This window comes from Manis pentadactyla, chromosome 6 (assembly GCF_030020395.1).
Source record: "Manis pentadactyla isolate mManPen7 chromosome 6, mManPen7.hap1, whole genome shotgun sequence".
Lineage (NCBI taxonomy): Eukaryota > Metazoa > Chordata > Mammalia > Pholidota > Manidae > Manis > Manis pentadactyla.
In genome coordinates, this window is record NC_080024.1 from 11431071 (window position 1) to 11503159 (window position 72089).

General features: G+C 39.3%; 1 long non-coding RNA gene across 3 annotated transcripts; it reads right to left on the minus strand.

Annotated features, from left to right (window-relative positions):
* Positions 1-32369: 32369 nt before the first annotated feature.
* LOC118926569 (uncharacterized) lies at positions 32370-46898 on the minus strand. 3 transcript variants are annotated; one of them, XR_005030527.2, is made up of 4 exons: positions 46600-46898; positions 43081-43242; positions 40426-40598; positions 32370-33736 (listed from the first exon to the last, which is right to left on the minus strand). It is a non-coding gene; the product is annotated as an uncharacterized LOC118926569 (long non-coding RNA). The 3 variants fall into 3 exon arrangements; XR_008998156.1 differs by lacking the exon at positions 32370-33736 and having other exon boundaries at positions 38099-40546; XR_005030526.2 differs by lacking the exon at positions 32370-33736 and having other exon boundaries at positions 38099-40598.
* Between the last annotated feature and the right edge of the window lie 25191 nt (positions 46899-72089).

Sequence of the window (72089 nt, forward strand, 5' to 3'; positions counted from 1 at the left end):
GGAGAAGATAGAAAAGGGGGAATGTTTTGTTCTACCTTCTGGTTAATACACAGAACCATTCTGGCTCTGAGTGTTGTAGTTACATTATTTCGGACAAGGTGTTAAAATCTTTGGAACCTCAGTTTCCTCATCTGCAGTGATAGTGCCTAATTCAAAGTGTTTTGAGAGTACACATGGAAGTAATGTTTGTTAAATCTAAGGCTCTTCAATGGAACTTAGTAAATACTCAGTGAATATTCTTTCTCTAATGTTTGTAAGAAGGACCAGTGTATGGATTATGGTGTGCCACAGATATCTACAAGTGTGTTCTTCTATGCACGGATGTGTTAGCAGCTCTCTCATGTCCATCTATGCTTGTCTATTTTTGATTGTGTCATCAAAGAATGTTCATGAGTACTTCTTTGGGTTTGCAGGGCTAGAGATACAAAGAGGTGTAATATGGTATTTACCATCCAGAGCAGTTGTAAAGTGCTAAATAACATAAGTTGATGAAACATTAAATATAAAAACATACATGATAATGTTTCTAAAGTCTAAATAATAACTTCTAAGCAAAGCATGAACACTGAAGGTTAGAGTGACTATATGATTTTTCTAAGAAAGCAAAAAAATTGGACTACATTTTCTATTCAGAGAAGTTCATGTATTGTAGATGGCTCAATGAACTTTCAAAGTGAGCACACCCATGTACCTAGATCAAGAAACAGAATATTTTAGTGGCCAAGAAGCATCCCCTTGAGCTCTGTCCACTCAGTGACCACCTCTCCTGAAAGGTAAAAATTCCTATCTTCTGCCACCATAGATTAGTTTTGCCTGTTTCTAAACTTTGTCTAAATGGAATCTTATAGCAGACATTTCTTTGTATCTGGTTTCTCTTGCTCATTATATTCATGAGATTCATCCATGCTGTTGTGAATAGCAGTCGTTGGTTTATTCCCATTGCTAATAAGAATTCCATAGTATGAATAGATTAACATTTACTTACTATTCTAACTGTTGGTGGACGTTAGTGGTGTTTCTGATTTGTGCTATTGTGGATGGAGGGGCTATAGGCATTCTTGTACCAATCTCTTGATGCATGTATACATGCAATTCTTGTAAATGTATCCCTAGGAGTTGAATTGGTGTGTTTAAAGATATGATATCTTCAGGTTTAGAAGATAATGTTTTTCCAAATCAGTTGTACCAATTTACAGTTCCACTATCAGTATTTAAATGTTCCATTTGCCACATTTTAACTACTGTGGAATCGTTAATTCTCTTAATTTTTACCCTTTTGGTGGGTATGTGGTGGTTTGTTACCTAGTTGTAATTTGTATTCCAACATGGCAAATAGGCTTTAGCATCCTTTTGTGTATTTGTTTGTTGGGCATTTGGACATCCCCTTGAATTAAATGCCCATGCAGGTCTTTTGCCTATTTTTCTATTGGGCTTTAAAAATTTTCTTATTGATTTGTAGGTATTAAACAAATATTTTGGACCCAAGCTATTTGTTATATTTTTGTATGGCAAAACACTTTTCCCTCAATGTGGAATGCTTTTGAAATCTCTTAATTAATTGATAAATTGAGATTAATTCAGTTTTAATAAATTAAAAAGTTAGTTCTTAATTTTAATGTAGTGCAATTTATCATGGTTCTCTTGTGTGACTAGTTCTTTTTTGTATCATGTGTAAGATACCTTTGTCTACTCCACATGTATGACGATATTCTACCTTAGGCTCGGAAGCTTTATTATTTTGTTTTCCATATTTTGATCTATAGTCTGTTAGGTACTGATTTTTGTGCATCGTATTAAATAAGGGTCAGATACTTTTTTCCCCCCCATGGATATCTAACTGACCTAGCATTATTTATTTAAAAAAGCACCTCCTCAAACAGCATCCCTATCTGTATACTTCAATTTTGTCTTTGTAAGAAACAGGTGAGTGATATATGTGAGCTCTATTTCCATACTCTCTGATTCATTTATTTGTCTACTTTCAGGTTGATATTAACTTGTTTTAATTGCTCTATCTTCAGAGTGAGCCTTGAAATTGAACAATGTAAGTCCTCCAATTTTGTTCTTTTACTATCAAGACTGTTTTTGCCCCTCTATGTCATTTGCATTTTTACATCTCTATAAAGGTTGATCTCCTGAATATCTGTATCCAGGCTTCTTAGGTCTGGCCCATGCTACCACCAGCTCAAACACATCGATGAACTCGGCAGCAATTATAGAGGAACTAAAATGGGAGGCCAATTAGAGTTCCCACAAGCATGGATGGGAAATTTTATGTTTGATATCAAGAGTACAGACATACAAGGATCTATTGAAAGGTTGGATCCAGTTCACATTTACAATTTCAATAGACCCAAATGACTGAGATTTCAGGAAAACATAAAGGAGATGTTGATATTACTTAAAACATTACATGTGTTTGCTCAGAATCTAGGTCTTACAGTTGATCCATGAAGAAGCACTAAGGCAGTGTGTTCATTGTAACAAGGTCTTATGCATCTGAGGTAAGTCCATTGCTTTTCATGAAGGAGTGTTTGAATGCAGCAATAATAAAATGAGTGCAATTTTAAAGATTGAGTGCCAGTATAGCTGGAACTAAAGCTCATTAAAATAAATGAAAGACTTGGAATGTTTTCTTGTTGTTTGGCAGAAATTACACATCCACATTGCAAGTTTAAAGATTCTATGTTTGTGGTTACAACTTGACTAATAATCTTTTCCTTTGGAGAACATAAAAATATTCATGTGGCATCTATAATATTCAGTACTTTTCTGTCATATGGTAGAGTTTATGGGTGCTTAAAATATAGTAGATCCCTTGCATAATAACACTTGGGAATAATTTCCATCTTAGCGCTCTCATTATATAAATGAGGAAATAAAAATAGAAGGATTGTATCAGGTCAGCGGCAGGATTCCAGTAAAAATTCAATCACTTATGTAATCCAAGCCCAGGGTTAGGGAGCCCTGTGGGGAACTGGGAAGACCCTCTTGAATTATCTACCACATGGGCTCATGAAGTCAGAATCATAGCACCTTGCTTCCCTCCCCTTCCTATCATATGGACCTGCCATGAATATTATTAATTTATAGGAATCTTTATGTAATTCCATTTACATTTAGTCTGTACAGAACTGAAAACAGAAACCTTGCTCCCGATGGGCAATGTAGCACACACCGTTGCTGAACCACTTGCGTGTTCCCTGTTTTCCCAAACATACCAGTTTATTAATTTGAGTGTGTTTTCCCCATTCCAACACCCCTCTGCCCCCAACAAAAAGCATATACAAAAACAGGGGAAACAAATAATAATAGGTCCCTAAATCATAAAGAGGTATAATAACATTGAAACCCTTCATAGGTAACCCTCTATATTTCTGATCAATGGGCCTCATTCCACATTTGCATGGTCCTGGCCCAACCTAGGAGCTAGTCAGGTTGGCTCTGGGAAGCTGGGCATTAAAAGATGACCCTGGTTATCTGTTTCCTTAAGCTGGAATGTTGATTCTTGGTTTTGCTCACTTGCCTAGCCAATCAAATAGGATTCTATTTAAAATGGCTTTTTTTTCAACCTTGGCCTCTGAAGTCTTCCAGAATATCAGAAACCTGTTAAAGCATAAACATATGTCATGCAGAGAGAGGGTTAGTCAAAGAAATCAGGATGGCAAAGTCAAAGATGCAAATTAAAACTAAAAAACAAAATCAATTAAATAGGCACCAAAGGTCTGTTTAAATGATTAAATGAGACAGAAGTTCATCTTGAGTTGAATAAATTACAGGAAGGTGTGAGAAAAGACACGAAGGCCTGAGAGACCTGGGGAGGATGATAAGTCGGTGATTGTGAGAGAAGGAATTTGATATAGGTGATGTGCACATGGTCTCAGGTTTTGGTTATTAGATTGATAAAATATGCAAAAATGTCGCCATGGCCTCCGGGCAGTTGCACAAAACATGAAGAGAAACGGCAGCCTCCCGCAGCTTAGAAGAGTAACAAGAGGAAAGGTCTGGCATGCCCTGTGGGCTTAGGAGCACATCTCCTGATACCCCACTGCTCCTCCTTGAACCAAATGCAGTGTGTCTGCAAACCTGCTCATGGCCAGCTGGGCCTCGTGATCTCCCTCCTCCCTCCTGCCCAGCTGAGGAGACCTGGTTCGGGCTGCTCTGTAATAATCTCTGCCATTGCATGTACTTCCCCAAGTGCTTTCATGTATATCGCTTAACCCCTACAACTAGGTGAGAATAGCAAGCATGATTATAATCCCAGCTTTCCCGGGGCAGAAACCAGAAGACAGAGAAGACTGGCTACCCAAGTTCACTCAGTGCCAGGAGCTGCCCCAGGGCTGCCATGTGCAGTTGGGCAGGTTGTGCCGTGATGTGCAGCATTAACAGCTATTAGGACAAATAAATAGGGGTGGAACTATAAACCCTGTCCATTACGTGACACTGTGCAGCTGAGTAAAGGGCTTGTCTGCCTAGAGGCAGGGGCATCGTTTTCTAGTTTGCAAGGGGAGATTTAAAGGCCAGTGCTAGCTTGAGCTGAATTTGGGTCTCCTGATGCTCTCCCTGTCTGTTCTGGTCCTGCCCTAATTCTCTTCCTTCCCTTCTCCTATCCAAATCAGAACCTTTCGTTCATCTGAGACCCACCAGCCTGAAAACACTACAGTGCTCAGTTATCTAGCTCTTCTAACTGTTTCCCAGTGTTTTTCACATAAGAATCCTTTCAATTTTTTATTGTTCTTCACTGTTCTCTAAAGGCTTTTCCATACATTGTCTTAAAAATGACCTTATGTGGAAATAGTTATCCTTACTTCACAGAAAAACACTCAAGGGCTAAGTGCTAGTAGGAGGCAAGGCCTGGGTTAGAAGCTGGGGCAGGTCCCTGGTTCCAGGTTCTGTCTAACACGTCACCTTGCCTTGAGCCAGCATCCCCATCCCAACTCTGTTAACAATCCATCTGGCTTCTCTCCAGGTAACTGTAACCATTTTCCCTTCTTCCATGAATCTATTCACAGCTTAATCAGAGGTGGACCAGTCGCACCTGGTTTCTTCCCCGTTGAAATATGATGAAATGTCCACTTTGTCTTGGTCCAAGGCAAATAAGAGCAAGACGTTGGACTTCTCTGAACTCTGTTTGTGAACATTCCAACTTAAAGCAGAGTTTCCATGGGATCTGTCTCTTCTCTCCCCTCTCCACACAAAGCTTCTAAAGGGGCCAATTTATCTGGACTCTGTTTCCCCCAGCCAGACACTGAACCAATTCAGAAATTGTCTCTAGGGTTCAGGAGAGAGGAGTGAATTTTATTTATGGAAATAAGGAGGATATGGCTGGGACCCAATACCAAAATGTAATTTGGACTATCTATCTGCCCTGTCACAGGCTGCATAACTGGAGAAGGAAGCCTTCCTGCAGGGAAGATAAATAGAGAGAAGGGAGAAAATGCTTGCTTCAAAGGCAGGTTGTGTCCAGAGAGAGGCCCATGAGAGAGGCACATAACCTGCTCCCTCCCCAACCCCAAGAGAAGCTCTTCCCATCTTTCTCCTCCTTAAGATCAGATGATGTGTGATGGGAGGAGAAACAGGAGCTTCCTTCTTAGTCCTTCCTTGAGGCTGTGGAGAAGGGGCGGAAGAGCAGAAGGGTCAGGGCAGGAGGTGTGGGCAAGTACTATTTGGTTCATAAGAATGAAAGATTCTCAACATGGCCTTTACATGAGCTCAAGCACCTCTGAGGGTTTCCTTGCTTTCCCATAGAAGAACCACATGGAGAATGCTGCCTCCTCTCCACAATGGCTCAACTGAGAGACACTTTTGGTTTAAAATGCATTTTATAGATGTAGAGGACCCCCTGATTGCTCTGTATAATGGGAATTCCCAGTCTGTGGGTGGATTTACAGGAGATGATGTTCCCAGGGCTGAGGGAAAAACACCTCTCTTTTTCTAGAGAAACTATAGATGATTTTGCCAGACCATCCTCTGAAATGGAATCTTATCCTGTATGCATAGCAAAATGAGAAGCACATGCATTATGAATATTTTTACATGTCAAAATGTTACTGAATAATTTGAAAACCAGGAAGGCTTGTCCTGAGGCTTAGGAGATGGACCAGTGTTCTGATACTGGCATGAATCACCTGGGGGTGTTGGCTACATCTGGATATGCCCCTTAACCACTTCAGATGTCTGTGGTGCTGTCCATTGAACAAAGTTTATCAGTGGATCCTTCCAAGCTCAATGTCCCCCATGTAATGATCTCTAAGATATTAAGAACTTTAAGAAGGCTGCTGGTTGACTTGGTGTTAAACATCAACTTGCTCATCTCAAAAATAATCTTTCAGAGTAATAGGAAAGAGTTGACTTTGACACAAATGCGTGGGATAGCTCTAGGTGTCACTGCCTTAGTTAAAAGGCCAGACTGCTTTCTTATGAGGTTTACTAGTTGAAACATTATTTCCAAATGCTGTCTAGTCAGAAAAATACACCACACAGCAAAGTGATGGCAACAGGTTCAACAGACTGCTGGGTAATATTTCACAGGCAAATTATCTCTATGAATATAATCTTGTTGCTGCTGAGAATGGGTTATTTCTTTAAATCTCTGGAGCATTAAAAAAGACATTGATTTCCCATAGATTTATATCAGCAGAGTATGAATATATGTTTTATAGGAAAATCTAGATAGGAGGAAATAAGGGAAGAATAAATGGATTTCTTCAATAGTGAGGATGAACTACATAAAAAGCTATATTGTTACAGAAGCTCACCCTTCATTTCTCCAGGATAGTAAATAATGATGTCCTTGCAACAAAGAAAGGATCATGTAATTGGACAACGTCCCTTTTTACGGAAATGTTAAGGTAAGGGGAAAAAAATGAGACAGTACTAAGCTGGATTCCAGGAATATATGCAGCAAAGGTTTTTTTCTTTAAAGTTCAAAATTGGTTTTCTGCCCTTTTCTTTTTTTCTTTCAAAGGAAATATTTTGAAAACTCAAACTTGTACTGGAAACTAGTGACCAGTCATAAGTCTCTTCTACTCTGGAAACTTGGTTAAAATCCAGTTTGGATAGATTAGCTAAGTGTTATTCCAGTTACAGTCCTGCTTGGTTTTCATTTTTGGAATTGGGTAGTTTTATTACAACTAATTCACATTAACTTCAGCTAAGAGAAAATATTACACCATATGTTAGAATTCCCAATTTTCTTTTAATCTTGTGACTTTTTTGTAAGTCTTAATAGCAGCATACAGTTTGTTTTTGTTGTTAAATCCACTGAGAATAGGTTCTGTGTATTTCTGAACCTATTAAGTAGACCATCAGCAACTAATAAATTTTCACCTTCTTTAAATTAAATGTGCAACTTAAAAGTTATAGTAAGACTCAGAAGAGGAAGTGGCTAGCAGCAGCTCATGTGATTAGTTCCTGGTATGCACAGGACACCTGTTCTCCTGATTTATGAAGAACTTTCCTTACAGTTGCCATGGCTTTGAGATAAATGAGTACTGTACTCTCTCTCTCTGTCTCTATCTCTGCCTCAATCTACCTGTCTGTCTCTCACATATGCACATGCTCAAGCCTCAGTATTAAACATGTTATGGGAAGAAAGAAACCAAAATGGATTACTTACAATTATGGACAAGGTGTACATGTCTGGAAAACTCAGTCATAATACAACTCATCAAAAGTACAGTGGCAGGAGGGGATATGAATGGCTTGGAGTAGCTTCCACACTACAAATGCATTAGGAAATTCCATGCAAATTTACTATCTATTGAGCAGAGGAAAAATTTCTGAGAGACTGAATCTAGTATTAGGTAGATAGATAGATAGATAGATAGATAGATGATAGATACAGAGATAGTGATATGTATTCACACACACACATACACACACACACACATTACATTTTAAGAAAGTGTTGTATGTCATGTGTCATTGTTCTGGACATCTCCATGGGCCACCATTCCCACGAAGGGCAGCAAGTCCTTGGGCTTGTACAATGTATGGTGCTGAACTTTTATTTTTGAATATATCAGAGTTGTCATCATATAAGTGTATAATTTCATCAGGCATGTTTTAAGATACTTATAAAACCTCTCAATTGCATGAGTTCTTACATATCATTTTTTATGAGTGAAATAGTTTTGGCAGAAAATCCAGATCAATTCAGAAAATCAATCTAATTTAGACAAAGCTGGTGGATTTGATGAGACTTATTTCAGAGCTTGCTACTTTGGCATAAGCAGATTAAATGTAGATGAAACCCATTTTACTTGCTGGCAAGAGAAATAGTGAAATCAGGAAGTCCCCAAATAGAGCACAAGCTAAGACAATTCTCCCCTTGGCATCTACCATGATGTCTGGAATTCTGAATGTTAGTCATCCCTTTGAGTCATGGCGTTGTCTCCAGAAGGGCCCCTACAGGGCCTTGTTAAAATTATGATGTGCCCAACTCAAGCGGGGCAACATGTATCCCATTAGGCAGTATTGCTAGTTCAACCAATAAAACACGCATTAAGGACCTGATACTTTACTGACAATAAGATGTGGTTCATGCATAACTCGACTTACTTGTAAAGAGAATTTGAAGCACCTAAAATAAAAAGCTTATATAAACAAACTTCTTCTGAAAGCACAATGATAAATATCTGAAAAGCCAGAGGAGTGTGTATGTTTAGGCAGGTGTCTGAGCGTGTTTAGAGTTGTGGCTGTGGAGTGTTGGTCATCCTTTATGATTACATTAGCTAAACGAATGATCTGCCGTGGGATAAAACATCAGTGCGCATTTATGATCCTTGACCTTTCTCCTCAGTCCTGGCACTAAGCAGTGCTCTCAGAGCCATTATACAATTTCCACACCTGAGTAGAAAATCTTGAGAACAGAGCTGCATGATGGGCAAACCAGAGTGTAGTCTGCTTCTTTCCTGTTTTGCTTGTCTTTCCCTATTTTGCTCCAACATATTGATAAATTTCAGGGATGCCGTTTCTCTCCATTTTTCAACACACACTTGATTGAAGAGCCAGCACTTAGTTTCTCTTCAGAAGCTCTCCCACGTCACAGGAGGGGAGCCCTGTGAACACAAGGCATGACTGAGCTCAGGAGGAGGGACTAAGGATCCAGAGTTAACCTCAGAGAAGAAAACGGGTTTGGGACTTAGAATCACTCATTGTAAGGCAAACATAGATTTAAGAATCAATTATTTATATACAGGCTTTAGTTCAAAACCACAGTTATATTTTTATTGTCCTATATTTTTCATTGATGTTGCTTCCTGGGTGATGGGAATATGGGATTCGTGGATGTTCGTTCGGAAGAACACAATGTGTAGAGAATATTTGAATTATCCAGCATCAGATGCTCCTTCCTTCTCTTTGCTGACCTTCCTCTTCCACGTTCTGCCTACTTGATTCAGGTAGGACTTCATAGCTGACACCAGGAGTGGAGCCTGTGACCCAGGCTTGGCTGTTCAGTGCATTAAAGCCCCTGGACTATGGTGATCGTTTCAGAGATGCAAAGGGGTGAGTCCAGACAATGTGCAGGAACTCCTAGAAGGAGCGTTTTCTCTTCTCTGCTAGAGTCAACGAGGGAGATTATGAGCCGAGAGTTGTCATGAGTTACCACTTCCAGCCTGAAAATTAAGTCAACCCACAAGGCAGTCAGGAGATAGAGAAACATTTTATTCTAATGCCTTTATTTGAGCCCCTGACTCAAACCATGTGGGAAGCTAAAACTCTTCCCCATGTATTCCAAGTGTGAGCATCACCAGTGACAGACTCACCACCGTGAAGGTTCTAAGTCCCCTGCTTCGAGTTCTTAAACGTAAGCCTGTGCTGAAGTCTTCAGGTATAAGAGATATTGAATATTATCTTTTCAAAGATTTGTGAAGTGTAATGACTTTGGTTTTTATTCCCTCCCTTTTAAAAAACACTTTGTCTTAAAGATTTTAAATTAAATAAAAAACAACACACTATCTTTCTGAATTCCTTAAACGAAATGTAACCCATTTTACCTGTCTAACTCTAATAGTAATTTGCAACCCTTCTGTGGCAAAGTTATCTGTATACTTTATACTGTCTCGTTCCCATAATCAGTTCTAAGATCCTCGTGAGAAAGGACAGGTCTCACACCTACTGTAACACAGGCCTCTCATACTGCACTAGGATACATGACCTGAAGTTACTTGAGAGCGTGTGAAGTCAGATGATGGATGTCTGAAGTTCAGGAAGTGAGTCAAAAGGGTAAAGAAATGAAATGTGGAGCAAGATTTACTGATACTTGAAACTAGGCATATTTAATAGTTGACCACCCACTCGTGGAGAAGACATATGTAGAACCCCAAAGCAACCTAGAGAGGCTTTGTTTCAAAACTATTTGAAAACTTACATGAATGTAGATACACAGTCATTCACAAAAAAAAAGGATTGATTTTGAAAGTGGTGAATTTTCTCTCTACTTTGCCATTTGTTTGTGTGTCTAGCTCTTGCACTGGACTGGCAGCTCCTGAATGTACACCCATTAGGCTTGATACTCAATAACTGTGGAATGAATCGTTACAGAATAGAATGAATGAAAGATTTCCCCCCCTTATTTTCATTGCTCATTTGGAGCACTTGCTTCTGATTTTGCCTACTGCTCTTGAACTATTTTTTGCCTGCCATTTGGGTAGCTCATTGTATGTGTGTGTGTGTGTGTGTGTGTGTGTGTGTACATGGCTGAGCATGTGTGCAAGCATGTGAGAAGTGGGGGGAATCGGCAACTGTGGACCTTTGATTTTTTTAGGACTCTTTAATATCAAAATATTTCTGCCTCTTTCCTGACTTCCCTGTGTGATCGTGGGTTTGATTATCATATTTACATTTTATTTCAGGTCTCATGTGGAGTATCAGAATACAGCTAGATGTCTTTGATATAAAACATATTTTGGGTGCATTGGTTGGGAAGGTGGTGAAGAATATACCTGGGAGGTGCCCATGTTCTCCGTGTTGCTGTAGACTGGCCTTGCTCACAGGGATTCTGGCTCTGTCTATGTGAAAGCAATAGCCAGACTGTGAAACAGTTTGCTTGTTTTGGCCCCTTACATTTTTGAATCCTTCCATAGCCCAATCAATTGTGGAGCAATTGGCTCTAGCTTTGCTTAAAGGTACTCAGCTGGATACATTGCACACTTAGGCACTTGCACCCCACCCGCACTGCGCCTGCCCTACGCATCCTGTGGATGAGACCAGACTGTCAGTAGCTCAGGACCTGCATGCACATCACAGGAGGCAGGAGACAGTCAGGGTTAATGGCACAGGCTCTGTCACTTACTAGCATGTGGCCTTGAGTAGGACATTTACCTAATACTTCTGTGCTTCAGTTTCTTCACCTGTTAAACAGGGTTCAGTCTTACCTCATGGGGTTGTTATAATGATCAAATAAGATAATCCATGAAAAATGCTTAACTTAATGCTTGCCGACTAATAATTCTGTAGTTGTTGGCTATCATCTTTCCCGTCACACCATATCATAAACGTCTCCATTATTATCAGCATCAGAATCCACTTATGAAGGGCAACTATTTTGATAACTAGGTCGGGGGAGGGGTGTTGGAATTTGAGGAAGGGATCAGAGATTTCAAGTCAGTGCACATGATCTCTCAAAGTTGGGGACCACAAGCAAATGAGGTTATAAATAGGGTCTAAACCCTTGTGGATGAATTTGCTTCTCCTTGATGTGGTCCTGCAGGACCAGGCCAAAAGTTGGATCATGATTTGATCATTAAAAATCGATAATAGTCCTTAGGTAATTTATTATGTATAACTTTTTGGCAGTGAGTTATAAATGTTACCCTTATGTGAACAGATATATACATGCAAAAACATTCACAGAGCATTAAAAAGTCAAGATAGGGAGACAAGTTAAAAAGAAGATCATATACATACACACACACACACACACACACACACACATAGCCTTTTCTGGTTTCTGATTTCTTTTTTCTAATACAAGTTTTGGGGAGCTCTGTCATATTTTTATATATAATTCTTTTAAAGGACAGTAAAAAAACTCTTGGGAAGAAATGTATTCCTATGTGAGTTATTACATGAGTGCATAATACTATTTGGAGTGGGTGTGGCTGTGAGGTTTGCCGCAGAAGGCAGGATTTGAAAAAACTCGGGGAGACGGCTGCTTCTCTTGCCCCAAACCCTGAAATGCATGGAAGGAATACGTCAAAAAAAGTTCTTTAAATAAGTGACATGCTAGAATCCTTTACTGTGTCTTTGCGACTCCATCAGCTTGTTTTTTAACCTCGAGTTGTCCCCAGATAGGAAATATGAACTGCAATGATTTCTGAGGACATTAGCTCTATTATTCCTGCGGCCGGGCTCAATCACATTCTGTCCTACAAACAACAGCTCTGCTTAAACGTAGCACTGCTGGACTGCTTAGGATTCCTGACGTGGTTCGTCCACATTCCTCAACCCAGAAGGCAAAATAGTCATTTACAGAAGGCCACTTTCCATTCACCTCCTGAGAAGGAGGGAGATTTAAAAAAAGAAAAAAAAAAAAGAAGGAAAATATGAGATATGGAGACAGAAACACAGAAATAGCCAGGATACTGGATACAGATGGGAATAGCTGAGCCACCTGTTTTCTTTCTGAGCTTGAAAGGAATAGGTCATACATCCGCTCATGAACTGTACCTCTGCTGGGTGATTTTTGCTCCTTTGAGGTATTTTCCTTTTTACAGAGCTGAAACATTATTTATTTTCCTTTTCTTCAGGCTTCTTTCTTATCCCAGCTTGTGGTTGCTTTTACATGCATTTTGCTTTCTCCTTCTGAAGCTTTGTCTTCTTTTCATTTGCATTCCCCAAGACCTTTTTGGTTTTCACCTGCTTTCTTTAAATTGTGTGTGGGGTGTGTGTGTGTGTGTGTGTGTGTACATGCACACGTGTCTGTTTGATAAAGTTTATAAAGAGAAGGAAACTTAAAAACTGGGAAAAAGTCATGTTCTTTGAGGCACATTCTTTTTGCCATGTGCTTTGAGAGATATGTCCTCAGTTGCAGAGTGAACCAAAACCCCACAGTGAGTGCAAACAGTGGGAAAAATGTCTCCCTTTCCTGTTCTCGTATGGGCTCCATGGACTGAGGTGGTGATAGTCTCTGGGATGGAGTGGCGTCTCCTTTGCTTTCCAGTGAAAAGTCAGTCAAGAGATAGCACGTGGCGCCTGGTGTCAGAGGCTGCCACAGGACGCAAACATCCAGTTCTCTGTCACGTTACACAATGAAAGAATGTTGTTTGTGCAAGAGCTGATGAGCAGAAGTGCTTATTAGGTGTACCTTGTTAAACCAGCGCCTGATTTAATCACAATGATTGTCTTTTGTGGTGGGGATGAAATTACAGAGCTCCTGCTATGTAAACAGGTAGACAATTGAAGTCCTGCTAAAAAGAAAGGCACCCATCTTGGTGCTCGTGTACATATCTGGTTCCTCCAAGATAGAAAAGAATTTGAAGAATCTGGCACTATAAGCGTTCCGGCCGTGGGGGAAAGCAGTGGCAGCTTCTCCTCCAAGATACATATATTTTCAACCCACTGTTCACTCCCGCTGGATGGGAGGCTAACCCAAACACAAGCTAACTCATAATCCCTTTTTTTTCTTCTGGAAAATGCTTAAGAACTGCTTTACAAATTTATAGCTTTTTGGGAATTGTTTGACTTTTACGTCTTAGGTAGAGACTGCGGTTGTAATTGCTGTTCCTCTCTTCTTCCAAGATCTGAAAAATGCCAGAGGTACCTGAGCATGGAGGTTTGATTTTCATTTAAAAAATGTACTATGGGTGAAACTTGGAAATGATATTACTTCTTTTCTCATTTCACATCAAAGTCATCATTCTTTTTAAAAAAGCGATCGTTTTCTGGAGAACGAGATTTTGTTGAGGTATGTTAAAATCTTACAGGGGCAATTCCCATGGATATGAAATCTAAGATAAAAGGGTCATTTGCATTTGTGAAATTATTTGAAAAGTAATTGAAAGATTTTTTTCCATCTTAAAGAAAAATGATTCACATGCACACACACACACACACACACACACACACACACACTACTTTAGAATGATTAAGATGATTTACCTAGTCTTACACAATTTATCAGTTTTCTCTGTTAGCAATTGTCTTGATTAATATGTAAAGTTCTGTTAGAATCTGCTGCATCATTTGGTGCCTGTAAGTTGAAATGCTCTTTGAAAAGCTTTCTGTCAGATATCATTGACAAAGAAAAGAAGAGGAAATAAATTTGAAATAAATACTGGATATATTCACACTCAAATGTAAATGATACCAAGAAAAAAATCATTATGAAAAGTTTTATTTTGAAGTACTTACTTTCAACTCTCTATAATTTAATGCTTATAAAGCACACACATGCTGCCTAAATCGGCTCCAAAAGCCTTTTGTGATTGTTCATGACACAGATGCCTGGTTCTGGACCTCAGTTTCTACCCAAATGCCCGATATAATGTAAATTTTTTAAGTGTGAAATTAAGTTAAATGATGTATGTCCTATAACAGTTATAAGTATGCAAAAGCATTGCTTAATTTTCTTGATTTTCTTATTATATACTGTCTTATTTTCTAATAAACATTTGCTTAGTCCAAACCATCAAAAGAAAGGAGTTTGAGTTATAGATGTCTTTCTAAACCCTAGCATACAAATAACTTTTGTTTCTTTTCCTAGGAATAATAACTTTTGGCCCATTTGAGATAAACTCTTTCTTTGAAAAATTTTGCTTTTAAAAGTGATAGTTTTAAGATGTCAGTCAAGTGTTGTTAACAATTCCAAAGTAATGAAAATAAAATATCTCAACTTTCACTATACCTCTAGGTTTGAAGGTTATTAAATGACAGAAATATGCAATGAAATTCAAGAATCTTCCAGACTGTAGGCACAATAGATTTCACATTTCCACCCTTACATAAGATAGTCTGTCTTCTTAGAAGGCCCTTCTCTCCGTACTCCCAAGTCACTTACTTTTCAAGGACAAATCCAATGGCACTTTGTGAAACTTTCCCCATGCCTCCTGTCTGCTTTCGTCACATGCACAAGCAGAGGTTCCCTCTGCCATGTTCCCAGCCTCTTCATGCATCCATTGTAGTGTTCATTATATTGTAATTATCTGTGTGTAAATATTGTTAGATGGTGAATCACTTGAGGGAACCATATGTTCAGTATTATTCAGTTATGTTCTCATAACTGAATCTAATATCAGGCATAAAATAGATGCTTAATCAATATTTGTCACATGGGACAATATGTTCAACAGGAAATTTCAAGTCCTGTCTTGTGGTACTCAGTGGTTTTCAAGCTCTCTATTCAGTAATGTTCTATGAAAAAAATGCTTATTTTCATCACAACTCACACAAATGCAACTTGCCGACAGTTTTACGATACAGTATTTTCTCTCCCTCAATATGTGTAACGCACACCGTTTTTTCCTTTTCTTTTCTATTCTATTCTATTTTATTCCATGTTGTGCTACGTTACATTATGCTATGCTATCTTATCCTATCACACCCCATTCTGTTCTAATTTTTACTTTTGTTTCTAATCCACTAAATCTATTTCCTGACCTACTTGGTTGTGACCCATAGCTTGAAAACACTATTTTCTCTTTGTGGCTTTAGGCACATTTATGCCTTTCATTACGGTTTAAGGCAATCTTTCCTGTTTTTAAAGATTATCAGAGATTCTTATTATTATAGCCATTCTTCCAAACACTTGTTCCATTGGAGAAAGCCAATGTATAAATAAAGTGTTTCAAAAAAATCTTCCTGGTGCTACATTTCTTCCAGTGTTTCCCGGTGAATTTTGTTAGAGAGACTGAGCAAGTGAAAAGTTGCCTAATTCTGGTTTTACCTGGTCTGCTATAGTGTCCCATAAGAGGGTCGAAGGGGTGAAGTGCTAAAGTCACCAGTCCTGATAGCTGACTGGTAGCCGTGACATACAGAGTACCTGAATTCATGTAATAAGGAATCAATTTCCAAGAAAACTGCAGAAGGATGTTCTTGAAATAACTATAAAAAAACCTCAAAGTTAAAGTCTTAAGAGCTGATCATAATTCCTGGCTCCAAACCCACAGAGGAAAATATATTGAACAAAATCATTTCTATGATCCAGAAACTTAACACCACAAATCAACTTATAAAAACATTTAAGTACACCCCACAGCCATCCTGCTGTGCTTCAGTTACAACGGGGTAATGACTCACCAGGCAGCATTCACTGGAAAATGTATAGTCAAGAGGCAGTTCTTTTCTGTGAAGTCTGACAGAACCAGCCGAACTCTCCTGATGTCCATGCTCCCATCCACCACTGGCAGGCTAAGTAGACCTAGAGATTAGATGGGCCTTCTGAATTGCTCAAAGGGATTCCTTTCAGAAGTGAAAATGTTTCTGAATTTTGGTCACACTTGAGCTAAATTTTAGCACTGCCTACTTTTATTTGTTAGTAGGGAGTTTTTGATAGGTAGATAGATACCATTTAAAAAATCTATCAAAGCCAGTTAAGTCTGATGACTGGTAGAAGAACAAGGCAAATTTTTCAGAAATTCTTGGAATCTCCTGACTCAGTCAGTAAAATTGTATTCTTTAGAGCTGCACTGTCCAATATGGTGGCATTAACCACATGGGGCTATGTAAATGAAAATTAATTAAGATTAAATTTAAAAAATTCAATTATTGGGTCATGGTGGCTGCATTTCAAGTGTTCAATATCCTTTTTTTGCAGAAGATTCTATTAGGCAGCACTGTTTCCAATAGAGAACATTTAATTTGATTGATATCTGATTTCTTTGGTCATTTGCCTGACTGTTGAAAAGGAAGGGTGGCAGAGAGAGCACATATAATAGTCAAGCCTTGTCCGCAGTAGAAAAAAACATTAATTTCAGCCTCTTGTATATAATCTTCTATTCCCACTATATCTGGGTCATTGACATGGGTCTATTCTAGCTCCTGACTGAAGTCTCTCCAATCAATCTTTTCTCACTGTTTCCAGAGTTACCATTCTAAGTTACAGGCCAGTATTAAGTCATATTTTTATCCTAGAAATGAAAACTTTGAATGCACCCTATTTTCCACGGAGTAACTTTTATTCTTCTTGGTTTGGATTCAACCAGGCCCAAATCAGTAGCTCTTATTCTATCCCTCTGCATAGCCTATGCTGGTGATGCTCTTAGCCACCTACTCAGACATCTTTACTTTTTTCTCACATTGTTCCTTGGAGTTCCATGGAAGGTGTCCTTGCCTCTTGGTCTGGTTGACATGCCCATCACGTAAAACTTCTGTGATCCCATCAAACATAAACTTACCACAACTCTTTAAATCAACTCACAGTATTTTACTTGCATCTAACTTACAGCAATTTATTTTCCAATTAGGTTTTTACATGTCTATCCCATGGGATTATAAGCTTTTTGAAGGAAATGAGACCCTGCTCTGTGCCCTCTGTGGCTATCTACATATAACTGCGTAACAAGAAATATATATAGAGAGAGTTAAATTTGATTTGGAGGGGGGAACAGAAAAACTGGCTAACTGGAGTCCTGTTGAGAGGTTGCTTAAAGAAATACTGCTGGAGCTTGGGCTGTGCTGTAAAGGATGCAGACAGGAGGAGGACTGAGGTTACGATGAGAAATCTCAGTTTGGCAGTGCTGAAGAGCGTAACAGCTTTGGGAGGCGGCATGCAGGCTGCCAATGTTTCATAGGTCACAAAACACCACAAGGCATTCCTCCTGATGGAGATCAACCCAGGCAGCATGAGTCATTCCCTCCCTGAGCTCATACGGTGCTTGATCCGTAGCTCTGCTCCGTTCTGTGTCCCCAGGCTGAGCGCGTCTTGGTGTCAATGCCCCCATCTTTCTCTCCTCTCCTCACTACCTGCTCTGTTCTGTCCATCCTTGGTCCTAGTTTCATGCATCCAATGAGAAAGCTGTCAGTCCAATGTGGCTCAATCAACCCAACTGCGAGCTCACACATGTGGGAATGTTCACCGCAGGTAGAATGCACAACATGTGAGATGGTCCAGCACAAGTGGGAATGCAGAACACGTTGCCAGAGTCCTTTTATTTATTTTTGAACATCAGAGGGTCTTTGGGTCATCTGCACCATTTAACCCAGCGAAATCTTGGCATGCTTGGAATTCTGAATGCTGTTTGATCAATCATCACCATTTTTTCTTTTTTCCATGAAAGCGTCTGTTTTCACTAGAGATAAAGCTCTTTTTCCTCATCTTCAAAAGGAAGTTCAAAATGTTAATTAATTAATTTTTTTTTACTTTCCCCACTCTCTGTTTCCTGGGGTCACTGTGAAGTGAAGGAGAATTTGGAGACTCAAAGCTGGAAGTGTTAGGAATGTAGAGCTCTTTTTCATGAGTGGAAGGGAAGTTCATCAAAGCACATGTGTGGTCAAAGAAGCTTAAAAATAAAGCTGATTTCTAAAGGAGGGGAAAAAAACATTAAGTTTTCAATAAGCTACTTTTTTTTTCTTAAGGAATCAGTTGATTTACTTACCAAAAAAAAAAAAAACTCTGCCAGCAGAGGAAAAGTCAGTGCAGTCACCCAAAAGGACCCTTTGAGTAGAAGGAACATGTAAATTCCAAGAAAAGGTAGTTAGAAAGAACAGTTTATTCTCACTGGTTCCTTCTCATCACATCAGTATTTATTCCCCCCAAATGCCCTTTATTTATTCATTTTAAACCATGATAGGTATCTACATGTTGGTCCAGGGCATAAAGAATTTTTCTTACCACAAAGACCCTTTTGGGACACCAAGGGGAGACCTCAGCTATCCTTTTAAAGTCTCAGGACTCTAAAACCTAAGTCTGCAGAGACAAACACGAGGGTTACTGCAAGGAGGCAGGAGCCTAAGTAGTTAGGATGTAGGCTTCTTACCAATAAAATCACTGGGCTGTTCCAACAGGAGCTGCTTTGCCATCAATCCATAAGATGGAGATAGGGCGTGCCAGTTTCAGACTGTGTAACTTCTGTTTACTGAAACTGTAACACATATTCATTGTAAGCTACAATTATCCACAGTTGAGTCTGTTTATGAAACCGTTTTGTGGTTATTTATTAAAAATAACATTTATGTGTGCTTATTGAAGCTATATTTTGGCAGGCACAGGAGGTTGGCAGAAATGTCTGAGTCAACAGCCAGACTCCAGCCACTCTTTATGTCGTCATATAAAAACTTGTCAAATAATATTTAGTTTTTAATCTTCAGTTGCAAACATAAGGTTAGTCATGAAAATGTTCTGTGAGTAGGTCTCCTTGAAACAAGAACCTGGGTGTTTGGATTTTAGGAAAGGTGATAATTAAGTTTCTGGCTTGTTTAGGGGCAATTTGTTTTTCCCTTTCTTCTACCAGCTAATATTGCCTGTTGTTTGTCCAGTTTCCTCACATCTTTAAAGAGCTGTTTTATAATGATTTTTAAAATATAAGCTGTCTGTTTATATATCAATTCTAAGATTCAAAGACAAATATATTATTCATGATTAAGGGAACATTATCCTGCCCTTAGAATCATGGTCATCTTCTACTGGAAATTTTTTGAATGCAAATGGAGTATGTATTTTTTTTTCTGGAACTTCCCAATTATTAAAATCACTATACTTACATTCCTAATGCCTTGTAAGCATTTTTTAAAGTTAGCCTCAAGAACTATAACAGTTCATATTAATTAACTATGTGCATATGTACACACACACACACACACACACACACACATACATATATATATGACAAAATGACAGGAGTTCATTGATAGGGATCCTGAATGGAAAGAAAATGTCATTAAGTAAAGGGACTTGGAATTGGAAAGAAGAGATTCACAATGAGTAGCTGGAATAAACTAATTCTTAGTTTTGGGTCTACTCGTGCGAAGATTCAAGGGGAGAAGAGAAAGGACTTCACGTGGGATTAATCAAGAAGAAAGTTTCCCTGAAAGGGAGTTTCCCAGATGTGATAAACAGGAGTTAAAAAAAGGCAGTTGATGTTCTTGCTGCTTCCTTCAATGCCTTGGGTATGAGTCATTGCTGAAGCTGTGCTTTAGTCTGCCTTGAAAGAATTGCTGACCCCATCTTTGTAAGACAGTTGTACACATCATGCATCAATTGCCTCCTGTCTGTATCCCCTTTCTTCACCAGAGTTTGCCTTTAGCTCTAGCAGAAGAGCTGGTTTGGAAGCTCTTGTTGATAGTGCCCTGGCCCTGCAATTTAGAATTTGTTGCCAAGTCACATAATTCAATTCCATACACATTTTATTTATTGGGTGTCTTCTGTGAGCCAAGTTCTATATCAGGGGCTGTAGAGAATGTCAGGTTTTCTAAGACAGAACCATCCTGGTAAGATGCTTATAAAGTTATGAAATGTATTATCTATGAATGATCTGCCTCGCATCGTCTATAGTAGTCTGGATACTGTTAAGATGATGAAACCTTATTTTGGATCCATCGGGTGCAAAAATCTTGAAGCCTGTAGGAGTTTGGTGTATTTGGAGACAGGGGCTTAGCATGCATGGAGAGGGGGAATGGCAAGAGAGGACTCTGAATCATTAGGACCCCCAAAATGCCACTGCAGGGCTTCAAGCTGGGAAGCAAAAGGCTACTGCAATTTGCATTCTAAGGATGCAGTCTGAGGCAGAGTTGAGGGGGCAGGACGTTTATTAAGGAATGCTCTTGGGATTAGCATCTGTAGAAGAAGGGGAAAGGGGGAAGGATGAGACAGAGAGAATGGTATTTGGGGTTTGGGCCAAATGACAGCCTTGGTGGACCTCACAAGGTGGCAGGGGTCCTCCAGAGTGGTCTCAGTGAGGTTGAGGTGGTTGGGCATTTGTTTATACTTCCACACTGAACCGTTGCTAGATATGGGCCTCCCCAGGATGGCGTATGATCTGGGGCAATGCAGCCTTTGCAGCCAAGCAGTCCTGGATGGGATGACGTCACTCTCAGCTCTGGACACCAAGTCCTTCACTGAAGCAGAATCTGATGGATGCATCTCAGTGTCCGCAACAATAACTATTTGCATTTTAAAAAATCATGCCAATAGCTTTTGGGAGAATGGATTAGAGATGGAAAAGGACACCAATTAGGTGCTTTTGGAATTGTTCATTAGGTCATAATGAAAGTTTGAACTGTCAGGGGACTGGAGAGGTGCAAAAAAGTGAATGGAGTCAGAAGATATTTTTGACATCGATATAGGATAAGGGGCTGATGGGTCGGATGAGGGAAGTAAGGAAGAGGAAGATCTCAAGGATGAATCTCAGAGTTTGGTCATGAGCAAGTGAGAGGGCAGAGATACCAGCCTCAGAGGTGGAGAGGGCTGTAGGAGCAGGTCCTGGGGAGCAGAGGTGGCATTTAGAGTTTTCCTCCCAACCTGGTAAATTCAATATGTTCCTGATTCAACCCAGTAGAGACATCAGGCATAAAGTTGGATACATGAGGAAATAGGAAAGACGCCTGCCTAAAGGCACTCCACATTGTTGCAGTTCTTGGTACTGAGCCAGTTAGCTGCACATGCTGATTCCCAGGAAGGGCCTGTGTGAAATGAGAAGGCAGCTCATCAGTGAACCTGGGGATGGGTGAGCCGAGGAGACTGAAGAGCCACGAGGGAGGATGGAAGAAATCTAGGGCCACGTGATGTGGGACTTTGTGCGGGAGGCCATCGTAGGAGGCGGAGTTTTTGTGAGCATTTCTTTTATTGACCACTTTTTTGAGGCATATTTATCATGTCATATAATTCACCCATTTCAAGTATACAAATCAATGCCGATTTTTTTTCTTTCCTACTAGATTTACCAAGTTGTGCAATCATCACCGCAAATCAGTTGTAGAACATTTCATCACCCAAATAAGACCCCTCAGGCAGAGTCATCTGTTTTGTTTTCCTTTTGTGAAGTGGTTGTTCATGTCAATTGCTTTCTATTTTTTAAAATGTCATTTTGCAGGGACTTTTGAAAAAAGAAGTATTTTAATTTGGAGGGAGCATCGGGTTGAAAGTTCTTTTTTTCTTCAGGTTGTCATTTATCCTTCAACATTGGTTTGGGAAATATTTTGCTATGTAGAAGCTATAAGCTAACTGTACTGATCTTTTCCTTTATGGATATTTACTTTGTTTCTGGTTTTTGAGATTATTAGAAAGGCCTTTTTTACAAGATTACAAAAATATTTTCTAATATTCTTAGGTTTCATTTTTTACATGTTGCATTCTGATTCATTTTGAATGTGTTTTGTTTTATCTTGAAGAAAGAAGTGGTGATCCAGGCTTACCTGGTTTTCCAAATGGCTGGCCCATTGTTCCAAAATCACTTCTTTACTGGTCCATCTTTTCTCCTTTGTTTTGGTGCAATTACTATATTCTGGCCATTTTTGGATCGCTTCCTCCTCAGTGCCGTGCTGTTTTATTTATGACCCTTAGCAATACATTTTAGCGTCTAATAGCATGAGACTACAGTAATCCTTGGTTAAGTCTCCATATGACAGAGTTGATTCTGAGATTCATTTACTGTCCCCTCTCTAGCATTTATTTCCTCTGGTCTTTTCCCTGCCTTTGGCTGCAATCTGGCCCCTGTCTCAAGTAGACCTGCCTGCCCTCAGGCTTCGAGTCTATTTATTTTAGTCGTCAAACTCTCAAAATAAATCTGGTTCTTGAGCCAAACCAGGAATTTGGAAGTTTAACTGTTTTGTTTGCATGAACATCCCAATTGGCTTGGCTGCCTGACAATCTGAGGGTAGCTCACCGTCCTCCGCAAACAGCCCGTTTTGTGGGTAATGGAAGGTAAACAATATCTTGTGATGCTGGAAAGAAGGGTTGACTATTAGAATTTTACTGGCTGATTGACATATTTAATTGACTTGTCTGTAAGTAACAGACTTTTGTGTCAGTTTTGTGTTGTTTCATTCTTTTTGGTAGTCTTCAAATAAATCTGAAGTTGAGGGTTATTTTTTCCACTGGCGGTTTAATGACATTGGCTATCTTTATTCATTTCATCAGCTCAAAGTATTGCCCTGATTCCGCAGAGCAGTTTTTTGCCCGTACTTCCTTTTTAAAAAATTGCTTTCCTTGTGTACAAAAAGGCTTCTGTCTATCAACATGAAGGTGCTGGGATTTTGACGGCTATGGCCTACAAAATGAAAAGAACTCAGAAAAAGAATAGGAAGTGATTTCATTCCCAGTTTCCATATCTCTCATTGCTCACGAATACAAAGTGATATTGGGTAGGATTCTTACAGTGAGTGCCTTTTTCTGCCTTGATAAATGAGGTTGTCAATTACAACCAAAGTTTCACAGGTAGTCGTTAGATCACGGTTAAAACGTAGGGTAGTAGGGACTTCTTCCAGAGTGCAAGTCTAGGAGTCATCTTGTGGGGAAGCAGGAGTAGAGCTGGATCCTGACAATGTGCATTCAACTCCTGGTTCTGTGAGTTAATGACCTTGTGGATCGATAGGAGTTACCTTCTCTGTAGCCCTTGATTCCTTGTCTGTGAAAGGAAATGATAATGAACATCTATTTCATAGGATTGGAATGAGTGTAAAATAACACATGTGGAAATGTGCTAGATAGAATAAGAAGCTATAGAAAATTTGAGTAGTGCTAAGGTTAAGTTTCCAGGCTTTCCTTGGCTTGGAAGTGTTCGTGTTAACTGAAGGCAAAGTAAATAATGTAGTTCATCTCATCTAAGAGGTCATAGATTTTAAGATACATCATTATTTTATGTACCACTAGGGAAAAATGCTCCGAATTTTATCAAGTATGACACAGAACCTGATTTCTGAGATGATAAGATCTCAAACAGGTCTGTGTTTTAGAAGGGATGGAATAGAGTAAGTAGAGAAAATATTAAAGATAAGGACCAACTGGGGAGAAGGCCAGTGTGAATTAATGATAACACATACCTGTAGAATCTTTTAAGAAAGGATATTGTTTGTAGCTTTTGAGTTGTACTAGATGAAATGTATTAATGGGTTACTGGAACAATTTCATTAATGAATAGCTAATTGATTTTTAATTGGCATGTTTTATGGGAGTCAGAATATGATAATTTGGGGCCATCATAAATATATGTCACCTGGCCCAAGCTGGGCTCTGAGTTTTTCCTCTGGTGTAGCTCTTTGGGGACTTGCTGAATCTTTCACAGTAGACATTAGGGTGTTTTTCACATTCTCCAGGCCCCATCCCCTATGCCTATTGGTTGTCTAACAATTTATGCACCAATACTTGGATGTGGGCAAATGTCTGATCTTCATTCCAATATGTTTTTCTTTCTATTTTAATTAAAAATGTGTCTTTTCTTTTCCAAGAATAAAATTACACTTTGGTTCCCCTCTCACCTTTTCTCAGCTTTTCCTTTTATCTACTTTCTTCTCTCAGCTTTCTCCACTAGTTTTCTATTTTGCTTGCTAGTGGGTTAACATTTTCCAAGTTAAAAAAAAAACCCTTATCACCTATGATTATTTAGAGGCATATAGTCAGGTAGATAAAAGCATAACCTATAGAACCACATTCTACAAGTTCAAATCCCAGCTTGTCTGCTTATCAGCTAGATACATTGGGCAAATTACTTAACACATGTGTTCTTCAATTGTTTTCATGTGGAAATTTAGCTGGAATAGTTGCATTTTCCTCCTAGAATTGTTGAAGGATTAGGTGAGCTAATATATATAACACACTTTGGACTCTGCCTGGTTCATAGTAAATGCTGAATCAGTGTTTTCTATTATTGTTACCATGCCTCAATTTACCAGTCTATTTCCCCTATTTTATTCTTACAATCAACTAAAAAAAATGGTTACTTTTGAAACTACTGCCTTAGACTGAGAGAATGTTTTCCAAGCCTGGTTCTGCTATACTTTCAGCTACTTTGTTTCATAGCACTTATTCTGGTGAAACTTACAGAGGTAAAGGCCAATGAGCATAAAAATATTACATATCTGCCAAATCTTTTTAGATCATCTTCATGTCTGATAACCAAGGATATCTTTACTGTTTCTTTTGACTCAGGACAGTGATTTTCTTTCTACAACTTTTGTAAAGTTTGCAAATTTAATCCTTGCTATTTTTAATTGCCAAGTCTCAATAGTTATAGTCACAGAAAATTACAGGAAAACATGCAAACGCATTCCTGAACATTCCATTTTACAAATGCAGTGAGGACAACTACACAAATAGAGGAGATCTATTTGTGTAAGTGTGCTCATTGTACTTTCCTTTAAAAAATTGTTTAATAGAATTCTCACTGTTTTCTCACTTGCTATCCCTATTCCAGCACTTTCTTTGGGAAGGTAAGTTAAATGATTTGAGTATAACTTAAAGTTAATACACTGTGAAACAATATCATTATAGCTATTAGCAAATTGCTCTAATTATAAAACATGTATGTGGCTTTATTCACTCAAAAAGCAGTGGAAACCCTGGAAACAATGATGAACTGTTCAGAGAAGACATGGGATTCCTAGGAGCTGGTAAACTGCAATCCAGCTCTCAGCCCAGCCCACTACTTGCTTTTGTAAATAAAGTTTTATTGGAATGTAGCCCTCACCATTCATCGACATGTTGTTTATGGTTGCTTTTCCTTACAGTAGCAGAGTTGAACAGTTGTGGAAGATACCATATGCCCCACAAAGCCTAAAATATTTATTACCTGGCCCTTTACAGAAAAAGTTGGCAGACTCCTGACATAAAGAACCAAAGAAATCTTGCTTTTTGTCTTAGTTCTACTCAGTTTCATGACCTAATATCTTTTCTAGGCAATAGCTTAACTTTTCTGTATCATGTAACGACAAAATGGAGATAAGAGAAGTTAAGTTTTAGAAGTTCAAGTTTAGGAACCTGAAGTTGTCCTACAAAGGGTCAGGAGATGGATATTAAGCCTGAGGGTAGGTGGGAGTGATCTCAGAAGCCAAGACCTCTGGAGAAGGGGTAAAATCTTCAAGAAATTGCTAGGTAATTTGCTCTGTCGGTACCCTCTGCAGTACTATTTAGGGGAAGATATTTTCTACTTGCTAGATTAAAAGTGTCCTTTTCTGTACATTTTCTTTGGTTGCTTTTTCTGTGTGTGGGGGGCTGACCCTGCCACCCTTTTTCCCATAGTGTATATTCTCTTCCTTTGTCTTATTTCTCTTCATAATCCTGAGAACTGGATCAGGTGAGAAAATAATTTTCATTTTTTTCCTGATGTAAGAGCAATAATTATTGATTCCAGTTTGATTAACAATGCTCTGGAAAAGGCTTGAGTTATGAACAATACCATGAGCCTTTTTTTGACCCACTCTGGTCTACAGCAAGCATGGTATGTGCCTTACTATCCACCTGTAGAAATCTGGCTCATTTATTTATTCATTCATTTATTCAAAAGCTGTTTGGTGAATGTCCAGTGCACTAGTCCACATAACTAAGACTTAACAACAAAACAAAGCAGGTCATGCTATCTTTAGGGAGCCATAATCTTGTGAACTGCATAGCATTTTAGAAGTGGATAGGGATTATGGAGAGAAATAAGGTAAAGGAGGAGACTATACACTACTGGAAAAAGGGCGGTAGGCATTTTTGTAGCTTTGAAGAAATGAGAAAGTGGCCCATTCATTCTAGTAAGTGCAAAGGCCATGAGGTAGGAGCATACCTGGCATGCACTACAAACAAGGAGACAAACACACCTGGGTAGGACTGTGGAAGGGAAGAATAGTAGTTGATAAGCTGGCAGTGAAAAAGTGAGCAGGTGAAACGGATCATGTAGGACATTGTAGGTCATTGTAAAGAATTTAGATTTTCAACTACATGGATTTTGGGCTAGGTTTTAGACTAGATGAATTTTCTACTAAAAGACATTGTAGAATTCTGAGAAGAAGAGTAGCATTCTCTGATGCATGTTTTCAGAGGATCGCTCTGGCTGAGCAACTCAGAGACGACATTGAGAATCTGTCTCAATGCTCCAGTGAGAGTTGATATACTTTGGGCTTTGCAGTATCAGTGAAAACTAGTCAGATTTGAGGTATATTTTGAGGACAGAGTCAGCAGGATTACTGACAGATTGGTTGTGAGATGTAAGAGATAAAAAGGAAGTCAAAGATGATTTGAATGTTTTTGCCTTTAGCAGCTGGTTACCCTTAAAGATACCTGAAGGCTGTTGTTAGAGCTGGTTTACTGAGGAGGAAGAGAAGTTCAACTTCGGTCATAGTTTTCGATGTCTGTTAGACCAGTGGAGGAGATGTTGGGCATGTAGTTGAATTATACCAGCGTGGCATTTGCCAAGAACCTGGAACCACAGATATAAATTAGAGATTAGCAGGGCAGAAGCATTTAAAGCCTGGATACTGATGGAATCACCAAGCAAGTGAGTGACAGATGAGAAGGAATTAGGAGGGAGGTCCGAGAACTGGGGAATTCTAGTGTCTAGTGGCAGGGTGATGAGAACAGAGACAGAGCAGCAGGGGTCACCCTGGTGGCAGGATGGGGGGCAGCCTAAGGGAGGAGAGACAGCTGGGCCAGCACCGCCGCCGGGGCAAGCACATGGAAGATGTCAGTAGTGACCTTCCGAGGAACACTTTGGTGGAGTGGTGGGGGTGAAAGCCTAACGAGTGGGCTCATTGGGAAATGGGGGATAAGGAATTAGGGGAGACAAATCCGGATAACTCTATGGAGGGTATTGATCTAAGTAGGAGAGATGGGGCCATAACTGGAGGGGAAGTCATATTTATATCAAGAGCATTTCATCAGTTGATGAATCAGTTTTAAAATATGGGTGGAATAACAGCATGCCTTATGTAGATAAGAATGGTCCACCAGAAAGGGAAAAGCTGATGAAGCAGAGAAGAGTGGACAGTTACTAGAACAACATCCCTGAGTGGGCAAGAGGGGCTGAAATCTGGCTCACGAGTAGAGGAGGTTGGTCTTAGAAGTGCACACCATCTGGAGAAACTGGAGGGAAGGCCAAGTGTGAGTGCAGGTGCGTAGAAGTTCTTTTCTGCTTGCTGCTATTTCTCAGTAGCATAGGAGGTAAACTGAGGTGAGAGCGAAGACTGAGGAACCAATGTGGATGTTCACGCTAGCGTCTCACAGCAGGAGTTTCCCAGGGGCTTGGGAGGAGGGATAGAGGAGGGATGTCTGGAAGGATGGCCTTATAGCAGGAAGGGCCCTTAAAGACAGTAGTCACAAATTTAAAGTGATGTTAGATTTTCTTTAACCATATTTAGCTCTTCTGATGTAGGCCGGAAATGGGCTCAAGTTTGGTCTTAATTAGGGTTAGGTTTTTGCCAACTGAGTAAAGTGATAGATACATGAATATAAATAATGTGAAATAGGGTGTTCAAGATATATTCAAGGGAGAGATGCAGTCCTGGAGGGGTCAGAGTTGTTAGCACTAAAGCACTATAGTTAAATTGAGGTCTGAGTGTGGGATTCTTGGAATTGGATTATAGAGGTGTTGTATTTCTTGGTAATAGTGAGGTGAAACTTGAGCAAGTACCAGAATCACATGAAGGGCTTCTTAAGCAAGAATCACTGGTCCCCACCCCACATTTCCTGATTCAAGAGGCCAGATGTGAGGTCTGAGAATTTTCATTACTAGCAGGCTCCCAGGCCATCGTGGGGCTGGGCTCTGAGAACAGCTTCTCTGAGGTGTGAGCGTGGCAAGTAAAGGGCTCAGAAAAGTTGAAGAACGTGATCCCCAGAACAGATGGGTTCAAGGATTTAAGAAGTCAGCAGGTTGGAAGAATCGTCTATAAGGCAATAGGAGATGTCAAAGAGAGAGAGGAACTATAGGTCCAGCAGTTAAAGTCAGTGAGAAATGGGGGGAATGGCTGCTGTGGGGTGGGGGTGGGGAGCTGGTTGGTAAAGTCTGGTAACATGAGATTGAAATCTGGACTTTTTAATAAGGAAGTGGGCACTGTAGAGTTTCAAGGAAAGGTATATAGGCTGTGTCCTGCACATGTCTGGAGAGTGTTGTCCACATTGTGGTTCCTGGGGAGGAGAGAGAGTGGTCTGCAAACTTCATTGAGACATGAGGAAAATAAATTTACTTCTTAGATTCCAAGCCCACAAATATGGGGACAGTAAATATGCTTTTATTATTTCCACCCTGAAAAGAAAATGTTTTGGCTTGCTTAAAATTGTGTGGCTTTTAGCATTCCTTTGGGGTGACTGAGGCACAGGAAAAACCACAAATAATCACACCTGACCCTACCCACATGCATACACCCCTGTGCCCAAATGGGAATTAGTTTTTCTGCCATCTCGAGTCATTAAAGTAGGGTCCTCAAAGTTCAAAGATCATCACCAATCCCTCCCTTCCAGGAAAAATTAAACAAAAGCAAGGGCTACACCTTTTGCTATTTGCTACTTAGTCTTAAGAAGTCTGCTTAACAATCATGTGAGACAGGTGGGCCATGTCATTTTAGAAACAGCAGCTTACAAGTAAGGTCTGCTCCTGTCTCTCCACTGCTTGCTTTTTCTTCCAACATGTCCTTTTCTTTATTTTCTTCTCCTAATTGTATATAGTTTTTGACCACACATCATCCATTACAAGACTGATAAATGTCAACTAATTTTTAATATAGCACTGACAGAAGACAACAGAAGTCAAGGGGGCAAACAGAATGGTTAAATAGATCTTGTGTGGTCCCATTAGTGAGGTTAAATGTATCTTCTGTGTGTCCAGTGACCCTAGTGAGGCTGATCCTGCCTATGGGTGTGATATTACCACTGGGGATACAATTCTTTGAAGTTTATAAGTAGTTTTCATGATAGCTAGTCATACCCCTTTTTGATCAATACCTATCCTCTTTGTCTGAATGGCAACTACTTCCTGACTTTCAGTATTATATAGTAATTTTATCTATTGGAAATCAAATAAGGAGGACCATAGATACATACGTACCCTTGGTGTGTGTGTGTGCTTGTGTGTGACTGTGTATATGTCTGGCTTTTTTCTCTTAACATGATGTTCAGGGTTTACCCATGAATAATAATTTTGAGATTCATCTATTCCATGGCTTACATTAATAATTAATTTCTTTCTATTACTGAATAATATTCCATGGTACAGATATTTCACAGTTTGCTTATCCATTTATCTGTTGGTGGACATTTTGGTTATTTTCACATTTGGGCAATTATAAATAAAGATATTAATATTCATGTACTAATCTTTGCAGGGACATGGTTCTTAACATTTTTAGGTCAGGAATTTATGAGTCCCTGGATGATATGCTAGTTGTAAATTTAATTTCTTAAGAAATTTCCAGCCTGTTATCTAAAGTGAGTGAACCATTTTATATTTCCACCAGCAGTATTTGAGTTTCAGCTCCTTTACTTGGTATGATTAGTGTCTTAAATTTTAGCTTTTCTAATTGTTTTGTGATAGGAGTTCATTTTGAAATTGTCATTGTCTTAATGAACAATGATGTGTATCTTTTCATGTGCTTGTTTCTGATGTAGCTGTTGAAATCTTTTGCTTGTTTTTGTCATTGGTTATCTATTTTCTTATACTTGAGTTTTGAGAGTGGTTTATAGATTCTTAATACAAGTCCTTTTTATAAATAAGTGATTTGCAAATTTTTTCTGTGACTTGTCTTTTCATTCTCTTTATATTGTTTTTTGAAGAACATAAATTTTAATTTTGAAGTACAATTTATCAATTTATACTTTTACCGACTGTGCTTTCTGTTTTGTACCTAGAACATCTTTGCTCAACCCAAGATCACATATATCAGGCCATTTGGAGTTGTCTCACAGCTCATTAATGTTTTGTTCATTTTTTAGGCTTATCTTTTTTCCATTAACTTTGTTGGGATAATTTCTGTTGTTACATCTTCAAATTCACTAATCTTTTTTTCTACGAGTTCTTGTCTGCTGTTAATCCCATTCCATGTTATATCTCACACATTATAGTACCATTTTTGGAAGGCTGATTTTGGCTCTTTTTTCTTGTCTTACAGGCTTTCATTAACTTTTTGAACATATGATGTATTTTAATAATAACTATCTTAATGTGTTTGTCTGCTAATTTTAACATCTGCAACAATTCTGGGTTGGTTTTGATTGCTAATTCATCTCCTCATTATGGGTCATATTTTTCTTCTTCTTTACATGCCCAGTAATTTTTTATTAGATGCCAGACATTGTGATTTTGCCTGGGTATTAGTTTTGTATTCTTATAAATACTCAAGAACTTTTGAGATGTAGTTAAGCTACCTGGAAAGTTTGGTAAATTTTGGGTCTGGCTTTTAAAATTTGTTAGGAGAAACTGGAGCAATGCTTTGTGAAAGCCTAATTATTCTCTATTACTGAAGCAAGGCCCTTAAAGCACTATCCACAATTCTGCATAAATCATGAAGTTTTCCAGAGTGGCTGTTGGGAAAGGGTACTATTGTCAGTGCTTTGTGAGTGTGAAGAATTGAACCCTTGAATCCTTTTGGGTATTTCTTTCTCTAGCTTAGGTTTGTTTTTTATATCTCTTCTCACCTCTTCTTTGCAGGCATATGTTTACAAACTCGGCCAACTATTCGAGGTTCCTCTGAGGAACCCCAGGCTTTTTCCCTGTGGTGTTCTCTCCTTTTCTAGTATTCTGTCCAGAGGGCTTTAGTTGTGCTGGCTCTGAATTCTCAGCTCTTTCTCAACTCATAGAGTCTACGGGACTCCACCAGGTTTCCCTTCCTAATGCTGAAACTGGAGCCAGTAAGCTTGGGGTAATTGTGGAGTTCACCTGATTTACTTCCCATCTCTCAGGGATCATGAAATTTCAATGCATATATAAAGTATTTTTTTTATAAGTCATTGTTTCATATATTTTGCTAAAAGTATTGTCTTAGGTGAAGGTTAAATCCAGTCCCTGTTATTTCATCTTGACCTGAAACAGAAGTCAGTTTTTACTCTTGTCAGTTTTTTCTTCATGTATTTTAAAGCTCTGTGGTCGGTGCTTAACATTTAGGTTTGCTTTGCCTACTTGGTGAATCAATCCTTTTTCTCTTTATCCCTGATAATACTGCTTGTTCTGAATTCCACATTGTCTTATATTGGCATAGCCATACTAGATTTCTTATGCTTAGTGTTTGTTTTTTATATCTCTTCTCACCTTTTTACCTTCATCTTGCCTGTGTTTCTATTTGAAGTATCCTTCTTATACAAAACATACAATGGGTCTTGCTATCTAAATTGATAATCCAGATCTTTTGGGCTCCATATAGATTGTGTTTTCCAGAATTCTGGAGTTGAAAGAGGCGGTAGATGCTGTTCATTCAAGCCCTTGAGAGAGATAAATATCTATCTTAATCTTTAGCTTTTTGACAACAGAGGATTTAGAGCTCCTCTTGGTTGTTTACTCTGGTGTCCCGAGATGCTAAATCATGAAGTTCCTTAAAATGTCTGGAACATAGAAGATGCCTGATTTAAAACAATATTAAATGAATGCATAATATATTTATTAGGATTTTAGGACAGTGCTTGTTATTTAGAAAATATTCAATAAATGTTTGTTGAATGTGGAATGAATGGTGGTTTAAGTATTCTTAATTAAGTATAAACAGGCTTCCCATTGATAATGGCAAACTGTGCGCTTGTTTTCTTCTGCCTCCAGAGACTGAAAACAATGATAGGGAAAGAATAAAAATCAAGTATTACCCTAGAAAAAATAGAGCTGGGGCAAACTTAAGCAAATAAGATATTTCAAAAAATGTCTTGGATGATGGAATATAGAATACCAGAGCAGCCACAGACTTGAATACTCGCAGAGAAGTGTGCAGCCAATGAGGACTGAGGCCTCAGAGGCTAAGAGGATGATGAGACAGGGGAATGAGAAGAGGGTTGAAACGTACGGAATAATTTAAAGTCTCTGTAGAGATCAATCATCTCTACCCAAACCCCTTTCTCCTTCTACCGCCCAAGGGAAAAAGATGATTTTTCTTTTCTATTTGTGCAATTCAGTCCCCCCAAACTGAAGTTTTTATCAAAGAAATCGGGTCAACTTTATGGCAGGTGGGGCAAGATGGGTATCCTGGAGCAAAGTTTCTATATCTTGTTATCTAAGCCCTCAAAACGAGGCCACTTGCCTTAAGAGGGCAAAGAGCTCTCAGGTCCAAGAGGCCTGCAGCACACATGAACGAGATCTGGAGATACTGTCCAAAGAATAAACCCACTGTTAAGAGTGGTTGGCTCTCATGAGTGGATTAAAGATAGAGAAGGAGTTATTACCTTTTTCGGTGGACTGAATTGTGTCTTTCCAAATTCCTATGTGACGCTCTAAACCCCATGTGAGTGTATCAAGAAATATACGTTCAGGAGGTAATTATAGTTAAATGAGGTCATAGGGTGGGTCGCTAATCGAACATGACTGACCCAATGGAAGATCTCACTCCCTGTCTTTCCTCTCTCTCTGCCATGTAAAGACACAGCAAGAAGGAGGCCATATGAAAGCTAGGAAGGGGGATCTCACCAGGATCTGACCATGCCGGAACCCTGATCTTGTATTTCCAGCCTCTAGAATTCTGAGAAAACTAATTTCTGTTAAGCCTCTCAGCCAATAATATTTCATTACAGCAGAATGAACTGACATATACCTTTCATTAAAACTCTTCTTTGCTTTTTGATTTTTAATATTCTGTGGATGTCCACATTATGTTGAAAACCATGACAAAACAATAATAACAACAAGAAATAAATGACACCTTCAAGCTGGAATAGAGTGGACCGATCAACTTCTCTTTTTCTAGTTGAAGAAAAGTCCTAACAAGCAAAAGGATTTATTTGCCTAGGGTCACCTAATGTGAAATATAACCCATTTAAAAACCTCTGATTTTTAAATTTCATGTTGTGTTTCCAATGCTTGCTGCACATTCTGTAATATATTTACATTTTAAACATATTTACTAATTCAAATATTTTGATAAGATTGAAAACGTATACCACATTCTCACGTAAGATTACCTGATTGTATATAGTGACAGCAGAATATTTTGATAATAATATATTGATATATCTCTCTATATATCTGTCTCTTTATATATATATTTGGTGCTCTGGGACATCAGTCTTGTGCCATATCACCTGCCATAAAGTATAAAAGGGGAATAATTACCTATGTGGCTAATTTACACAGGGAAAACAAAATGAGATGTCTATAACATATAAACATCTCAAAGAATTTAGAAATATCTGAGCATGTTGACATATTTGAGAAATTGCCTAGTTCAGTGAAAAATTATGGAAAGGTTGGAAATATGGCTCTCCTATATATTATCTGTATGACAATGGCAATCATTTAACCTGACTGAGTCTCAGTTTTTTCTTCTGTAGCATGTGGACAAGGCTTACATACCTTACAAGGATGTTGTGGTGATGAAAAGAATTATAAATTACTGAATAGAAATACTTTATATGAGCAAAGAGTATGAGACAGAAGAACATATAGATATGAATATCTGGATGCTTTATTATACAACTCTGTTCAAACTATTTGATCTGTGGTCCTGACCGATTCTATTTAGGTGTCCCTGAATTCTTTTTGCCGATCGTTCTTCAGAGTTTTGGATGCCTGACCTCAGAAACTAGCTTCAGGTTCCTCAAATCTCAAAACCATTGTTTTCCACGATTACCAGTCTCTTAGTTTTGATGTTGAACTTTGGCAGGGAAAATGTTTGAGAAGCTAGAAATGAGAGGAGGATATTTTCCCCCATTAAGTAATGAACTACTTTTGATAAGGTACCTCTGCTATTGGATTTTTGAAAGCTGACCTTAATTTTCTCCCTGATCTGACAAGTAGTTAGTTTTAGGCATCCATTTTTCTCTCCTTGGATCTGTAGAAGAGGCCTCCAGAAAGCAGATTATAATTTCTATTTCTATTTCTATTTCTAGAATATTTCTAAAATATGCATGGCTTTCCTGGTATTCCCCTAGCCTCACACTATTTGCTAACTCTTGAATTAAATACAGATTCTTTGTAAAAGAAACAAAATGGATTAACTTTTTTCTGGTGTTCATTTAGAGGAATCATTTTTCCTAGTTAATGTTGTAAAGATCCTTTAATGTTAATAAAACTATTGTAATATTTATATGAAAATATCAAGTGAGCTAAGAAGAAAACAAGTCCTACCATTTGCAACAACATGGATGGAGCTAGAGGGTATTATGCTCAGTGAAGTAAGCCAGGCAGAGAAAGACAAGTACCAAATGATTTCACTTATTTGTGGAGGATAACAACCATGCAAAACTGAAGGAAGAAAACAGCAGCAGACTCATAGACTCCAAGAAGGGACTAGTGGTTACCACAGGGAAAGAGTTGGGGAGAGCGGGTGGGGAGGGAGGGAGAAGGGGATTAAGGGGCACTATAATTAGCAGTCACAATGTAGGCAGGTCATGGGGAAGGCAGTACAGCACAGAGAAGGCAAGTAATGACTCTATAGCATCTTACTATGCTGATAAACAGTGACTGCAATGGGGCGGAGGGGAACTTGATAATATGGGTGAATGCTGAAACCACGATGTTGCTCATGTGAAACCTTCATAAGATTATAAGATTATATATCACTGATACCTTAATTAAAAAAAAATCAAGTGAGCAACGTATGTGTCTAAATGCATATTCGTCACTGTTAATTATTTGCCTGTTTAGGGTAACAGCTGTCTAGCTAAGCATTTCCAATTGTCATAGAAAATGCTCTTGATTTTTTTTTCCCTTTTGTTAGTTTTGCATCTTCTGAGATGGGTAGGAGCCACTGATGGAGTAGGGAATGCTGGTGTCCCATGCTAAACTACTTTATCAGAGCCACCAATTGGAGGCAGTTGCATGATGCATTATTTCTTCTGCACACCAGTTTTCTTTAAGCATGCAGCAAACTGTGCTTTTCAGGCGTGTTGGTTTGTGCCAACCTCCTTGAGCCAAACAGTCCCTGATTTAAGACCTCCTATGATCTATTTCCACATATTCCCTGGTGCTGAATGAATTTATGGGGTTCCTCTCACTTCTCAACTAAAGTACAAAAAAATGAAGAAAGATTAGAATTTATACTAAAGTTAATTATACCTATCTGTTCCCAATGACTTTACATTTTCTGCTACCAATCATCAAAATACAGAACCTACTGGACGGGAGCATACTATGAGAGTTGAGAGTGAGGACTCAAAGTCAGATTGCACAACTTTGGGAATACAGTTAAGTCCTCTAATTATTGAGGAATCATTAGCTTCCTTGTTTGTGATGTTTGCATAGTGACTTTATTACCATATAAGGTAGTTGTGAAGAGAGAAGAACTAATGATTTCTATACTGAAATTGAGAGGGCTTATCATCTTGCCTGACCCGTAAGTCAGGAAATGCTGGCTTCTGTCACCACAGATCTTGTGCTTAAAAGAACTTCAAAAAATATATGTTTGTTTGTAAAATGAGAATAAGTGCTGGCCAGTAGAATCCTACTTCATCTCATCTGTGGGGCTTCCTTAATCAAAGATTAACCAAAATGCTTAATATACTTCTCTGAAGGTATCAATGCTACATTTATTTCACAAACAGTTCACTTCCCAGTGGGTGGGTAGTGCCGGCAAAGCAGACACAAATGAAGCCTTGTTGTCCAAGAACTCACCATCTAGTAGAAGAGACAGATCAATAAATAAATCGTTCAACTTTAAACACAATAAAATACATAAAATTGCAATCACAAAATTCATGTTGGTGCTGAATTTGTACACTGAACTTGCTAGTTCTGTCTTGCTAGTAGTGGGCGGAAATGCAGAAAGTCAGCACATAATACAAATGTGAGTTTGATTTTAGTTTCAAATTGAATAATCCAATGAATCAGAAATGATATCTCAACACATCTTAAATACTCTACTTGAAGAAGCTCTTGCAGTTTTTTGGATAGGAGACAGAAAACCACTGCATGTATTAAATTGCATTTCCTTACACGGTTTGGGGAAGTGAGGCCAAAAAACATCTACCGGATATTCTACTAACAGTTGTTTATGTGAGCCAACAGAAAGAATTAGTTTGCACATCCCTATCAAATGCCCACACTCTCGACTCCCCAATTCTTTATATAGCTGTCATGAAACAAAGATATGCCTAATTGGCTTCACCAGCAGTAAGGGATAAGCTATCTTTTTTTTTCCCCATCTTCATGGGCTGCAAATCCCATTCCTGATTTGATATAGAACACTTAGCTTCCTCTAAAAAAGACCCATGTTAAAATAAATCCATGTTCACATGCATTTTTGCATAAAGTCTCCAAAAAGCAATGGTATGCTGAAAGTCTCTGGTCTGGTAGAAGCTTGTGATTTAGGACATGTGACTGGCATTTCCTTTAGGGGTGTAAGTGGTTCAAGTGGCTGGCTCAAGATAGAATGCCATTCTATGCCTGGTATTACATTATGCACTGTCAGAAACCCTGACGCGGGTTTATCATTGTTACTTATATGTTTTACTCCAACTAATATCTTTTATGAAATAGATTCTAATTCAGATCCAAACATTGTTTCACTAATAAGAAACAACACAGACATATTAACATATGTCATACAGTGACTGTATTTAGTATAATTAAATTTTGTTTCTTCATTTTAGGGAATCCCTCAAGTTCTTTCCTTATTTCTTCTGTTCTCAAAGCTTTCCTTTTAGGAGTCAGATTTTAATAATAAGACAAGATAGCTAAGAGTGTACACCCTAATTTCTATCACTCCTTGCATAATAAAATTAAATTCCTCCTGAATCTGTAAAACAGAAGTACTAAGTAGTTAAATTGTACATTTGGAAATCTTGTGGCTTTTCAAAGTGATAGATAATGTCATTCCTATCAAATTAATAGGAATAACTGAGACTGATGATCATCAGTTAATTTTTTAATGTTTACCAAAGAGCTTGTTGTGTATGTTTATTTCTGGCCTATGTATATATTTAAGAAATCTATACATTATAGAGAAGAAAGAAAGTAGGGAAGTTTAATATTCACAAAAACATTCTTATGCCACATTAGTTGCATTTTCAGCCAATTTTTTCTTTTTCCTCTGAGGATTTTCCTTTGAGAACAGATTTATCTTTGAGGACTCATTTGTTCCCAGATTCAGATAGCTGAACTAGCTACAACTAACTATAATTACAACTGACTAGTCCTTAGTCAAAAGGAGTAATTTATCAACGTGTCCAATGTACGACTAGTACAGTGTGTAGGGCTGGCTTCAGGTAAGGCTTGAGTCAGATGGTCAAAAAATGGCAACTTTCTTTTCAGTCTGTAGACTCAGGTTCTACTTGGATCTATTCTCATATAGGTTCTCTCCTTGTAGTACCTAAAAGGAGTCATTCCTCTACCTTGGTATCTCTCTAAGAAGGGGACTAGAGGAATAGTATAGTCTGTAGTTTCTTTGTTCAAAAAAAAAAAAAATCAGAGCCAACTTTATAAAGAAATCTTTTAGAGAAGCATTTCATAAATTCTGAGAAGTATGCACATCACCTGGGAATCTTGTTAAAATGCAGATTCTGTATGTAGATCTGTGACTCTGCATTTCTAGTAAAAATGTAGCAGGTGATGCCAAAGCAGCTGGTGCCCAGACCGTACTGGGCAGCGAATCTCCACTACTGTGCTGTCTGATATAGTAGCCAGTGGCCACGTGTGGTAATTTAAGTTTAATTCAATCTAATTTAAAAATTCAGTCCTCATTCTCACTAGCCACATTTTAAGTGCTCAATAGCCACCCATGGCTAGTGGCTGCAGTACTGAGTAGCACAGAAGAGAATATTTCCATGATCTCAGAAGCATCAATTGGACAACTTTGCTCTAGAAGATGGAAGACGATCCAACTCTAGGCTGAGTGCAATGCTATAAACAGGACATGGCTTCTTGAAATTTCAAGGTAGCACAGTTTCCTAGAGAAGTGGTCTGTATCTTCTAACAGTATATAACCAAAAAGTCTAGCATTTACTAAGCCATGGTATAATCGAAACTACGTGAGATTTCTCTTGAGACCTTCTTTTTTTATTTGTACGCACAATGCTTAGCACTCAGCCCCACATGCTGTTGTAACCTATGCATACAATTGAGCCTTTGTTGGCTGAGGTTCTCATCTTGGTAATCTTGATACAGATTTTTATTAAATAATAAAAAAACTACAGAATAACTTCTTGTCTGCACAGAATTATTACATGACAATCACATGTATTGTAATATAGGTGAAATGAAGAACTGGAAAGATTGTTAATAGCCAAACAACAAACACTTAGCAGTCAATCAAACAACTAAATACATATCTATAAAACATCCTATGCATATGGCGATATACTGGTCCTGGCAATAAGGGAATAATAGCCCAGTCTCTGCTCTTGTGGTGGGCTTACATAGCTTTCACTTTACACACAATTAGCTCTTGTTTTATTAGAGTCTATTAATTTCAATGTCTTAGAGGAACGGGGTGTACAAATGTCCCAAGTGATGCTTAGCTGCTTCCAATTTAGCTCTGGAGCCCTTTCCCAATGTGTAAATGTCACTTTCTCACACGTGGCACTTGAGAATGCTTCCCGAGCACAGGGGGACTTGTGTAATTCAGTGAAGCCTATCCTTTGGATTTGCTTCAGTGTGGACAGGACCTTTGTGGTGATAAGTACATGGCACACTTCTCAGTGCTTTCCTGTGACTGAGACACAGTTTGAATTTTGGCATCGCACAATCAGGGACATTCCTCCAGAGTCGCATGAGTCTTTAGTATTTCTGTCCCTTGAGAGCTGGCATGACAAGTATACCTTTGGCCTTAGCATGTGGTTATGTGAGACCACAGGCCCAGATGAGGATATGGGGCGAATTCTCTCAGGTTCCTGTGAGCATAAGTGCAGTGCATATTGGCTACAGGTTAGGGTTACCCCAGCAAGATCCTGCCTCACACTGGGATAAATGCATAGTCAAGAAAGGGGCTTCATGATCAGCCAGGGCTTCCTTGCCACTGAGAGATTGTGCCACTGTGAGTTGAGCAATGTCAGGGAGGGTATTGGTGCCATGAGGGGGCCCAATAAAAAGCATCTTTTTTCAGTCCTGAGATCAGAACCAATGAAGAAATGGGCACTGGAGTCAAGCCTGTGGGGATACAAATATCACCCTTTAGATTTTTGATAAAGCTGCTGGACAGTGGACCTTAGGGAATGTAGAAGGCAATTTCTGACATGACCCCCAAGGACATCCACCTCCTGGTATTCACGTCCATGTATAATCCTCTCCCCTTGAGTACAGGCAAGGCCTAGTAACTTGCTCTAAACAATGGAATATGACAACACTGATGATAATAAACATCAGATTATGACTTCCATCTCGTGAGCACACTCTTTCTATTGACTCTCTCCCTTACTGGCTTTGATGAAGCAAGTCGGAAATACTGAAGTGGCAAGAAATTGAGGGCATCCTCTGCCCAACAGCTGGTCAAGAACTGAGGCCCTCGGTCCAATACCTTGTAAGGATCTGATCCTGTCAACAACCATGTGAGCTTGCAAGTAGATACTTTTCCAGTTGAGCCTCTGGAAGAAACCTCAGTTCTGGCTGACACCTTGATTGCAGCCTTATGAGAGACCCTGAAGCAGAGGACCCAACTAAACCATGTCAAGAAAACCTGAACCACAGAGACTGCGAGATAATAATTGTATTAAGCTGTTAAATTCAGAGTAATATTCCTAAGCAATTGGTAAGTAATACAGGTGTGTTTGTCAAGTGGACTTGCTAATCGTCTTCTCCTAAAGTAGGTGAATATGCCCACCTATTCTGGGGGTGCTGGACTCCGTACCTGATCCTTGGGGGCCTACCCTGTATTGCTTGAAGAAACAGAGAAGACAATGTGCCTTTGTGAAGCAAGTGAATTTCAAGTCAGTGGAGGAAGTCGAAGGGTCAGATCTTTTAGCAAACTTACCTGCTGATTAGTCAGTTTCTCTTCACCTGAGGAAGAGTGAGGATTGAGAGAAGCGAGGACTGTTAACTCTAAAGGTGTCTCTAAATATGCAAATATCAATGGGTTAGCATCCTTGTGTCACATGATTTCCTAGGAATGGGTTAAGTAACTTCACTTGCACAGGTAGGAGTGAGGTTGGAGCCACAGGCCAGGAGTGCTCAGGAAAAATCTCTTCTCATAGAAGCGAGAGTAGAAAAATTAATAAGAAACTCCCCATAGTAAAAAGCTCCTTGCACAGGAAAATCTTCCTTGTGCTGATTTGAAATCTCATATTTCACTTTCTAATCCTAGTTTTGATGTCTTATATGAAATCAAAGTCCTGTGCCCTTCCCCAGTGCCAGGTCTGAGCAATGCGGAGATGCATTAAGGTCCATTTCTGCCCTCAAGGGATTTACAGCCTGGAAGGCAGATGTATTTGAAAGCAAACAGTGAGAACACATGATGCAGGTTTGATTATCTTGGAAGCTGGCTATGAGGTGAAGTTTAATACGTAAAATGTTGATTGGGAAAGGTCCTTGGGATCAAGACTTGTTGAAGGGAAGGTGGTGATATGGAATTGGACAGAAAGATTGTGCAGCTGTGAGGGAGACCTCAGGAGAGCCTCTGCTGACTGCACAAGAAGGTCTGCTGCTAAAGTGGACCTTGGAGTTGACCTGAAAGGCTGAAATAGCTTGGCCTCATATGCCACTGGATTTGTCACTGGATCTGGTCATCCTGAGAGGGCAGGATCTTGGGGTCAGCTTTTTTCTGTACCTGTGGGAATCCCTGCAGAAGCAAACAGCTGAAGTCAATGTGCCACTACCCCTCCTAGTAGCTGGGCAACAAGTCCTTCTTTGATGGGACAGTTTAGAAGAAAGGGTCCCTACATTCCTCTCCCAAAAGGTAGGAGTAAGACTCCGCATGGAAACAGTCTCTCCTGTACCAATGTTCCACAGAATCCCCTCTGTCCACACTTGGGCTCATTTTTATTTATTCAAAATGGGGAAGTGGTTTAAGAAACTCAGGTTCTGTCCTGCTAATCCCCATGAGACACACACTCTGGCATATGGCGTCTGCTGAGGAGGGGGACGTTCCTAGTTGGAGCACCAAGCTGTATCTGCCTAGGTGCAAAATGGCAGTGCAGAGCAGATGCCTGCCCTTGAGACTGAAAGGTCACCTGGTGCCAGCTTGTGAAGCGAGCTGTGTGTGACAGTCAGGAATGTGACTTCTTTGGTTAATGAGATACTGTGGGGAGATTATTCTTCATGATGCCTATGGATCAGGTCACTGCTTTAACCCAGTAGTGGATGGCAGTGTAGAGCAAAGCTTGAAGGAAGCAAAGATTGGAGGCATGGAGACAAACTAAGAGACCGAGGAGTTGTTGAAGAGGGTGGTGATGAGGTCCAGAGCGAAGCAGAGGCAGAATGGGGTGGGAGCTTGGAGGGAGGATTTCAGAGACGAGATTTGGAACCTGTTTAAATAGGGGAGGTGAGAAGGAAGTTGGAATGAATTAGTTGGGAGAACAGATTGACAGGATTTGAATCCTGATTAGAGATGAGAGATGAGAACAAGAAGGAATTAGTTTTCCAGTCTGAGCTAATGTGTGTGTGAGGGGAAGGAGTGAACTTCTTCTCTATTGCAAAATATATGTATTCTAAAGCAAAATAGAGAAAATACACTTTTAAGATAATATTGTATTTTACATTTGTTTCATAACTAACAGATTTTAGGATTAGAAAATCTGAGTGGGCATTAAAACATTCCAAATCATTAGCTCACAGATGACAATAAGAATAAGAAAAGCAAAAATAATAAGAAATTAAAAATATGAATAATAAAAATGAAAAGTAAGTAAAAAATGAAGCTTTAATCACCGAAAAATAATAGTTTTTCCAAATTAAAAAACAATATCAATCATTTACTGGGCATTTTCTATGTGCTAGGCATTAGGACACTTTCCTGAAATTATTTTGTTAAAATTTACAGCAATGCTGCTATGCTCTAGATTATTATTATGCCAATCTACAGATGAGAAAAGGAAAGTGGTGTGTCCAAGAACGGAATGACCACAGTCTGACCACAAAGCTCCCACTTTGATTCTTACCACCAGCTCATAGCCTCAGTGAAGATGTTATCAGCCTTCCCCTGGGCCTGGTCCATCTCTGTTGATGGTGTTCCCATTACCTAGCAGCCAAAGCATTAAGGTAGCTGATTCTGCAGGGGGTCTAGGCCAGTAATTTGCGGTGCGGAGTGTTGATGTGCTGAGAGAAAAAAAGATGTTCTAGCTGCCAGCATTTCTTGCATAGAAACACAACTTCCATTCACATCCTGATGAATTTTCAGAACCTAATTAGATGTGGGACCAAATATTACAGTTTCTTTACTCAACATGAGCACAGAGGAACACTGATAGAGGTCAGGAATAGGATTTTCAACCTTTTTTCTTTTAAGAGTTATAGATTTATTCAATGGTAAGCTTTGATTTGAATAATACTTGCAGACTAATGTGTTCTTTCTTCATTTCCCAGTATAACATGTTACATCTGAAGAGGACTTTGGCTTTTTCCAACAGGTCCTTCCCATGGACTCCTATCTGATGTTCCAATAACAGGAGACTGGGGGACTTACTCAGAAGGTTCAGCGAGCTGTCAAATCTCACCCAGCTCCTAAGAGTCAGGACCACATTTCCTGCTTGGCACTTCCAATTTCAGGTTCAGCCCCTTTTTAAATGTTGTCACCACATGTAGGAATTTTGTTGGCCAAACAGCAATCAAAAGCCCACCATGTCAATTCCATTTTTTATTTGCTGTATATTGATCTATAGGAAAATTATTTTAATTCTATTCCTGTTAAAAAATAGAGTTTGAATGAAGTGAATGAATATTATATGTGTGTGTGTGTGTGTGTGTGTGTGTGTGTGTGTGTGTTTCCCTTGGCCTAGAAAAACAAAATAGAAAACAGGAGACAGATTCATTTTTTTATAGTGACATGGGACCGATGACATCCAGTTAACCCAAAGATTTGCATAGAGTTTGCATTGTTTGGTGGACATCTATGCAATTGAATTGAGTAATGACATTAGAATTTGGACTCTGAAATAAAGACAAACAGATAAGTCTTGGTGATACAGAAAGGCTGGCCTCTTGTGCCAGAGATTTGCAGAGAGGGATTTCTGTGCTGTTCAGTGATTAAGGGTGCCAAATGTAGCCAGGAACTGTTTCAGCAATCATAGATGTTGTTTTTCCAATCGGACCAATCTGCCAGACTGGCAGACAGAAAACTAACAGAAATATTAAATAGAGACAGCTTCTATAGTTGAATCTTGTTTTTCCCTCTCTCTGCCGGAAGCCACTAGAAAATAGTAGCCTGTGTGTAGGTCATGAAAAACAGGCACAGATACACACACCGTGTTGTGTATTCACACTGTTAAATTAAGTCTTTCTGGGCTGAAAAACTGGTGCCAAAACAGTTGTTGCAGATGTATTAGGTGGCTAAAGCCATCCTTCATTTATGATGTTGTATTCAGATACTCTCTCCTGGCTCCCAGTCACGTTGTGAAGGATTCCACTCTCTGTTGACCTACACACCGTGGGGAATCATTGGAGGGGAGGCACTGTGCTTGAGTTTCCAAATTCACACTCTTGAGGTCTGGTAAATTTAATGGATGTGTGCTTGGAGAATTTGATAGAATAGCTGGTTTTAGTTCCAGGATTTGTTTCCGTGCATGGCCAGCAAAGATGCATAATTACGTGCAATTCTTCTTCTGGCCACAAATGTAACAGAACTGAGCTCAGTTAGCTTCTGTGACCACAATTTATGTAGAGCAAAACCTCCCCTCAGATTCAGAGAAACGATGACACAATTCCATTGCAACATACATATGTGACCTCCTCAGATGCCCCTGGGATACAATAGGGCCTTATGTAGCTTGCGTGGCATGTGATCCTCCTTTTCTATGAATATTCTTCGACTATTTTCTCAGCTCTCTTAGGAAATATATTTCTACCTCTTTTGCTCTGAATTTTTTAGGAAGAAAGAAGTTTAATACTACGATGTAAAGAGAACTTTTGTTTGGTAGAATTGATCAATGTTCACTTAAAACAGACTCTCCCAAATAATTTTATCTCATAGGTAGGGAGCATATAGAGAGTAGTGGGTTCCATCATAGCTAATTTGGAGTGATCTCCTCTTTCTTTGCCACCAGTAAGACTGGCAAATGAAATGATGACATATCTGGAAATCTGTCTTCTTTATCTATTGCCCGAGAAATAGTACCCTCCCATATTAAAAGTAGCGTTTAATGTACATGTTTCCGTGTGGATTGGGAGTTATGATTTTGTTCTGTTTTGGAGGGTTTGGGTCACCTGCCTCTCTGAGCAAAGCAATGAGTGGATTTCAGGGGCAGTAAATGTTATCTTCCATCTAGAACCCTTTGCTTCTTGACAGGCTCAGTGGTGTGAATCTGAATTGAAAAAAAACCTGGCCTATTTCCCCTTACTTACGTCTGAGAGGTGGAGAACAAGGAGGGGGTAGAAAAGCTGCATTCCTCAAACGATCCACACCCTAGAATAAAAAGCGTATATAATCATTTCTGGATAATTATATGTTGGCAATGCTTGCTAACCAGTTTTGTCTGACTTCACAACCTAGATTCTGTTATATTACATTATATTACATAGCAACACATTCCTTGCACCCAAAAGGGTGTTTGTGGCCTAGGCCCCTTCTACCTGTGGGAAGACACTGCAATCTTCTTCCACACGGGAAAGACCCTCTGCATAGACGGCCCCTCCTGTCCTTGTGAACACTGCATGGATGGCTCAGAACCATTGGTTACCTTTTGGAAATTATTTGTATTAGTTTCCTAAGGAAGCTTAACAAATTACCACATATTTGTGGTTTAAAACTACTTGAATTTATTATCATAGAGTTTTGAGAGCCAGAAGTCTGATGTGGCTCCCACTAGGCTAAAATCAGTGTGTTGGCAGGCTTCGTTCCTTTTGGAAGTTGTAGGGGAGAATCTGTTTCCTCGCCTTGTCCAGCTTTTAGAGGCTGCTGGCATTTCTCACCCTATGGCTTCCTTCCATTTCCCAAGCCAGCAATGGGGTGCTGGGTCCTTCTCACATTACATCACTTCAGTGTCTGCTTCCGTGGTCACATTTCCCTCTTGACCTGCGAGGACCCTTCTGCCCTCCTCCTTCCACTTGCACAAATCCCTTGTGATTACATTAGGCCCACCCAGATAATCCAGGATAATCTGTATTTTTTAAGGTTATCTGATTAGCAAATTTAATTCTCTCTGCATCTTTGTAACCTAGCATACTCCCTAGTACTGGGGACTAGGGTGTGGACCATCTTTGGGGGTGCCATTAGACTCTCTATTGTACCCTTCCCTCATCCCAGGTGTAATTAATGAGGACAGAGGTTGAGTTCTTAAATGCATCAGCAAAGGTTAGATGATCTCGGCAGAAGTGAAAATGATATTCCTTGGCTAGACGGTCGGGAGCCTTACCCTGAGTCCTAGTGAGCACGATGGTTCACAACAGCTCTGCGAGACTGCAGGGATGCCCTCTGCAGGGTCAGGCCAGAACCAAACAAAGCATTTGGTCTGTAGGATTCCTAGAAGACTGTCATACACGAACATTGCTTTTTTCTAATCCAAGTATAGTTGTCCTAAAAAGAAGGAAATTGACTTTTACCCACTGTACGCTCCTGGGTCCTGGGCAGTAAATATGTTGTTATTGTTGTTATTCATACAAATGATCGTACTGCATGAAGGCTAGTAATTCAGCGGCATGATCTCCTTTGAGGAGACACCGCAGTCCCCAAGAGGATGTTCCAGGCCCCTGTGTTTCTGCCTTGGCTGAGGCACCCCTGAGCCTGTCCATCTGCGGGAGGAGCGCTTCCCTCTAGTCCTGGTGCAGTGATTTAAGAGGGCGTTTCAGACCAGGCAGCTGGCTGTCTTGGTACCATGGCCCCACTCTGGTTGTTGACATGTGCTTTCAAGTTTTCTGCAATGCACAATTTCCCCTTTTCTCATTTGAATCCTATAATTCGTGCTACGTACTCAGGGCTGAGATTTGACCTTTGCCCCTCTGCCCAGTCTGCACTCTTGGACTTGGGTCATGGATCTTTCAGGTTAGCACCTCATTTTAGGTTGTGCCAGTCACCCCAGATTGGATTTTCAATATTCTTTCTAATCATCTTAATTAATACATTATTATTATTAATCAATATTTAATTAATATTTTCTCAACCCCTCCTTCTGCCTTCACTGTTACATTTGGGACTTCTTAAGGCCCATGGAACTCTCTGCTGAGTCTCACTGACCTGCCGGATTTTATCTCAGTCTTTTCTGATCTTTCCCTTGCTGATTTCTCTTAACTTAGAGCAGACCCTGCGACAATGGTGAGGTTCCTTCACGTGGAAGAAGGCGCTTTCATAGGAGAATCAAGGCAACTTCGGATAGAACGCACTACATGTAATTTCTCAGCAGCACCTTAAAAACCTGTGAGTAAGGGGGAGTTCCTCCCTCTACTCCCGTCTCAGTATCAGCTGGAGCGGAGCTGTGAAAAAAATGGGAATTTCAAACACCTGTCATGCTCAGGAAAGAAGATTTTGGCCACAGAAATTCAAGCGGCTGTATAAAAAATGTCTCCCTTGAAAATAATAGTTTAGTATTTTTTTAATTAAAAAAAATTTATTTTGGCCTTTAAATGGAAACATTTCTCAGATTTCGAATGACCTAAAAGTAGTTTTCTCTAGGACCTTTTGGAAATGAAATGAAGTATCCAGAATGGAAGAGAAAGGGAGCTGACAGCCACAAGAAAAGCTAACACAGAGTGTTGTGTTTCTCCGGGGTCTTTTCTCAACTGTCAGGCGTGTTCGGGGACGCAGAAGTGGACGGGGTGACAATGTCTTCCAGAGTGGGAGGAATGCCCGCCTGGGCTGGCACGGCGGAAGCTTAATGGCCAAATTTACTCAGCAGCCGGTCCTTCTCAGGATAAACCCCTCCTTCTCCCTTCACCTGTAAGACAAGAACAAGGATGACAGGACTGTGGAAATAGGGCCTTGAAGGCCTCAGAGGCAATACACTTCTTTAGAGAAACCCTGACACCACCAAAGGGACCTGGCCGAGAGTATGATCGATTTCAAGGAGAATTTTCCAGAGAAGATACAGTGAAGGCTGGAGGTTCATCTGCAGCCTGCACACCCCTAGAAAAACCCCTCAGCTCCGGCTCTGGGAGTCACAGCGTGCTGAAAGGCGAGTGGTTTCAGAGAGCGCCCAAGTGCTGAGTGAAGTCCTGCGGCGTCCTCCTCGCCATCTGCTGGTTCCCGGCCAAATATCTTCACCCCAGAATAGATATTCTGTTGTGTTTGTTGGCTTCAGAGTGTCAGGTGGTGTTGAGTTTGGTTCCTGGCTTCCCTGATTCCTCTCCAAGTGACCCCAAACCAGATATTTAGCCTCTATACACGTCCATGTGCAAAATGGGAGTAAAAAAGATGCCTGCCCTTATGTGTAGTGTTGAGGCATATGTGAAGTAATGTATGTCAAACGTTCAGCGCACTTCAGGGTACAGGGGTGCGATCATGGAAGGTGAGCTGCAATTTTTATCATTATTAATGTTAGGACATTTAGTTGAACTCAGTAACTTGAGAGATGGGTTTTAAAGCAGAGTGGGAGCTCTGTGGCCTGATCTTGCCCGCCGTAAGGGTTCACTTGCAGATCTAAATAAGCTCCCCCTTCCATTTTGCAGGAAGTTGACCTCAAAGTTTAGGCTCTCTACACACAACAGTTTGAATTTGTATTGCTTTTGGTTCAGCTGTAAAATTTGAGTATGTTAGAGCTGAACTCCACTGGGATGGCTTTTTCTATTTTCCTTTGCAGGCGGCTTGGCATTATGTAGGTCCTAAAGCGGGTTGCACACTCCATTCTATCAAAGGTGAGAGGTCAATTTGAAACATGGCAGGAATGGAGAGTAACAGCATTTGGCATCTCGATCCCCCTTTTATACAGGGTGAAGCATTTCAGAAACCCTAAACTCAGTGGGGTTCTCAGATTAGATCTGCTTTGAATTAGTTCCTCCAGTCTGGGTGGTAAAATGCAAGCGGGGAGGTTAAATGAACATATTCAAGTTCAGAAACAGAGAGCTTTTCGAAAATGATGTTCATTATTTAGAACACAAGCCTTCATTGCTTTTCTAACCCCTGCCCCTTCCTCTTGGGTTTCTCTGGGATCAAACGTATTCTCTGACATTTATAAATCTTCTACATCTAGAAGAAAATGACATTGAAGTACAATATCTTTCTAATTTCTTCCTCCTTTTGGTGGATTTTGTTACTGGGCAGGGGGCCTCAGGAGGAGAAGAAGGGAAGGATCTTGTCATGGAGCTCTGGCTGCCAGTCACCATGGTTGTTTATAAAGTTGTTGGAATGAAGGCAACTGCAAAGATTTCCTCGGGAACCAGTTGACTATACTGGTTGGAAGGGAAATCCATCTCCCAGCAAAACAAGCATCACAGCATTTCTTCTTTCTATTGTTTTTCTTCTAGGATAAGAAAACAGGTCATATTTTTTAACACAAGGTCAACCATGACTGCATTCGGATGGATAACAGGTAAACACGTTTAGTGGGAGGCAGTCTGTTTTGACCGGGGCACATCTCTAATATCGGAGGATGGATGGCAGGGTCAGCTAATTGAAGATCATTTCTTTTCTTTCCATGTTCCAGCATTACAATGTACCATTGAGCTTTTGACTTTGGGATAAGGGGACTGGTCCTGTTGTAAGCTAGAAATTTTCCTGTAGGCTAGAAATTGTAGACTACATAATATTTTTCTTATAGACCCTAGCAACATGTTCATGGAAGCCTCAGGGATACATTCAAATAAAATCATTAGAACACAGTTCACTTATTGATATTCTTCTTGGAAAAATAGAAAGTTAGTGCCCATTGGACTTCTAGATATTTCTTCCCATGGTTACTTGAGGTATTTCCAGGCAACTAGGGCCAACAACTCTTAGCAGATGTGACAGTCACCGTCCTTCTCCTTTCAGACATTTAAGGATTTCATGGAGCCTGTCAAGGGTTAAAATGTTCACCTTTGGGCAGCACTGATATTTTTGAAAACCAAAATAAATTGACATAAGATGTACCTTAGTGGCTGTAAGATGTACTTTAAGATGTACTTAAAGTCTCTTGGAATATCATTCTAAATTTTAAAAAAAAGTCCTGTGTGGCCAAATAGAAAATTCTTAGTTTTCTCTGACAATGTCTTATACTTTTCACTGCTAGATTAATATTGAAAACTGCCTGGCTCCTAGCAAACTGTCTAGACTTTGCCAGTCATGGGCCGTAAGGACATGGCCTACCTTAATTAACAGGTTTGGATGCTTCTAGTTCATACATATTCTATTTTGTGAGTTTTCTCTTAAACCATCAAGAAGGGAACAGGATTTTGAAGAAATATCCTTGAGCAGAAGTTGCTTCATGATAGTCCCAGATCCTCAAGGGGTGATTTTCTATGAAAATTTTTTAAATAGTCTAAGTTCATCTACTTTTTTGGTGAAATAACAGGCACTCCAATCTACTGTGCTCTTAACTATATTCACAATTTTTCTGAATAATGAACCATAAAATGAAGCATTTTTTTCCAAGCTACTGCCTTCCAGCGGAGACACTGAGGGCTGGATATCAGTTCATAGACTTTTTTCAATCGTCTTGAGCTTCTATCTAATTGGGATGGGTTAGGTAGGGTCCCTATTACTTGCTAGTGAGAAATTATTATTTTCTCCTTTTTCATGAAAGTAATGTAAAAAGAAAAGAACACTCAACATTCTTCTTGATGTTCACAGGGCAGTAGTGGTGATATCCCTTCTCCCTAATGGGTGACTTGGCTTGAGAAAAAGACTTCAAAGAGTGGAGCTCCCTGGGCACCCCTCCTGTTGTGCCCGAGTAGCTCTTTTCCACAGTGAGGATCTCCACCAGCGATGCTCTCGATGGCTGCGATCTGGAGGTGGCCGGAGGGACATCTCCCTTGGAGCTCCTCCAGCTATCTGTGCGAAAGGCCAGTTTTATTTTGTATTTCCAGGGAAAGAAAAGACAGGAACACAAATCTGCTGATCAAGCAAGTCAATTCATGGCATGCTTTCTAAATACTTTCTTTTAATTTCCATACTATGTCACTATGCACTGGTGATAAACAGTTTGAAGAACAGAACTAGTCCCTGAAACCGGTCCCTTGAAATGCACTGACCTAGGTCCCTCAGCAGAAGGTCATGTTAGTTCTGCTCTCTGGACAAACTAACATCCTGGCTGAGCCACGTGATGGAAACTGACATTCAAAGTCCTCTCAAGTTGCTTTGTGATGGAATTGTCTGTAATAGTGCAGTAGGCCACCTATCTCACTGCCCCACCAAGTGCCCTGAAATAAGGGCTTGTTTTATTGCCTTCTTTTGATTAAGCAGTGTTTTCCTACTCAGAGGATCCCCTCCTTCAGGTTTCCTGTTTCATCTTGCTTAAAATATTTGAATTCAAGAATTTAGAGAATTTGGCAAAAGTCCAAAGAATTTCTCCCTTGTGACACAGGACAAATATGCACTTGAATATCAGAAAGAATGAAGGTGAATAGTTCCCCAGAGTAGATTTGTAAATCAAGCATTAATAAGAAATCTGGGCTACATTAATTAGCACTCATATGTACATAATGAAACTGCACAATTCTAATTCATAGTTTTAATTTAGTTCCTCATTTATGGAGAAATGTGCTTCATAAAAGGACAACATCAATAAAACCTGGTAACAAACAAACCAGTTCTTAGAGTTTTATTCCACAGAACAAATAATGACAATGCTGTGTGTCTTTGAAGTGTTTGTTATTCGTGATGTCTTAATTGTACATTTTGAAGAGCTTTTTATTTATTGATTGATTTTTATAAACTCACTTTTCTTTCTACTCCATTTTTCCTTCTCCTAGCTTTTTTGTTTGTGAAATCAAGAATGTGTTGGTGCCTAGAAGGGCTTTAGTGAGTCTTTGAGGAATCTTTCCTAAACCATTTTTGGCATTTAGGACAAACCTTTCTCTATGATTACTGAGAATTTGAGAAACTCAAACGCTCTCTCATATATATTTATAGAATAATAAGGAAACTGACTGATAGGATTTTCATCACCTAACTAAATGTAGCTTTGACATGAAGACAATGAGCCTCTACTTGGCGGCTAAGCTTATCCTGAGGCAATATATTTTAGCGTTGGTGAACTCAGAAGAGTCCAGAGGAAAAGAAAAGAAGGCAAGCTGATAGACACAGAGGAAGTGTACTTTCTTATCTTCTATTGGAAGGGAGATTTCAGGTGGCTTGCCTTAAGAAAAGTCAATTAATTGAACTAAGAGTCTTTTAATAGTATTAAATTAACATTTAACTACCTCCAAGTGCTTTAAGGATAAATGAATAAATAACTTTTATCCATCAAGTTCCAGAATAATAATCTCTGCCAAATAACAAAACAAAATAATTCACTCTAGGAGTAACTTATTGGTCATGCTCTGAAACTTGCTTGACTTTTCAGATGAATCCACAATAGTTTTTCTACAACTGTAGAAGGTGTGGATGTAAAATGAGAAATTCTCATAAAACCCCATCATGACTGGGCCAATGCCCTGTAGTTCCTGGCAGAGTTCCAATAGAAGGGAGCCTTTTGGTGTTTTTATTTTTTCGTTAACTTTTAGAGGGGGAAGGAGGAGAGTTTTCTGCCTGGTGTCAAGGAGGTGTCAGGGGCATGGGTCAAGGCAGGGTGTAGGGCAGGCATTGGGTCCTGGCCAAAGTGCCTTCCGGCATGAGGTGTAGTGTGGGAACAGAGGGCAGGACGACTGTTCACAGGGAGATAAGGTGAGAAAGGACCTTCTAGAGTTGGAGGAGACTTTCAAGATCATGTCACCTGCATGTCTTTCAGATCAGCTAACAAGCTGGAGGAAATGGGTTGCCCAAGCTCATGCAGTTGGTTAAGATGTGATCAGCACTAACACCCAGGCTTTCTGACTCCTAGTCAGTTACTGGCTTGCGCTCTTTCTTATCAGTTCTAATGACTTGGTCCTTTTGCCTGAAACTAAAGTACATTGAAAAGAGAAACTGATAAAGGAAAGAAAGACTGAAGAAAAAAGATAAACCAACAGCAAACAAACCAAAAAAAACCCACCTCTACGTTTTTATAATGCTCACAATCTAGGAAACACTCAGTTACATTTAGGATTCCTTGTTTAATAAAGCAAGGAAGTACATCATATGGTTTGGAAACAATGTAAAATGATCAGAATTGAAATGTACTCTGTTTATAAAAAACATTGCACATCTACTTAATGAAACATATGTAAGGGGAAGCGTTGGCTTCCTGGAAAGTCACTTTATGTAGAGCACATCGTTCCCTAGTAATAACAGATAAACAGGGTTTAGCAGTGTACCTGGGCATCTCGAGTGGGCTGTGTTATTGAAGGAGAAAATATGCTTTGCGTGTCTGTCATACTGCATCTCATGTATGATCATTCTCAGGTAATCCCAAATAATACCATTTTTAGACCATCTTTGCACTTGACCTAGATATAGTCAAGAGCTCAAGGATGGCCTTAGGTTCACCAAAAGCATAACATGACATTTATTTGCAGGGCAACCATTAAAGGGGACATATAACACTTCTGCTTAATGCAAATCCTTCATTCACTGAAAAGGGCATCGATGTTCAGCTGGAGTATTCCTTGAAGAGAAAATACCTTCTGAAATGAGAGAAATATAATTGATGTCAACTGAAAACCTTGGAGTCTCAAGTATATTTAGAGTACTGGGATAGGAAGCAAATTCTATGATTTAGTTAATGATTAATGTGGGAACCTGGAATTCTTTGTTACCAAGAGACAGAGCCATCCTTGGGACACACACAGATGCACACACACATACCAGATCACTTTTGGTCCAACTAAAATTTTTGAGAGTAGAGCTCAGGCATAATATTCTTTAAAAGCTGCACTGATATTGTTAATATGCAGTCAGTGTTGGGAATCACTGTTCCAATTTAACCAGGTGTGTGTGTGTGCGTGTGTGTGTGTGTGTGTGTGTGTGTGTGTGTGTGTGTGCGCGCACTCACGTGCACATATAGGAGAAGGGAGTAGTTAGGAAAACACCTAAAGGGGAATTTTGAAGGATAAATAGGAATTATCCAGATGGAGAATTCACACTTAAACATGTAAGAACAAATAGGAATCTGAAAAGGCTTGCTTGGTTTTGGGAACGGGAGTAGAGGAAAATATGGCTGGAGGGAAGCAGATTTTGTCCTAAGTCTGCAAAAGTAGAAATGGGACTTAATCTACACACAGTGAGCAATCACTGAAGAATTTGAAGGAGGAACAGACCAGTCCCATCTGTGTTTCGAACAGATCATTCGAAGGGCAGGGTGGAAAATAGGCACGGGGGTGATTTTAGTCACAGTTCTTCATGAACTGTGTATCTGAGTCCTGTACCTGTTTTGAGCTGTTTCATGTCAGTGACTTGCAGCCAATTATTTTCTCCTACTTTTTGATGCCACATACTAGGAGGACAGAGAGGAGAGGAGATAGAGAAGTGAAGGCAAGCAGGCTCAGTCTCCGGTAGAAAGAACTACCTTAGCCAGATGCTGTGGCTGGAGGCTCCTCCTGCCATAGGGAGGGGGGTTTCATTTACAGGGAGCCAGTTTCCTTCGCCATGCCTGTAGATGGCTCGTCTTCCTATGCACATGGTTTGTGGCTCTTTTTCTAGGCTATTGCTACTCAAACTGTGATCCCCGGGACCCATACGAGCAGCACTTTGAAGTTTTGCTTCAGACCTACTGAATCAGAAACTGCATTTAAACAAGATTCCCAGGTAATTTTAGTTCATTAAAGTTTGAAAAGCACTCCTCTAGAGCAATATTTTTCAAACTTTTAAATCAAGACCCTCCCACATGGAAAAAAAATTCGTTTTACATTATGGTCTAGAAGATGTGTGCTCACATGCACACGCACTTCAAGAAAAACTTTCAGGAGGTAAATGTTTGTGGCCCATTCTATGCTATGCTATTCTATTCTAAAAATAAAAAACCCATGAAAAGATGTTCCACATCACTAATCCTCAGGGAAATGCAAATTAAAATCACAATGAGATATCACCTCACACCAGTGAGGATGGCCAGCATTGAAAAGACTAAGAACAACAAATGCTGGTGAGGATGCGGAGAAAGGGGAACCCTCCTACACTGCTGGTGGGAATGTAAGGTAGTTCAACCATTGTGGAAAGCAATGTGGAGGTTCCTCAAAAAACTAAAAATAGAAATACCATTTGACCTGGGAATCCCACTCCTTGGAATTTACCCGAAGAATACAATTTCTCGGACTCAAAAAGACATATGCACCCGTATGTTTATTGCAGCACTGTTTACAATAGCCACGATATGGAAGCAACCCAAGTGTCCATCAGTAGATGAATGGATAAAGAAGAGGTGGTACATACACACAATGGAATACTATTCAGCCTTAAGAAAGAAACAAATCCTACCATTTGCAACAACATGGATGGAGCTGGAGGACATTATGCTCAGTGAAATAAGCCATGTGGAGAAAGACAAGTACCAAATGATTTCCCTCATTTGTGGAGTATAACAATGAAGCAAAACTGAAGGAACAAAATAGCAGCAGACTCACAGACTCCAAGAAGGGACTAGTGGTTATCAAAGGGGAGGGGTGTGGGAGCACGGGTGGGGAGGGAGGGAGAAGGGGACTGAGGGATATTATGTTTAGTACACACAGTGTGGGGCATCACGGGAAGAACAGTGTAGCACAGAGAAGGGACATAGTGGATCTGTGGCATCTTACTACACTGATGGACAGTGGGGTATGGGTAGGGACTTGATAATATGGGTAAATGTAGTAACCACATTGTTTTTTCATGTGAAACCTTCATAAGAGTGTATATCAATAATACCTTAAAAAGAAGAAAGAATCCAAACTGTTCAACACCTGCTCCATTGTTTTCATGATACTTTTAAAAAATGAGTGATGTGTTTTTGATTGAAATTTCATTATCATAAAATAATGTTTTCTGTGTTTTTCATAGGGAAAATTTGGCCATGTGATGTCATTACTTATATTAATATTCAAAGCCCTCTGATTACAGTTGAGAGCCATTGCTCTAGAAAGTGTTTCTCAAAGTGTTTTTGACCATCCTGTGGGTTGGCAGGGCACAAAGACCCCACAGCTCACTTATTCTCTCCATTTGTACTCTATGGAGGGAAAAGCATATAGTAATAAGGGGGAACATGTCACTGGATAAGCACATTTTTGTGGTTTACCTTGCAGAGTGGTGGGGATGACTCGTATTTGAATCACAATGTATACATGACTTAAGGCCTGGGGATTGCAAAATTATGGTCCTCAAATACCACTGATGGAAGCATATGTCACTATACACTCTGGGGTTAACCAAACAGTCCACAACAAAGTCCAGTGCAAATGAAGAAGTTGAGCCTAAAGTAATTCATAAGCAGGAGGCATTTGGAAACCATGACCGAGTTAAGACCACACTGATAACCAAGTATGCTTCCTGAAACCTGCAGGAATCCCACAAGTTGTGCTCGGTTAGAGTTATGCAGCCTTGCCAATGTTACATGGCAATGTAAGACCCTGAATTAGAGTCATCGGCAAGCTCTACTAAAAAAAGAGTTTAATTTTGTGACTGCACCATTTTTAGTAATTCTAACTCATTCATTTAGCTGGTGGCCAATATGTGATCTCTAAATGTATGTAAAAATGACTAGCATATAAATTATACATCATTTAGCTGTGAGAAACCAAGGAAGTGACTTTTCAGGAGGCCCAGGGTAGATTATAATCCATTTCTTCAGAACCACTACTAGTGAATCTTCATTATCAAGGTCTCAGCTGAGCTATCTAGTGACAACTCTAGAATGTCATGGCTTTTTAAGGTAATGGTTTGTTTTTTTTTTCCCCTATTTTTTTTGGAGACTATAGGGAAATGTGTTGAGATTTGCTTGGAAACTAAGCCTGGGTAATTCTACATATTTCCCCACTCTCAGCCTCATCTAGACCAGGGATTACTAAAAGGTTTCATCTTGTAAGTGAAGGCTGATTGATTTATAACAGATATCTGAGGGGTGGTGTTAAAGCTTGCAGGGGCATCTTGATTGTTGACAGATGTTGGCTATGGGCAGTGGACAAGGGAAGGGCAGGTGGATGCCTGGTTCTGCCCTTCTTGCTCTAGGCTCTTGTTTTTTAAACTATGAGGCAGAACATGGATCCTCTGTCATTTTATTGAGGTATGATCCTGCCATGTCAATTAAAATTTGACTTCCTCCTCAGCATGTCCAGATTCAGCTAAGATAAAATACTGGGTGATCAGATAAATGTGAAGGTCAAGTCAACAACAATTACATTATAGTATAAACATGTCCCAAATATTGCAAAGGATACTCTTATATAAAAGAAATAGTTTATTTGGGATTCAAATTTAATTGGATACCCTATATTTTTATTTGCTAAATCTGGCATCCTAAATTCAGCATTTAGGGCACTTAATAGTGTCCTAGTATCTGGATTTATATGTCACCTATCTCCACTTTCTTCCGAGTATGCAAATTCATTAAACAGTAGAATAGTTTTGTGTATCTCAGAATAACTCAGGGAAAATATGCAAACTAGTCCTGAATGACAGAAGTTTGATAAATTCAAAGAATGTAGAAAAGGAGAGAGGCCATGTGATTTAAAGGATTAGGGCATCAGTGGAATGTAGGAGTCGGGAATGTTCAATATTGTAAGCTGGGGTTAAGCTGTCTGGAGGAGGCTTCGGGAGGTAAAAACAGTTGGCCTAGAAGACACTCTGAGGAAGGAATTTAAAAAGTGAAAAACAGTGCAGCACCGATTGTGGTTGGTTCTTCCAAACCTGTAACTCCTTCCACATTAGGAGTTTCTGAAATAGTGGAGGGACCAAGAACAGACATTTCCTAGGGCTCGGGCTGGCACTTGGCTTGGAGTGGAGATTATAATTCTATGTGTGATTCTGAAATACAGCGGTGATAATCTTTGGAGTCCTGCCAAAGCATTCCAAAATAATATTCTTAACACTTTAGCTAAGGGCGGGTGGGGAGAACAAGCCTTTAAACAGAGTGCCAAGAGCCACGCTTTGTATTCTCTTCCCTGCCTCTCCCTTTTTCTCTACTTGTGCATGTGTATGCATATGAAATGCTATAGTTTGATTTAAATCACACTCTTTCTTTTTGCAAGAATCACATGCACCCTAAGCTTTGTAAAGCAAAAGAACAACAGAAAAACTGGAAAATAGAGTTTAGCCAAATTTTAAATTTGTGAGCAGCCATAGAAAAATTTATGTCTTGTTGCTACTATTAAAAGCCATTTCCCCAGCAGTTTCACTAGATCTCTGTGTGCTGAAGGGTTACGCTGTAGGGTGGCAGATCTTTGTCATCTTGGTAAGTTGCATGAAATCAGCAATGTGTTTGATGACTGCCATTTCGAGTTGTGATTGAGCTTTGCATTATCCATCTGAAATTGCAGTAAACGTTTGACTTTGAGCTTCTTAAAAAATCCAGCACCGAGCTTTCTTTTGACTTACCGGTGTGTTTCATTAAGCACCAACATACCTGCAGAGAAAATGGGGTTAAGGACATTCACCAGATCATTTTCTCATAAAGTCTAGGTATTGAGCAGTTTAGAAGGAAATGCGCCTGCCGGCCCCCAAATGCAACTGCCTCCTCAGAGCCCTCCCACTTTGATGTGTTTCCTCCTTATAGTGCCACTCTGGCATTACTTACTGCAGGGTCCCAGGAAGATGAAGGCACGGGAAACAGAGTAGGTGCCAGGCAGCTGGATTTCCTCTAAAGCCTTTTCCTTTGAAAGAAGCTTCCTCGTTTCGCAGGTTCATCAGCAGCCTTGTGGGTGGTTTTGCAGCCCTGAAGAGGAGTGCCCCTGCCAGCTCACAGCACAGCCAGGTGCTAAGTGCCTGCTGCAGTGAGCCGGTGCCTCCGCAGAGCTTTCGTGTCAGCTGTTGGTGTGCACCAGGGAAGCCAGGAGGCCGACGGTCCTTCTCCCCCACAACCTTCCCCACTTGGTCTTGCAAGTAGCAAGAATGTCGCATTCACCTGAAATGCTGATGCTCCGCTTCGGATTTGTTGCCCTTGCTAAAGCCTATCCCAGTGGAATTTTAAAAAGCAGGAAGCTCAGCTTGGGTGGTACATTACTGTTTTGTGGCTAAGGGGTCGTGGGGGATATGGCGAAGATAGTGTGTCTTAGATGATGGACAAGAGCAAGTCCCATTTTCTTCCTATGATTTCCATTTATCCATATAACTGTTGAGTTTCTGACAATGGTAAGAAGAATATAGTTGTGGAAGTCATTCTGGATAGGAAAACTTGCTAAACCCATACAGGTACATATAGTAACGGAATGGGTTAGCAGTTGGTCCTAGAGGTAAACAACAAATAGTGGGGAAGTCATCCCTTACGCGTGATCACGAAACTCTGGCTTACTCAACTACTGCAAATGGCCTGAAATTTAGATCAATGAAGAGCTGAACAAATCTTCTACCTTAATAGTCATGTATTTGATTTGTAGATTACATTAATAATTTGTAACCAGTGGCAGGTTTGGTGGCATCAAAATTAACCCTGTCTCATATTTCTGCATGATTGCACTCCAATCTAAGTATATGCCGAATGCACCTTATTTCATGTGCTTTATGTAATAGAAAACTGTGTGAACATTGAATTTTAACAAATCAAACTGCATTTTAACCTAATTTCTGGATCTGAGTCAGTTCTTTGGCTGTAATTTTTGTATTAGTTCTCTGGCCTGGGGGATGAGAGCTATCTTATTGAAACTGCCCCTGTCCTGACTCTACACCACTACCCAGCCATGAGGTAAATAAAAAACAGTGTCACATTACAGGAGGAATGGGAGATACTAATGTCACTTTGAAAGGCAGAGTGTGCATTCTATTCGGTCTTTATCCACAGGTTAGGCTGCAACAGAAGGCAAATAGATCTTGGTGGATAAGAGCAGACTACTTCTAACTTATCTAAAGAACGGCCCCCATCACGGCTGCTTGGCCAAGTCAGATCATTCTCTAAAGTAGATGAACACAGTCTCAGAACATGGTATGCAGCTATTAGTCTGGCAAATATATATTTTCTCCATCCTTATGAAGAAGTAGGATCAGAAGCAATTTGCATTTATATGAGACAAACAGTAGTATATATTTACTGTGTTTTCTCAGGACTAGTTCATTCTCCCAACTTTTGTCTTAATATAATCCGAAAGGATGGGACCATTTGGACGTCTGCAGAACCTACAGTCCACTGTATTGATGAGGTAATTGGACCGGTAAAGCAATCAATAGTAAGTATTTGGAGTTCTTGGTAAGATGCACATGTCCTAGAGGATGGGAGAGAAACTCTCCTTAAGTTTTAAGAAGCTGCCATATAAGCAAAGTGTTAAAGATTTAATGGCTTAGAATATGCTGTGAAATCCCCTACAAGGAAAAGGATTAAGTATCACATCTTGCATATCCTACTAATGAGGAAGAAGCACATGTTGTAGATATTTTCTGTTGCCTTCATATACCACACTTGGGGATGCTACTCTGATACATTTATGGTTGGGGATCTGGCCTTGTCTGTGCCAAAGTACTTTCAGTGAGGGATGTATTAATGCTTTCAGTCCCTGATGTCAACTGTTAACAGATACCCATCATGCTGTCTGGCTCTTAGTTATCACTCCTCAACATAACTGTGAAATGCCCTTATCCTCGTTTGCTTGGCCCCTTAGCTTCGGAGGTTGCCCTGTGAGAGCACATGAGAATTATTCTGCTTTTTCTGTGCCACACTAGGACATGAGAACCCAGAAGGCAGTCTCTTGCCTTGTATACCTAGGCTCAATGAGCTGCCATTCTCATTCACTTTCTACCTCTTTGACTTTGCTTTTAGTTTTTCTAATACTTGGGTGGGGGGGTTCTTCTTGGGAGACCAGTTGGACCCTATGATGAGGACCACCCCTCTTCTCTCTTCTCAACACTTCCCTCTGTTCCCTTCTCTCCTCTGTCCAGAGAGAAGACTTAATTCTTGGGGAAAGGGTGTTGGTTGAAGAATTCACTTCTCAGATCCTTAGAGTGACTAAAATCAGGAGCCTTTTTACTCCCTTAAGGATATAGTCTTATGAAATACAAAAGAGGGTTAATAGTCTTTAGTACATTTGCTTTTGGCCTGGCTGAAGCAATGAATGAAGAAAGCTTAGGTGGTTGGATTGGACAAAGGGTACGAGATAGGGAATAGAAGTAAATACTCATAAATACCCATAAAGCATCAATTAATACGATATTTCAAAAATATAGTCTCACTACATCCAGCATTTTATTGAAGTGGATATCCATTTATTCTCTAAAATTCTGTTAAAGCAACATCAATTTCTCTCTTTTTAAAAAAAATCTAGGAAAAAAGTAACACTCTTTTGTGTGTGTCTGTGTGTGTGGGGCGGGTGTGTGTTAAAGATTGCTTGTTGTTCTTATTACTGAAATTGTTAACTACCGTCAGCACACAAGATAATAAAATACATAATTTGGGAAATATAAATGTTGACATAAAATTCTTGAAACTCAACATTGGCCATATCAATCATACTGATGGGACTTTGCAGTCTTTCCTCATAGCTGACTGACTTAGATTTTCTTTTATACTCTGAAACATATAAATATCTTTATTTGTATCCACAAATTCTGTTTATAATGTTCACACATTTGAGTGATTCACTGTAGTCAACATTCATAACTAAATATCTGGATATTAATGAGATTTCATGAATGAAGCTGGTATTATAAACAAAACGGTCACCAAGGAGAGGAAGCCAATCAAATCCATGATTCAATCAGAACTTCCTCCTTTCCGTTTGTCCATGAGATGAGTAAAGAAAATGCCAAGGGGATCTGAGGTAACAATAGTTTGGCTTTATCCCTAGATGTGAATACTTGATCATAGAATCGCTGCGTTCAGTCATGATAATTGTTAAGGAAATGCACATAAGCCGAACAATGGCATACCATGTAATGACTCATATTGTCTAAGAAATGCAACATGATTTCTATGGGTTCAGGAATAAACACTTTTCCCTCAGCTGGTAGGACTGTCAAGTGGCTTGCTCTTTCAGAAAAAAATTCATAGTTTGGGACAAAAGCCTCAAAACACTTGTTTTCCCTTTGTTTTAGTAATTTCATATTCAGAGATTTATCCAATGAACATTATCAGAGATGAGGCCAAAGTTTATTACAAGGATGCTGATTGACTATTTATTTATAATATTGGAAAATTAGAACCAACCCAATGTTTGACAACAGAGGATGGTCAAATGATGACATGGTTATACTCTAGAATAATATGCAGCAATTCAAATTTTTAAACATTTGATGACATAAAAGATGCTAATGACATAGCAAATGAAAAGTATTATATATAGACTAATTTAAATTTTGAAAGAAAGGAATATACCTTCTGGGTGTAAAACATCCCTGGAAGGAACAAACCATGCCAACACCTTGATCTTGGACGTTTAGATTCCAGAATATTGAGACAATACATTTGCTTGTTTCAGGAAAAAAAAAAAAAATTCCAGGAGGAAAATGCATCAAATTGTGAACAATGTTTTTCTTGGGATAGCAGAGTTAAGGGGAGTTTTATTTTTTTCTAAAGAAAAACTTAAAAAAAATTTTCTGTACTTTCAAATTTTTCCCACATTGGCTGGGTATTATTTGTAATTTTAAAGGAACAATGCAAATATTCTCATACAAGGGATGTTTGTCTTCAGTGAGAAAACCGGTGCCCTTCATGTGGTGAGGTTTCAAGACAGCTTTCATATGCACATTGTGCCATGCAACGTTGGATGTATCTGAGGTTCATTTTCACAACGTGCCCCACCATTCTCTGTCCCGCTCTCTAAGCCCCAGTCCTGGGTTGCTTTGGCATGTGTGTATTGTGGAAACATTATTTTAAAGTTCAGTCTCTTCTTTTGTAGTATGCCAGTGGGAACTGATCTCTTTTGTTATTCCTTGATGATTATTTACTAAAATGCTTCATTCGTGACTATGCATAATCTGGAGACTTCCTTCTCTCCTCAATAACAGCAAACATGTTGAGCTTTAAACAAAGCATAGAATTTTGTGGTCCATAGTCTTTCTCAACTGCTGTGGCATGAATTTTGACGGACACGGAGGAGGATGTTTATGAGAAAGGAATTTGAGCATCACTGGGCAGAAGGAGAAAATGTCCACCTCCAGGGAAACAACAACAGGAAGTTCCGGTTTCCCTGTCTATCCAATTAGAAAAGGGATTATTAAACCATGAGCTCCTGCAGGGATGAATGCAATGCAAGGTTGCAAAGCGTAGCATTTCCTCAAGGAAGTTCTCTCCATCTGGTTTTACACACCCTTTTCATTTTTATCACTCCTTCCAAAACTTCCCCAGCACAGGCTTTACAAAGTGTGATATACACAAGAAATGAAAACAAATAAAATATTGTAAAATTGCCGTGTTTTCTAGGAATACAGGACAGAATATTTTTTCTTTTTCCTTTTTTCCTTCCTTCCTGTCTTGCTCTCATTCTTGCTCTTTCACTCTCTTTGCTTCCTGATTTATGTGGCTACATAAAGTCTGACCTTACTTGTTCATTTAGAGATAAGAATGTATAAAGCCTCAGCTTTGAAAATAGCATTTCTTTTTCACACACCAACACCATTACTGCTGGGTTAGGTACATGTTTTCCTGTGTACGATGGCATTTTTGTTTGGAATTGAACTTGTGATGTGTAACTTTGTTGGATAAGGATATTTCACAAAATGAGTGCCTTTCCTTATTTTTAGACTTTGAGATGACTTGTCGCTGTTTTTGAATGATTTCCTCATCATGATTCAAAACCGGGGAAAGTCTCGTTTCTTGTTGCTTTCAATATTTTCCCAAACATCTGCTAAGAACTCTCAGGGGTATATTTTGCACAGAACTGAAAAATGACTGCTGGTAATGCTAAGAGGCTGCTACTTTCAGAACACGTAACACAGCTAATATGCATTGCGATTTAATAAATCCATGAATGGATATTAGCGGAGATTGCAGACCAGCTGTTCCCTGCTAAAATAAGCCAGAGGAATAGGGGTTGCTGCTAGAGGGATTCGGTTCAATGGAAGGAACTGCAAGCAGCTGCTAGGGAGATTTTTGGATCTCCTCTGAAGATCCTTCCTTAAAATGTTGACTGTTGTCAGCTCTGGCTTGTGATTTCCAAGTCCTGCAAGTTAAAAAAAAGAACAAAATACTGACTTGGATTTTAAAATTAGATGAAATTCATTTCACTCATTGGAACAAATTCGCAAGCAGTATAAGGAGACCAATCTCCACACAAAATTTCTGGAGTTAAAATAGTCTCTGCTCCCCCTCTCCTTCTCTAGCTCAGCAAAATAAAACTGAGTCCCTGAAGACTGTAGAATTGACTTCAGGCCTTGCACCAAACCTCTACCATTGCAGCTTCCTCACGAGGGCTTCTCAACAGTCTTCCTGCCCATCACCCTGCCAACCAGGGTCAGTTCTGTAGTCAGACTGTGAAGCAACAAGTTTTCTTTCAACTTATACAGTAATGTTCTCATGTCCAGTGCTTTCTTATTTAGTGCCTTGTTTACTCTTCCCCCAAATCCTGAAAAACAGGCATGATTATCCTCATTTTCTGATAAGAAAAGTAAGAATCATGGGGTGACCTATGCAAAAATTGCCTGTTTCCTAAATGGCAAAGCCAGGGAAAACTCCAGTCTTGTGAATTCTAGTTAAGGGCTCCTTTGCACTGTAGTTCGGTAGTTTTGATGCACTCACGTTTTTTCCCCCAGGAATATTCCACCTTCTAACAACGTGGCTGATGTGTTTGGAATGACCCTGGATGTTCACCCCTCTAAGAAACTGTACTGCATGTATCAGGTTGGAGCTTTCCAGAAAGCACCTTTGATGCAGAACATTCCTACTTATCCATTCACTATAAGCACGGATGGTTTTGCATTTCTGCTCATTCACCGTGTGGTCATCTGTATGTTTCAGTTTCCTCAACCGTGTAAATAGAAATAATAATAGGACCTACCATAAAGGGCTGTTGTGATGGAAAGTGGAGTTAATGCATGCAAGGTGTTGGGAGTAGACTGTGCTTGGAACAAAATATGGGGAGTGAAAACACTGGTTAGTACTACAAAGTTGCCATCACCTCTAGACTCCAAGTTTGGCTTTCCCATGTGACAACAGGATAATTAACTAATTTCATAAAACTCACCTATAAATATACCACATTTTAAGGCATTGGAAGAATGTGGGCATGAATAAAAAGTAGTGTCTGCCTCCAAGAGGCTTATCTTTCAGTGGAATATATAGGGATGACCTATACATTTCTATAGTCCAAAGCACAATAAATAATGTAAGACCAGCTCAAAGGGAAGAGACATTCTTAACACCTGGAGATTTGTTCAGTGACTGCTATGTAGAAGGTGCTCAGTGGATATATGTGGACTGACTATGTCAACCAAAGTCAAGGGTTTGGGGAAAGTATCCTGAAAGTGAATAGTATAAACTACACTAGAGGCACGACAGAGATCCATTTACAGTGTCTATAGCTGGTGGACTTTTGAGTTGGGAGTCAGTGAATAAAGAAATCTGAAAGGTAGATTTAGTCCTAGATATTGGATGGTCTTGAGCGACATTCTACAGATTTAAATTTCATGTGCTATCAATGGAGGCAAGCAGGTCATCAGAGAGTTCTGAAAAGGCTCTAGTATGATTAGAGGAACTAAGCACCATGCCTTGTATGATTTTGAAGAACGTTAGGACTGGTGGTCTGATATCCAAATATTAGCCAGACCACAGCTACTGTTCTCATAAGGTTGCAAGGGAAATGTCCATGGTGGGAGTCAAAAGCAAAGAAAAACAAAACAGTATTTTATTATTAGTTAGACTCTTTGTCCTCAACACCTAAGAATTCTAGGGAGATGGGCTTGGAACCTGGCATGTGGACTAGAAACCTAAAACACTCTTTGTGGTCCTTAAACCCAGACCCTAACCGGGACCTGGTGCTCCTGTGCTACTCAAGGAAGGACACACACTTTTGGGATTAGTGAACTGAAATACATGTGGAAGGGAATTGATGAGCAGAACAACTGGCTGACTCAACCTCCCCCATGTGAGAAAAGTCCTGGGCCAGTTTGACATTCCTGGTCCATAAAAAGAGAAAGCAACAAAGAACCATACCAATGGGTGTGATCATTAATGAGCAGTGACCCTGCTCATTAGAAATTTGTGGTTCAGGCACATGCCTGGGATCTGACTCATTAAAATGAATGTCTGTCCTGCTAGAGGAAAGACAAAGAAGGTACGGGGGAAATAGATGTTTGTCTTTCAGAGGCTTGCCTGGAAGATTGCTTAATGAAGAGAACTACTGCAGGCAAAGAGGACTTGAGCTAAGTCAGGGTCCATGGGACTAGAAAGAGAGTTTGAATTCAAAGACATAGAAGAATCCAGCCCTTCCCCATGGCTCCAAGCACTTGGAACCTGGTGCTCCTGCACTACTCAAGGAAGGACACACACTTTTGGGATTAGTGAACTGAAATATATGTGATGTCGGATGTTGGTGTGAGAGATAGAGGCACTAGACATGATTATCAGTTTTCCCTCTTCTGTGACTGGAAGAGGAGGGCATTGCTGCTCTTAACAGAGAAAAGCATCAAATAGACCACAATGATTTGGGTGCTTTTGCAGTTTTAACATAGCCTTTAAACAAAAGACATCTACGTGTACCCTGAGGCTGTCCCAAGGTTAGGATGAACTATATGCTAATTAACCAGTAATATAGCAGTCTTAAGAAAAAGAGCAGGATCAAAACATCTTTTTTGTTTTCCTAGAGATTAAAGAATAAGGAAGTGGAATTCTTCAGGAGGGAGGTAGACTCCTGGAACAAATGGCTGCTTTTCTGACATTTTTGTGTGTGTGTGTGTATCTCAGAGGATCCCAGAAAACATCTAAGAGGTGCTGAAAGCTTTGGGAAGGATTATGTCAAAAAAAAAAAAAACTGTGAAAGAAGGCAGTCAGAGAAGTTACCCTTTAAGTAACATTTTCATAGTGGAGAAGAAAGCCTTTGCTCTGGGAATTGTTAAGTAGGTGAGAGAAAAGAAGACATACCTCTTTAAAGCCAACAATGCTATTTTAAAAAGTAGACATGATGATTCTAGACTCATGAAGAAAGAGACATATACATACCTTAGTATTTGCTCTGGAATCATTGAAGGGAGCTGGCGATGGGTACAGGATAAACAATTGAGTTAAGAAGTGTACTTGATATTCCAGGTCAGTATTTTAGGAAGAAAATAAAAAGCTTGTGATAGAGAAGACACAAACTCAGTGATTGCTAAGAAGTCAAATAATTTAAAAGAATGCGATAGTTAATGAGGGTCAACTCCAGGCATTGATTGGAAGACCCATGGGCTGGACACTTAGGCAATCATCAGAGGCAGGAACAGGTCATGGCCAAGATCCAGTATGGTGCTTGGAGCCATGGGGTAGGGCTGGAACTTTGGGCAATGGCTGGTGGAAAATTTTAAGAACCCAGAGTAGAGGCAAGAAGAAGGATCTTGGTAAGTGAGAGTGTCTTCATTTGGGGTCTTATTAGGACAAAAGCCAGTTCTCAGGATGGGTTATCTTGAGCTCTTATAAAAGAATGAGTAAGATCTTTGCACATGTATATAGAATGATCCCACAGAGCAAAACAAAAGACATACACAACATTCAGTATAATATGCTAGCAATTTATAAAATAAAAAGTGCATGGCTATATATATGTATATACACCTTACAATTTCTGGAAGCATCCACAAGAATCTTTAATAGTGGTTGCTAGGTCAGTGATTAATGGTGGTGGTGTTGGAAACTGGGCAAAAGAACAAAGGAGTGGAAGGAAGATAAATTTTTAAATTGTTGTATAACCTATGGAAAAAATTAAAGATAAACATCTTAAAAAGTGTGTTGCTTGGGTATTTCATGTGAAAGGAAATGGGGTTATATGTCTTAGAACAGGTAAAGAAGGAGGTGAGCAGTCTTGTCATGCAAGGAAATATTTTGTTTTCACAAGTTGCTTCAAATACCCATCATCCATAACTTGAGTTTAATGTGAAACTTAAAAACCCTAACTCATAAAATCAAATGTACGAAGTGAGTCTGGGTTAGAGACACATTTCCTTGAAGAACAAAAATCAATCAAACCCACCCAGTGTTCAGACTGTGTGGATCTTTGACTCATTCTTGCCAGCTTTATCACTATAGCTACAATTCAGGGATTAACCTAAGGGATGACCAAACTTCTTGTATGTGAAACTGTGAAGTGAATTTCATGTGGCATTAGCTGTGTGATAGAGCTCTTCCTACATGGAGGCATTTTTTTGTTTTGTTTTGTTTTCTAGTTGGTGTCAGAGATGTTTTGGTTTAAAAACACCAGCGCAGCAACTCACTTCAACCAAACCCAACCAAATGAACCAAAAAAGAGAGACAGAGATGACGGTGATGAGGAGAAACACTGGTGCTTCACAGTTCTACTTAGGACTAGTTTTGCCTGCAATATTTGTCACTGAGTTGCAGCAGCTTTTAATACCAATTCATGGTTCACTGAAATCCTTTCTCCTGCCTGCAGCTCTCCTTGTGGTCAGGGGGGACAAAAATGGAAAATGATGGCACGCAGGCAGGCTCTTACTATGAATGAAATCCCATTTAGGACAACCGAGGGATTGATTTATGCAAGTTATAGATGCACCATTGACTATAAATAAGTGTTGGCTTCAACTTTTGGAAGAACGAGAATTCATATTGCAGTGCAGATTTCTATTCAGGAATTACTCTGTCAAAGGCCATGTTAAAACTGTCATCAATCAAAATGTTTTAACAGTGTAAGAAGAAATACTTTAGTTAAGTGATCATAAAGAAAACATTAAAAACAAAGATTTTTAGATTTAATTCTGATTCAGGGATTTCCTCATTTCATTTTCATTCTCTACAATCTTAGTGCCTCTGTTCTTATCTCAGAAATGGGGAGATTAGTTCTACTTCATGGTGATACTAGAGGAAACAACTCAAGAAGTGTTATTGCAAAGAAGAGCTATTAAAACTTTAGGAAAATTATGGTGATGCCAAAAGATGATTTATTAGATTTATTGGTAACTCTCATATTTTTACCTGTTTCTTGGGTTATGCTCCTTTGACACATGTATAGTTTTCTTAGCTGCTCTCTTGGAGACATTCTAATTGAAAAGTGAACCTATGATATTCTTTTCCTTATTCACGTTAAGTTTTTTGAGTTTTTGCACATCTCCTCTTTGATCTAAAACTACCTAAGAGTCTTTTTCCTCTTTTCAACTGATAGATTTATAGAAAAGAATTTTCCAGTGCTCCAGTGTTGTTTACTAATGTAAGTTCTTCAGAAATTTTATCACTGATGTTTCCAAGGGTTCATAATTAAATATTAATGTATTTGGGTTGAACTGCTGAACAGCAATTTCTGGAGGAAAGAATCGAACAGTCAACAAGCCAACAAATGGTCAGAACTACTAAATAAATACTCTGAGATGCTGGCTATTCATCATGGGTGTTTTGGTAATTGTGATTTATTGGGGAAAGTTACAATGCTCTGATTTCATCAGACTTCCACTTCTGTATTGGGGCCCAGGCTGACTGCTTTTGTTTGTAACATAAATCATGTTTGGATACCAAAGAGACCAGATCTGCTAACCTTTAGGATTTTTAATATTTTGTATTCTTTGTATTTCCTTATTAGGAAATCTTGATGCTATCTTAAATGCATGTTGTTTCTTTTAAAAGAAATATAGTCTACAAAATTTATTTGATAATAAGGTTTACTGGAAGACGTGAGCTTCACATTTATGGCACTTGACCCCACCCACCTTTTAAAAACTCTTGATGTCATTTTGAATCAGAGTCACATAACATAAAGGCTATTGTTTTTCAAAATCCTGATAACATGTGGTTCATTCTTATTTGGGAAAATTTAAGAGCTGGCATACTGAAGATTGTTTTGAGAAGTTACAGGCTACCCTCTCCCTTCTTTTTAACTCCTTCTAGAATGCTTTGTCCTGAAATCTTTACTTGGTAGGGACCTTCCTGTCATTCACAGTCCACATCAAATATCATTTCCTCAAATAGAAAATGTGTTCTAAGGCTCCAGTGCTTTCTAAAGTGGTCCTCCACCAGTATTCTATCACATTAACTTGTTTCAGATCAATATCTGAAATCATCTTATTATCTGTTTCCTTTTTCATTGTCTGAATCCTCTTTCATTTCTGTTTCATTGCCTGTTTCTTTTGGAAACCTCTGCACGGGCTGAGATCTTGCCCCCTTATTTTGGTCTCAGAGCACACAGTTCAGGACTCTTTACATAATAGACACCCAAGAAATACTTGAAAAAATTTGAAAAGTAAATTAAATTGGAGTTAAGAGTTTTTTTCTCCTGCAGATTACTGTACAGAATCTTGAACGTATTATTTAATTACATTTTACTTCTTCTTTCTATTTGTAAAATAATGAGTTGAGCATGATGATATAAAAGGTTGCTTTAAGGCTGAAAAGTGTTAGTAGCTTTAACTTTGAAAATTCCATTTAATTAGCATTGTTTACAGCAAGAAAACCCATTGCATTAGATTGTGTCACTTTACTAGCGAGTATCTGTAATCGTAGTTTAGCTGATCAGTTGTTTTCCTTTGATTTTGAGAGAAGGTTGTCCTGATTAATATTTTTCCCTCTGGTGGGTACTTCCTTTCTGTTACAACTTTGACTTGATGTCATGGTATGGAAGAGAAAGGTCACCTCTTAAAAGGACACCTACGTCTGGTTATACACTGTCATCACCTGATCAGGTTTGGCTTAATGCTAATGAAGTTGGGCTTGAGAGATGCCCTGAATCTCCCATTCACTCTGAATGATGAGTGGTTTGGAAGATCCGCTTTGATGGAAGCACTCATCAACATATAACTTCATTTCTTCCCATAATTCAAATTCAAAGCCCAGATATCAAGTGACTAAAACAGATGACAGCTGTTTTTGCCTTTAATATTTTTGATCAATATTTCCATATATAATTTTTAAATAACTCTTTTCATTTAATCTATTGCTGGAAAAGCAGGACCAGTACTTGCCTCTTACTTTGCATCATTAATTAATTTGGGAAACTTTGGGCAAAATCACAATTCAGCAAAAAATAAATTCTTAAAAAATTAATAACTATTTAAGAACTAAATTTTGTCACCATTTGGTGCACACTATATGTGTTAAAAACTACAGTTTTTTCTTTAGAATAGACATTAATAAAAAAAATCCAATAGAAGGTATTCAAATTAGCTTGAATAAAAAAGTTAACCTCAATTCTGACGAATAGAAGCTGGAATAAAAAAATTATACTTCTATGGATTGATAGTTTAATGATCTCCTATGAAAGACTTCCTATTTTTAAAATCTTGATTGAGTAGGAGGAAAGAAATTTTCCCTATTCTTTTGACCACCATAATTCTTTGAAACTTGCCTATCAGTTGGAGGAAGATGTTTGGTCTTTACATGAGTTAAAATTTTCATAAGTTCCTGTTTTCAGGTTTGAGCTTTTTGAGTGCCAAGCACCCCTTCCCTTTCTCATATTTAACTAGTTTAAGTTCAGCATTTCTTTCCAGTAAATAAAACTTAGGACTGTTCAATATTTCAAGCAGGACAGAAGGCTCTGTGAAGCATTTTTTCCCCGAGAAGAACAGGGCATCCGCTATTCACAAGACTCTAGCAAGCAGAACAACAAAGAGAACTACAGAGAAAATTGCCAGGACTTAATAAAAATCTGAATGACCTCTCCTTCTTAGAGGAAAGGGTCACTGATCCAAAACATGCTCTTGATGCCAACAGAAAGAAAATGAATACATGGACTTGGAAGAGTGAATTTTAGGTTACTTAAACTAAAACCACCTGTTGTCCTAAATTTTTTCATTAAAAAAAATAAATCCTAAGTGTTAGATACATCACATTATAAAAAGCTACTTTTTAGAGCTAAATGAACCAAAAGTAATAATTTCCC